This window comes from Elephas maximus, chromosome 7 (genome assembly GCF_024166365.1).
Source record: "Elephas maximus indicus isolate mEleMax1 chromosome 7, mEleMax1 primary haplotype, whole genome shotgun sequence".
NCBI lineage: Eukaryota > Metazoa > Chordata > Mammalia > Proboscidea > Elephantidae > Elephas > Elephas maximus.
This window is the reverse complement of record NC_064825.1, coordinates 125,676,805-125,744,188: the sequence shown is the minus strand read 5'-3', so window position 1 is coordinate 125,744,188 and position 67,384 is coordinate 125,676,805. Positions and strand designations below refer to the sequence as shown.

The 67,384-nt window shown below is 49.9% G+C and overlaps 1 protein-coding gene across 28 annotated transcripts; it reads left to right on the top strand.

Moving 5' to 3' along the window:
• The first annotated feature begins 8,385 nt into the window (after positions 1-8,385).
• AHNAK (AHNAK nucleoprotein) lies at positions 8,386-40,432 on the top strand. 28 transcript variants are annotated; one of them, XM_049892232.1, is made up of 7 exons: positions 8,386-8,550; positions 19,859-19,957; positions 20,335-20,494; positions 20,962-21,149; positions 22,120-25,675; positions 26,060-32,832; positions 35,983-40,432. In XM_049892232.1, exons 3-7 carry the CDS (start codon positions 20,335-20,337, stop codon positions 39,604-39,606), a joined length of 14,301 nt encoding a protein of 4,766 aa, XP_049748189.1. In that variant the 5' UTR covers positions 8,386-8,550; positions 19,859-19,957; the 3' UTR covers positions 39,607-40,432. The 28 variants fall into 28 exon arrangements, with proteins under 28 accessions (XP_049748189.1, XP_049748182.1, XP_049748183.1 ...); XM_049892225.1 differs by having other exon boundaries at positions 26,060-33,708; positions 36,253-40,432; XM_049892226.1 differs by having other exon boundaries at positions 26,060-33,786; positions 36,331-40,432.
• The last annotated feature ends 26,952 nt before the right edge of the window (positions 40,433-67,384 follow it).

The window sequence follows — 67,384 nt, the reverse complement described above, 5'->3', positions numbered from 1 at the left end:
ATTCTGGGGTACCCACCCCGTTCTCTACTCTTCTTCCTCTAGTGCTTTGGAGCTGTAAGATTGGCACTCCTGAAAGGTTAGAGAAACCATCACCTGCTCTTGTCTGTTTGCTCGAAGCAAGCTGGCACGACTCCCAGGGGAGGCCACTATTCTACTCCGGTGGGATTGCTGGGGTGTCCCCGTGCCTCAGCACCCAAGGGATGAGCACAGCGGGAATAACAGGGCTTGCTGGAGAATATCCCTTTATTCCCCTGTGTCTTTTGTAAGAGGGGGAATACCTTGAGCAGGTGGTACTGCTTCAGTGCTGAGGATGTCCTTGGTGACACTTGGATCTTTTGATATTCCTGGGCTCTTTGCTTCCTGCCCTCCCACTCCCACGCTCCTCTTTGTCTTCTGGATTTCTTTAGGAACCCAAGGGGACCCTGTTGACCCTGCCTTGTTTGCACAATGAGTGGTACTCCTGTCGGTGATTAGATGGTGAGTCAGGGACAGGGCCTATTTCTGATTGGATCTCCCATGGAATGTGCCTCCCCGTACTTCCAGCTGCCCCCTCCCCTCTGCAGCAGGAACAGCTGTCATGTGAGGGCCTCTCCTGCTGGCTCAGCCATTTTGCAATCATCTGGCTGGCTCTGCCGGGATGGGAGTGGATAGTGAGCATGGCAAAGCCAAGGGGGGAACTAGGGAACATGGTAGGGCTGAGGGAGCCAAGGGAGTCGGTGGGGCCTAGGGAGGCCTATGGACTTGAGGGCCGAGGAAGAAGGGCAGTCAAGGTCAGGTGGGAGGGGTAGAAGCGGCTGAGGCAGTATGATGCTCTTAGGGCGCCCATCAAAGGCAATGGGGGCTGCCCCAGTTGGGAATGGAAAGGAACTGGGGCCTGGCCAGCCCTTCTTCAGGGAGATCTGCACTTCCCTTGACTCACAGGGAAGCCACAGGGTGCTTTCCTGCTATCTTCCATGTGAGACCTGAGTCACCCAGTTGCCCGGGGTGCTGGCTGCCCTATGGTAGCAGAGCCTGCACCCAACCCTGCCCTACCCCACCCACTTCTGCTGCTAGGACAGGGGCTAGCCCACACACCCCTTTTCTCCATGGTGACCAGTTTGTCTCTTTGACTCAGACTTACGGAATGTATGGTCAGCAGGGACCACAGGGAAACTGGAGCCCAGAGAGAGGAAGTGACTTATCAGGGACACTGCACACACACGAGTCTTTGCACTGTTCACACAGCCACGTACTGAGTCACTTTTACTCGTAAGAAGAGCAGAAGGGCGCTGCCACAAGAGCTGAGGGATTATGGTGGGCCCAGCGCACTGGGTTTCAAGGTTTACATACAGCCTGGGTCTAAAGGCTCCCAGCAGCACAGAGTCCACGGGGAAGGAGAAGCGGAGCAAGCCCTGGGGCAGGGTCGGCCTGAGCAATCCAAGTCCTGGGGCGGGCATAGGGCACTGGGTGTAGCAGAGGCGGGACTCTGGGTGACAGGAACCTCAACTATGTGGTGACTCAGGCTCTGGGCAGCTCAGGCCCTTCCTTCCCTGTTCAGCCTTATCTCCGCAAACTGGATTTGGGGAAGCCTAAGCAGAGGAGAGGGGGAAACCCAGGCGGTCTTCCTTTTCCCAGGAAACTGGAGGCAAGGCAGAGAAAATTGGGAAGGGAGGAAGGCAGATTCTTAAGAAAGGGAGAGCGAGGAGCCTGGTGTGCCCCTTGCCCTTGGCCCCTCCCTGCCTGCTCCCTGCTGGGGAATGGAGCTGGCTGGGGCGTTGGCTGCTCCGGTCATTCCTGCTCCCTCCCTCTGCTCCTGTTTACAAGTCAGCCTGCCCAGTCCCCAGCTCCATTCTGGGCTCTTCTTTTCTCTCTCCCTCCCTCCCTCCCATAGCTTCATTCAATTAAGTTTTGCCACTTCTTTGCCCTAATCTCAAGTCCACATCTTGTATTATTTTATTACACCCACAGCTCCTCAGCCTCTCAGCCACCTCCCATTGTGCTTGCAATCCATTTACAACCAGTGTGTCTCCCTTCCCTGTTCTCCTTGCCCACTTCCCTTCCCTTTTTATTGCCTGGACAGTATTTTTTTTTTTTTTATTGATATAATTGTAGCTTTGCATGCAGTTGTAAAATCATTCCTGCACCTTACCCAAGTTCTCCCAATGGTAATATTTTGCAGAACTACACTAACACCATAACCAAGACATTGACATTGATACAACCCACCCATCTTAGTGTGTGTGTATGTATACATATTCCTCTGCAGTTTTTTGTTTGTATTGCCTTCTTTCCTCCCAGAGTCTGTACTCAGAGTGCTGCAGCTCTTGATCTCTAATCAGCTTTTGCTTGTTCTGCTTGGGGCTGAAGATCTCATTAGGGACTGGGTGTAACAGAAGGGTTTCCGGGTATCAGTAATTCAGGAACTCTTTATTTGAAGCTTGTGGTGTAACTGCAGGGCTGGGGGTTGGAATTGAGCTGGAGGAGGATTTTATTTGGCTTCATATTTTGGGTTAGGGGTAGGGGTAGGGGTAGGGGTTTGGAGTTTGAGAATTGCTTGGGAGATAATGTTTGCTTCCCAGAATCACCCCATCGGTTTGCCATTCAGTTGAAGAAGATAAAAGAGTTGAAGTTGACAGATTAGCAAGCAAAATGGAAGTGGATGGAGAAGGGTCTGATGACAACCTCTGGGCTGGTGTGTACATGGGGCGGAGGTGGTATAAACTGATGCAGCTGAGGTGGCTGACCTCCTTGCCTAACTTCACAAGGGGGAAGGAGAATCAAGATCAACACCAACAGCCCGCGGCTGATTCCCACTAGGCGGAGGTCAGACATACCTCCACCCTCCAATCTTTTTACTGATTCTGACACCAACTGTCTCTCCCATGGCACCTTCTACTTCTCTGCTGGATTCAATAATTCATTGCAATGGCCACACAGAATTTAAAGACCATACTCAAGATTATGGGTTTTTTTATATCAGATAATTAAAAAAAAATTTTTTTTTATTGTGCTTTAAGTGAAAGTTTACAAACCAAGTCAGTCTCTCATACAAAAATTTATATATACCTTGCTATATACTCCTAGTTGCTCTCTCTCTAATGAGAGCACTCTTCTTCCTTCCACTCTCTATTTTCATGTCCATTTGGCCAGCTTCTGACCCCCTCTGCCCTCTCATCTGCTCTCTAGACAGGAGCTGTGCACATAGTCTCATGTGTCTACTTGATCCAAGAAGCTCAGTCTTCACTAGGTTACAGTTCAGGATCAGGAACTCTCAGGATACAATTCTTCCATCAGGACAGCCTCTTCTCACCCGTTGCTCGCAGGTGGGGCTGTCTCTGGCCCTCGGCCCCATGGCCCAGCCTCTGCCCTGCTGTGGCAAGTGTTACAGAGCTCTTTTAGCTTTGCCAATAAGTGCCGAGAGGTATCCCACTCGGCCAGTAAGCCTCACCTGAAGGTGCTCAGCTTTCTTGCTCTGTGAGTTGGCATACCCACCACCGTCTCCGTCGGTCTTCTGGTTCTGCTGTCTCTGCTGCGACTGCCTCTCGCCATCTCTTGCCGTCTCTCTGGTGTGGTGTTACAGATCTCTCTCTCTGTCTTCTGGGTCTAGGCTGTTCCCAGTGCAGGGACCCTGGGTCCAAAGAACACATTCCAATCCCAGTCTCCTTTCATGATGGTCCTGAGGTTCCCCCGTCTGCCTCTGGGATGGCTCATTTTAAGCCTAGTGGAATGGCAAAACTGACCAATCCCTTCGTTAGGTTTCCATACACTTTATTTGCATGGTCCCCTACAAGAGTGGCATGAATCTTATTTGCATTATTAGCAAGCTGTTCAATTCCCTTGGTGGGACACAAGCACTTCATTTACACAGTCCTACCCAGTCATTTGGTAGGAGTTACAAAGACTATGGCTAGAAGGGACATATTATGTAATTCAGTGCACTGCAGGTAGAATCTGGGAGATTCTGCAAGGCTCAGAGAAGGGCTTACAGCCATTTCTCTGCTTCTAAGAGTTCTGTGCAAAAGAACCCCAAGGGGGAGGGTGGCAGTCAGCTTTCAAAGAGATTGCAAATTTCACTTCCTTTCTGGAAACGAAAGTTTAAAAGGTATGATTACTCTTTTAGCAGTCTGTCTGTTTTCTTCCCTGATTTGGAAAAGGGGACTGTGGGGAGAAGGGCGGGGAAGGGGAATCCCCTGGCAAGGGGCCTGCCCACAGTGCTCCCCTTTGTGGTTGCTATGGAAACAGGCATAATAGAAACAAAACAGGCACGTTGCTTGGCAACAGAGGAGCCCAAGGTTCATCACACACACACACACACACAACAAGTAATCTATCAGGGAACCCCCGGAGAGGGAGCGTCATTTCTGGAAACTGGGGTATGCCAGCGATGACAAGTCCTAGAACTCACCTCGCCTTGCCAGCCTCAGAAGGGGTAGTGGAGTGCCAGGGGGAGGGCTAACCTCGCTGATCCCTGGCTTATGAGAGGGCAGCCTTTATTTTGGCAGGAGAATCTGAAACTTTTGAGAAGACACTAGTTGTCTTTGTAATCTTCGGATTTAGGGGACTCCTTATAATTAAATGTCTGTGTGTGTGTGCGAGTGTAGTGGTGTAAAAGACCTGGTAGAAAAGGTAATGTTTAATTTGATCAAAAAAAAGCACAGGACCTGCAAGAAACTCAGAACACAAGCTAAGGGGGCATCAGAGACATTTCTGTTCTGTGGTGAGCACCTTAAGGGCAGAGATGTCAAGTTCTCCATGACCTGCACCACCACCCACCACCACGAGTGCCTGGCCCAGTGTCGGGCACACAATAAATGTTTGTACAACTGCATGAGAGACTGACAAGCCAGGGGCTGAGTCCCTGGGGGCTAAGAGCTGGAAGAAGCTTTGACGGCTTGAGTGCAGGATACCATTGTGAAAAGAACAAGGGCTTTGGGGGCCAGTTCTACCTGGAGTTCCTTCATGCATTTCCCAGATTGTTCCCGGGCGATTGTAGCCACTGCTCTAGGTGTGGGGCATACAGCAGAGAACAGGAAGTCCCTGCCCTCATGGAGTGTTACAGGAGCTTCGACTCCTGCTTCTTGGAGTTGTGTGACTTTCGGTAGATCACTGACCCTCGCTGTCACCATTTCCTCATCAGAGTGCCTCCCTCCTAGGGTATGCGAGGATTAAATGAGCTAGCATGCGACAATCAGTGCTTGCTACAACGATACACACAATCACCATTCAGCAGGTGTTACTGTAGCTTGGTGGGGGTGGGGGAGGGGTGTGGGTGGGGGAGAGCGCTACAGCCATGGGCAGAGGAAAGGAACTGGCAAAAAGTTCTGAATGTGTGTGTCTCCAATTACAAAGTTGAAAACTTTTGAAAATATTCCCCTCCCCTGGGCGGAGGAGAGGTCCCTGGATGGCTCAAATGGTTTGGTTTGTACTCCGTTATCAGCTTACAGGTTGGTGGTTCAATCCCGCCCAGGGGCTCTTTGCAAGAAAAACCTGGTGTTCTGCTTCTCTACAGGTTACAGCCAAGAAAACACTATGAAGCAGTTCTACTCTATAACACATGGGGCCGCCATGAGTCGGAATCAACTCGCTGGAGATGGTTTTTTTTTTTTTTTTTGAGTTTCGAAGTCTGACCTAGGAAACTTCAGCTCTGGGTCCAGCGGGCCCTGCCAGGCTACGAACATATTTTTTTTTAGGGGACACAGTCTATACCCTCTAGCCTGGACTCGGGTAGGGCCAGTCACCAGAACCACCCTCGCCACGTATCTTTACACTCTTATCCCGATGAAATACCTGGACAGTGATCCCTGCTCTGCAGTGGGTCCACAAACCAGCCTCTCCTGCCTTCTTCTCTGTTGACCAAGAGGGTGGCCAAAACAAACAATGGAGCAGATAAGTTGGCTCTCACCCCGGGAAGCTTGCCTCTGCTCATTTGCTCCAGGGGAGCCCAAAGGAGCCCTAGCTGAGGCGAGAGTACAACATCCACGTCTTCCCCACCCTTCTTTTCTTTCCTGCTCCAGCCTCCTCCCTCCAAACTCTCCTGGCCCTTTTTGCAGATACTCCATGTCTGCGTGCCATAAGTCACATCATGGCCATCTTTCTGAAGATCTAGGTGTAAGTCAGCTCCCATTTTACTAAAACTTGCTCTTTCAAGGGACCAACTGATGGTTCATTTCACAGCGTTAAAAATCCTTTGGTAAAACTGTTAACAATGGTTAACATTGTTAACATTGCTAACCATTTTGTGAGAGGGACTGGGTAGGAAGAGGGAGACGTTTGCTTTTTATTGTTCTACCTTTCTGTACTGTTTAAATTCTTACCATATGTAGGTATCGATTTCACTAGAAATATATATATTAACAGGGATTATCTGGTTTGTAGGATTACAGGCCACTTTATTTTATCTTTATTCTTGGTCTACATTTAAACAACTGAATGAATAGTGAAAACGAAATAAAATGTAAAAACGCTGTTGGTAAAGGAAAAAATGAGCTCTTGGTTTTTATTTTTAGAAGGGATCCCTGAAGGGCACAAATGGTTTGCCCTAGACTACTTGGTTTTTTTGTTCACTAACCTAAAGTGCCCCCAGTGGTGCCATGGAAGAAAGGCCTGGCTATCCTTCCGTAAAGATTACAGCCAAGAAAACCAAATGGAGCAGTTCTACTCTGTAGCTCCCGGGCTTGCCATGAGATGGAATTGACTTGGCAGTGGGTTCTTTTTTTTTGTTTTTTAATTAAAAAAAAAAAAAACCCAAAGTTAAAAAGTTTAAATTTTTTCTTTAAAGTGCATGTGAGGAACGGGGGCAGAAGAAAATGGGGAGGAGGTAATTCTTAGGAGGGTCTGGGCCTATGTGATCTGCGGCGGGGTGTGGGTTGCCTCTGCTGTGGGTTTGATTCAATATCTGGGTACCTGGGTGTGTGTTTATACATAAGTGTGTGAAATGCTCGTGCCCAAGTCTCTGATTTTGCATGTGTGTCTGCATGTCTCTGCCTGTCTGAGTGTCTACACATGTGTCTCCACCTTTCTGTGTCCATTATAGGAGTGTCTGCATGTCTGGGGTTCTTCTGCTGTCTCTTCCCTCCCCCTAGCCTGTACCCTGGGCGGGTAACTGGACCTGGGACACAGCCCCCAGGGCTGGCAGCGGAGTTGTCTGTCGGGTATTTTTAGCCTGTAAACATGTTTGCCATTTCAGAGGACAGGGCCAGGCTGGTCGCTGGTCTCCTCCCAGCCCACTCATGGTCTTGCAGTGGGGAGGGCGCTGCTGCTTCTGGCCAGGTCTCCCCAGTTCCCCAGTCTGGGGTGTCCCTCCCCTAGAGCTTGGAAAGGAAGGGAAAGGAGCCTATCGTGGGCAGGGGGTGGCCACCTAGGAAAGGAAGATAAGAGAATTCATAGGGGTGAAGAGAAAAGGTGTGTGTGGGGAGGTGTGTAGCCAGAAGGCCCCTCTACCCCATCATTAAGCATTTAATAAAATCTTCATGCAGTTAGAAGTGACTATGGGAAATGACTATAAATTTGGAATCTCAGCTTCCTGCAAGTGCGGAGGGGAGGAGAGGCTTCAAGAGGGGTCTGAGGAGTGGGAGGTCAGAGGAGAGGCAGGAGCTCCCATATCTCTCAGGGAGTTTGGAGAGGAAGGTGGCAGCCCAGTCAGCTCCCGGTCCTGGGACCTGGGTTCTGGGTCCAGGTCTGACTCCTGGGTCCGGTCTGGCTTCTGGGCCTGGGTCTGACTCCTGGGTCCGGTCTGGCTTCTGGGCCTGGGTCTGACTCCTGGGTCACTGCAGTAGGCATAGCAGCACTACGGGCGTAGTGACCCAGACTCCGGGAGGTGGGGCCAGCGTTTTCAGCCCAGCTCCGTGCGGGGAGGGGCTGCGGGGCCGAGGGGACCCCAGAACGAGGGAAGGTGAGAAACGGGCGTAGCTGCGTGGAACTCGGGAACCAAGTTGAGAGATTGGGGACTGGGAGTTGAAGCAGATTTGTCTGTGTTGAGAGAGAACTGAAAGGTTGATGTCAGGCTGCAAGTCTCGGCTTAATCACCCCAACATTCCCCCCACCTCGTCCGCTTTCTGGGCCCCTTCGCTCTGCTTGCAGAATGGGGTTGATTTGCAGTTCCAGCTGTAGGGTGGGTCCCTGGGAGCTTCTACGAGTTTCTTGCCGCCGAAGCCACACACTGCACATGGGGGTATAGCTCCAGGCCCAGGACAGGACACGACAGGACAGGGGGCAGTGGACGACAGAAGGGGCTTGCAGGCGCCCTCTCGTCCTCGCACCCCTGGGCGGGCCTCCCCAGCAGCCTGCTCCCGGGGTCCCTCCAGCGTCGGCCCACTGGTTCGGCCCGGCCCCGCTCGGCCCCGCCCGGCCCCGCCCTCTCCCCACGGCTCAGAGCAGACCCGCCCGCCCCAGCCGGAGTTACAAGAGCCGCCTCCGCGCGCGGGTGCCTGGCCACTCGGAGCAGCTCCGCCGCGGGGACTGCACCGCCCGCCTGCCGGACCCGCCCCACCCGGGCTCGCCGAGCCAGCAGCCGCCGCCCAGCGACCTCAGGCCCCCGCGGGCGATGGCCGTGCCCTGGGGCTGAGCGCACAGGTAGGGGCCCGGGGCGCGGGGCGCGGGGCGCGGGGCGCGCAGGGCACCACCCGCGGCCCGGCGCCGAGAACAGGAGGAGTGGGTGGCAGGGATCCGGCTAGGCGCGGTGGAGGGGGTGTCACTGTGAGAAGTCGGGCCGCTGGGAGCAAGCGGGGCAGCCTGGAGCTGCGCAGGGGGGCGACGCGTCGCTCCCTGGAGCGGAGCTGTGTCTCTGGAGTTGGGGCACAAGTTGGGCAAAGTTGGCAAATTGCTGCGGAGCGCTCTGCGCTGCACTCCATCTTCCCTCGCGGGTGGATTGCTGGCCCCAGTGCGCGGCAGGGTGCCTCGCTCCTGCTCTGGCGGCCGCGTTCCCAGCCCTCCCTCTCCGCCGGCTGTAACTCGGAGTGCGGCTCCGTTCCGATCTGTTTACTGGCGGCGAAGTTTCCGAGGTCGCCGCCGCGGCCAGCCCCTCCTGGCGCCCTAGCGCCGTGTGCCCCTCTGCTGGCCTTCCCTGCTGCCTGCCCTCGGTCCCAACTTCGAGTCCCGAGTCCTGCGGCCCCACCCTGTTCTGTACCATTGGCCGCTCCTTTCTCACTCCTGGCGGCTCCTCAGCCCCCCTCCGCTGCCCCGCCCTGGTCTTGCCCCTCCGTGTTCCCGGCTCCAGAAAACTCCCTTTTCCCTCTCGGGCAGCGGAGCCTGGAAGTTTGCAGCGCGCCGCCCAGCGGGACGGGTGGGGTGGGGGTGGGGGACATAATTAGGGAGATTCCTGCGCCGGGGTGGGTGGGGAGGGAGGGGGTTGCTAGGTGGCCCAGCCCTCGGGACCGCCCCTTCCCCTCCAGAGGCGGTGCTCGCGCCCCCACCCCACTCCCAAACCCGTCCGGGCGGGATGGCCCCCGCCCCAGCGCCTGGCGCGGCGCCAGTAGCCTGAGGAATGTGGTGGTTGGAGCCGGTGACTAATTCAAACCAGAACTCCGGGAGGAGTGGTGAGGGGCAAAGGAGAGAGAGAAGGGTCTGTGGGGTGGAGGCGGGGGCGGGGGCGGGGGCAGGGCTTGGCGGAGGAGGAGGATTGGGCGGCCTTGGCTGGAGCCTTGCAACCCAATAGCGCGCCAGGAGAGAGGGGCGAGGGGCGAGGCCCTGCCTGGTGCTGGAAAGGCAGTGTGCTTAGGGTGTGTGCAGAGAGCTGGGTTATATAAGGCTTCCTATGCAGGGAGGGCGTGTGCAGTGTGCAGGGCCTGGGTGGCCCCTGACAGGGCTGGGCTCCCCCTGCAGTGCCCGGGCCAGGAGTGCGGGGACGAAGCCCCTGGGGAGTGCTGGCCATGGGGGTACGTGGGGCCACAGCCGGGCTGGCTGCACCCTTCGTGGGAGGGGAGCGGAGGGTCCAGAAGGGGGACCTCACAGCTGTAGTTGATCTCCAAGTCCCAGTTAGAGGGTGACCACAGAGAATTGTGTGCTGTGTGCTCGTGGGTTTCACAGTGTGGGCTTGGCCACAGTGGGGTAGTGGTAAGGTGCTCCCAAGGAGCTGCAATCCCTGCTGAGTGCCCTGCTCTGTCACGTGGACTTGTGGAAAGACAGCGTGGGGTCCTCCCACGGGACTGGGATCCTTAGAGAATGATCTGTAGATTCGGAGGAAAAAGGACCCAGGTATCTGCCTGGGTGGTGCAAGCAGTTTGCTATCGGCTGCTCACCTAAAGGTTGTCTTTTGGAACCTACCCAACGGCTCCACGGCAGAAAGGCCTGGTGATCTGCTTCTGTAAAGATTACAGCCAAGAAAACTCCATGGAAAAGTTCTACTCCTAACACATGGGGTCACTATGAGTTGGAATTGACTCGGTGGCAACAGGTTTTTTTACATCCCCGATAGGGTGCTGGGGTCTCAGTAATTGCTTTGAAACAGTCAGTTAGAATCCAGGCCCGCATTCTCCATGCCCCTCCCAGCACAGCCTGGCACATGATAGGTGGTGGGCTGATTATGTGGGATGACTGCATGATGCCCTGGGGGGGTGGGGTTGTGCTAGGTGAATGTGTGCGGGGGTAGATTGAAGATGCTCAGGAGGGCATTTTAGGACCCCCCCAACTCTACAGGGTGTAATTTAGGGGGGTAGACTTCTTTCATCCCTCCCCGCCAATGAGGGAAATCCCTGGGGCAGGGTGTGGCACTCACTTCCTCTCTGAATGGGGCAGCTTCCTTCTCCTCTGGTCCAGTGGGATAGCGGGGCCAGGCCAGCACATGGTGGTTAGAGTAGGCAGAGTGGGGAGTACAGGGCACCCCTGGCTTAACAATGCTCCTTGCTCTGAGCTGCGGGCTGTTGGGTGAGGGAGCCTGGGAGAGGATCTGGGCCCTTGAGAGCTGGACTAGTAGTTGAAGCAGGATCTGGGGTGGGATCCAGGACATAGGAGATGGGGATTAGGGGTACTGAGCCCCTCGATAAAGCTCCTATCCCCAAAGGGTCATGTGCAGGGTCACTGGGCAGAGAACAAGGTCATGCAGGGAGCCATGAAAGCCACATGGGGCTCAGGACTGCTGATATGGAGGCCTCAGCAGTGATTCCAGGTGCTGGGCAATCACTGCAGACCTGGAGGGCTGTGCCAGCCAGGCCATGGTTCAGGGGCACCCCAGGTTCAGGGTCAACCATGGGGCGCTAGGTTCCTAGTGTGGAGGGAGAAGGGTGACATCAGTCAAAGGCAGGGAATAGACTGGGGCCCGGGGGTCACCTCAGTCCCAGGGCAGGGCCTGGGTGGAGGTGCCTGGGCACGGCCAGACAGGATTCTTTCACTCAACTCGGAATTGGTTGGCTGGCCTGGCAAAGCACACCACCCCGAGCCTGAGCAGCTGGTTTGAGGGGTTGGGGTAAAGCGGGGGTGGAGGGGTGTGTGGGGCTCTGGGGCGTGGTCACCGCCTTCCTTGAAACTTGGGAACTGCCTGGAGACAGGCAGCCTGGGAAAGCTAGTCTGACGCCTGTTGGGAATTCTGCCAGATCTCTCCCCCACCACTCCCAGACACCCCCAAGTTTCTCTTCCTGGAACGGGGCTGACCACATGCGTGTGTGCACTGTGGTGTGAGAAAGGGAGGTGGCCGCCGGAGAGGGTTGAGAAGGTGCCTGTGGTGCTGGCGTGGTGGCTGAGGCCTTCCACTCTCTCCCATGGGCTTCATTCATCCAGGCTCCACAAGAGCTGGCATTTCCCTGGGCTTGGCCCACCTGCTGGGCGACCAGGCCTTCCTGGGGGTGCCAGAGGGGGTGTGGGGGCCATGTGGTGGGCCACAGGGGGGGTCAGCAGGAATGGCCCTGTCAATGGGCATGCTGATGAAGCCCCCCTCCCTGCTGGCCTCATCCTCCAGAGCTGCAGCTGTTGTCGCTGGGGGTCTTGGGTGTGTCACTGTTAGCGCTCCAGGGGTCGCTGTATCATGGTGGACTTGGGTCCCTGTGACCAGTGGTGTTCCAGCCACAGGTCAGTGAGCGTGGTGTGTGTGTCATGGCCAGTGAGAGGGTGTCCCATTGGTTTTGCGTGGTGGTCATGGCATGGCTGAGCATCCGGGTGTGTCCCCTCTGCCTGTGTCATAGGGCTTGAAGGAAGGGGTGGGCTGACGGTCCTGGCACTCTGCCCTGGACTGGTGGAGGATTCATGGGGTGTGCGGGGGGAGGGGGGGGGCTGTAGGTAAGGGCTGAAGTGAATTTCTCTGTCCAGGACAGGTCAGAGCCCTGGAATTGGTGTACAGAGGCCTGCGGAGAGTGAAGCAGCGCTGCACACGGCCTGTCAGGGAAGGGCATCCTGCCCTGTCCCCAGGGGCCGGAGCGGAGGTTCTGGGGGAAGGGGAAGTGCCTGGAGCTGATCCCGGCTACGTGTCCTGGCCCGGCTGGGGGGCGGCTCTTTGGCGGCAGCGCCCGAGCGGCTGGCTCCGCTTCCTGCACTAGCATGGTCTGACCGCTGGGGGGCGAGCGAGCAGCGCCCTCCCCGAGAGCCCAGCAGTGGGTGGGGCAGCCGGGCAGCTTCCCAGCCGTAAGCTACCCCCCAGGGCAAGACAGAGCGTTCTTCTTCACCTCCGCGCTCTACCGTTCCCCCGCCTCCCCCCCCCCCCCCCCCCCAAGTAGGACACCACCTTAGAGTTGATGTCTTAATCCCAGCAGTCCTGGTAAAGGCCAGGGCCTCCCTGCCTTTGTGGTCAGGTGCGGAAGCTCCAGTCCGGCTGGGCTGGCGACTGTGCTGCGGTCCCCAGTCTCAGGTCCCACGGAGGGGAGAGCCCCTCTCAGTCAGGGGAGGAAGAGGGAGTCTCCCTCTCGGCTGGAAGTGAGAACTGGGAGCTTTGGATCGTCAGAGCTCGCTGGGGCGGTGGGAGGAAGCTGTGCACTGCCGGGGGACCGAGGTGGAGAGAATCGCCAGGGAGGAGCCCAGGAAGCAGCCAGCTGCTGTGTGGGGGCAGAGGCGGGGCTGTCCTGGAGGTCCAGGTGCAGAGAACACCAGTGTGACCGTGCACGGCCAGGGGAAGGGGGCTGATGGGGAGGGCTGGAAAATCTTCCAGGTGGTGGGAGTTGTGGGTGGGGTGGGGTACCTCCCTCCCCCAAGGGCAGGTAGCAGGGAATGAGACAGGCAGGTGCACACAAATACACAGAGAAGCACAGACCCAGGGAAACAAGCACCAGGTTAACAGGTACAAGGGCCCTCTGTGATGAGCAGGGCCTGGGGTTGCGAAGACAAGTGTCTGCTCTGGGCTGGTGATGGCCGGGGCTCTGGGCTGTGAAGCGTGCGGACTGGGCTGATGAGTGCCTCTGTGTGTGTCCTTGTGTGTCTTTCTCTGAATGTCCCTCCAGTGCCCATGGTGTGCGTGTCTTGCCAACGTATTAGTCAAATTCTCCCAGATAATCCCCCAGCAATCCATCCTGTGTAAGTTGAAAGTGCGCCCTCACTGCAGGGCAAAGAGTTAGCTGGGTAGGTGTGTGAAAGGTCTTCAGGCCACCTTCGACTCTGGACTGCACACTTCAACCCCAGTTAGAACAAGACATACTTTTTCCAAACAAAAGTCTGGCAGCTGCATGTTTGGGGGCCTACTTGGAGGGTTAGGCCCTGGAAGAGATGACATCTTGGTGTTTCTCTTTGTTCCTCTGGGAGAAATGAATGTCTGCCGGTCATGGCTGTTCCCATCTCCCCGTGAACGCTAGTGAGGAAGCATAGAAATGCTTGTCTGGTTTCTGGAGTGGGTCTGGTGCCGGCTGACCCCCGGAAGGGGGTGATCCCAGAGTTCCCCACCTGCTGGGACCCAAGAGAATCTGGGAGTGAACTAGGTTCTGGGCAGTGCAGGGTTCCTGATCCCTGGGGACACAACCTCGATAAGCTCAGAACCAAAAGGTGCCTCGGGTCCAGGGCCCCAGGATACTGGGGCTCCGTGCAGTGTGGACCATAACGAGGCTGGTGTGTGAGCGAGGGAGGCTGGCGGCTGCTTGCCTGCCCTCCCCTGCTTGTGGGTGCGATTGACAGCACTGCTTCCTGGGTGGGTCTTGTGCTTGGTGGGGGCCTGTGTCCTTGGATCTCAGCCTCTCCCCTTCTCTGTGTTTCTGTCCCTCTGTCTGAGGTATCATTCTACCACTGTGCCTGTCTCCTGCATGCGGGTCTGGGGTCTCCCTCCTAATGTGCTTGGGGGCTTTCCCTCTTCCTATGGGTGTATCTTCCAACTCTTTCTCTGCCCTCCTCTGTGGATGACTCCTCTTTTGTATATCTCTCCTATTCATCTTTCTCTGTGGTTTCTGTGTGTGCCTCACCCTGTGTGTGTATTCATCCCTTCATCCTGGGTGAAGACCTTGGCCTTGAATCAGAGAGCCCTGGGCCTGCATTTCAACTGTCTCATACTCAAATTGTCTTACCTCTGGGGCCTGTTTCCCCATCTCTAAAATAAGAATATTAATTCTCACCACGTAGGGTTGTTTGGGGGGATTGAGTGAGACGTCATGTGTGTAATGTTGCTAGCACAGCTCCGGGCACATAATAGGAACTCTGCAGAGTTATTCTCTTTCAGCTTGTCGGGGGCTTCTTTTTTTCTGAGAATCCAACTATCTTTTTTTAAGCCAGACATTAAAGAGATTTGCAAAAATGTAAAAAACAGTACTACTTTTTTCATTTCTCTTGGTGGTTTTGGAAAATATAGTTATTTTTCACAAAAATGTGTTATTTATATGAACATAGAATGGATTTATTACTGTGACTTTTAAATTAATATTTTGAAAAGCTATAAGTTTTAATTTGTGTTATGGTAAATTTATAGGTTTAAAGTCCTATAGGGTCGTTATAGAGTCACTATGGGTCGGAATTGACTTGATGGCAACAGGTTTGGTTTTTTTTTTTTTTGGTTAAGTGTATAAAAAGGAGTCCTGGTGGCACAATGGTTAAGCGCTTGGCTGCTAACCTAAAGGTTGGTGGTTTGAACCCATCCAGCAGCTCCACAGGAGAAAGACCTGGCAATCTGCTCTTGTAAAGATTTCAGCCAAGAACACCCCATGGGGCAGTTCTACTCTGTTACATGGGGTCACTATGAGTCAGAATCGACTCTACTGCATCCAACGACAACAATAACAAGCATATAAAGGAAAGGGGTCTTGAGATTTAAAATTAAAAAAAAGAGCTCTGGTGGTGTAGTGGTTAAATGCATGAATGCTAACCGAAAGGTCGGCGAACCCACCAGCTGCTTCTTGAGACAAAGGCGTGGCAATTTGCTACCATAAAGATTACAGCCCTGGCAACCCTGTAGTTTCCAGGGCTGTCACCAGTTTTACTGTGTCCTGTTGGGTAGCTATGAGTCGAAATCAACTCCATAGCAATAGGTAATGGGAGATAAAAAAAAAAATTGAGAACAGCTAATCTGGACTCTGCCTAACTCTTTAGCCTCCCTCATCTTCTGTCCCTCTGAATGGATTTTCTTTCAATATGTAGCTTTCTCTTCCTCTTTGCTGGCTGACGAGTGTTTGAGTACGTGGCCCCTCTGGGTGTGTCTCTCTTCTTGGAATATCCTAATCCTCCCCTGGGTGGGCCTCTTCTCCTGTTATGTGTTTGGGGCTTTCCCTTTGGTGGGGGCCCTGACTGGGTGCAAGTCATTTCATTCTTCTCCGCATGGGGACACGTGTTTGGTGGGCCGGTGTGTCTGCGTGTGTGCCGCAGTGCTGCGTGGAAACTTGGTTGGTAGCTGTTGGTGTTCTCCCTATCGTGGAAGGGGCTTGGTGCAGTGAGGCGTTGAGGCCCAGCGGGCTGTCTCCCGGGTATCAGTTCCAGTCATCTCGACACTGACCTTGGCGGCAGGCTCTTTGGCTGCTGCAGCAGCTAGGCTGAGCTGCCTCCCTCCCTGGTTGTCCTCATGCTGGCTCTCGGGAGTGAGGGAGTGTTCCTAGGGGCAGTGGTGGTGGGTGGATGCCCCTCTGGAGGTCTTACCTGGCACAGGCGTCCACTGTTTTTCCTGGGCTTCTCCTGCATTTACCTGCGTGGCACCCCCAATTCACAGAAGTGGGCATGGGCAGAGGCCCCTCTGCTCTGTGCACCTACTTTGTGGTTTGGAGTTGACAGGTCAGCCCCGTTCTCTTGTGGTTTCTGACTTGAATTATACCCTGTCCCCTCAGCCTCGGATGTGCGTACTCTCAGCCTTGCAGCTGGAGTGGCCTTGCCTTCTCGCTCCTTTTCTGCCCTCAAAGCAGCCTTTGGCCTCTGGGGGTCTCCACTCCAGCCCTGCTTGTTCCTGTCACAAGCTTGTGTGGAGTGCAACATGGGGCTGGGAGCTAGCAGACCTGGGTTCAGAATTCACCCATTCTCATTTTCTGCACCTCACTTTCCCCATCTGTTGGCTGGTTGGTGGGTTGGCGGGTTGGGGCTGTCCAATAGAATGTTCTGCAACAGTGGAAATGTCCTATGTCTGTGTGTCCAATATGGTAGCTGCTAGCCAAGTGTAGCTGTTGGGCACTTGACTAGGGCAACTGAGGAACTAAAATTTTAATTTACTCAAATTTAAATAGCCACATGTGGTTAGTGGCTAGGTCCCTCGGCAGTGCAGTTTGCGTTGAGCTACTAACCTAAAGGTTGGCTGTTTGAACCCACCCAGCAACACCCTGGAAGAAAGGCCTGGTGATCTGCTTCTCTAAAGATTATTGTTGCTTTTGGTTGCTGTTGAGTCAATTCTGACTCATGGCGACCCCATGTATGTCAGGGTAGGACTGCTCCATAGGATTTTCAAGGCTATGTCCTTTCAGAAGCAGTTCACCAACCAGGCTTGTCATCCGAGGTGTTTCTGGGCGGGTTCAAACTGCCAATTTTCGGGTAGTGGTTGAGCTCTGTGTCTCCAGGGACTCCACCATAAATTTTACAGCCAAGAAAACTATGGAACAGTTCTCTTTTATAACTCATGGGGTCTCCATGAGTCAGAATCAACTCCATGGCGATGGGTTTTTTTTTTTTGGGTTAGTGGCTAACATGTTGGACAGCACAGCTCTAAGGGCTCTTCTAGCTCTGAAGGCTGATGACACAAAGCTCCAAAGACCCTTCTTTGAGTAACAGCTAGGCAGAGCCCCCAACTCCAGGGAAGCCTTGTGTGGGAGTATGGGAGAAGCAAGGACCATCTGGGTTTGGAACAGGTCCCAGGGGTGGAGGAGAGACAGGGCTGGGACCCAGATGCAGAAAACAGGGCCTCAAATCCCCCATCAACACCCTCGCCCCCAGCCTGGGAACTGAATTCCCTAGACCAGCTGAGGGGGGGTGGTCCTTCCTGTTGTGCCAGGAAGCCAGCCCATAGCCTGCCAGAGCCAAGTGCTCCTGTTCTCCCAGGGCTGTAGCTCAGGATGGCCTTCCTCCTCCTCAGGAGCTGCCTGGGTCCACGAAGCAGTAAGTCCCTCCCCAGCTCCTGAGGACTCCTGGCGTGGGGCTCTATCTTGAGGAGATGGTGGGGGAAGCAGATTGCCTGGTCTGCTCTGGAGCCCCAGACCCTCTGGCACCCAGGGTCTGACCCCATGAAGCACTTTGTCGATCGGGTTTTAGGCGTGACCCTATGCATGTCTGGAGCTGTTGCAGCCACAGTGACTCATTGGAGAAGAAGGGAGGGTGGGGCCGAGATGTGGGCGAGGGTGAGCTGGCTTTCTCTCCCCTTGCTCGCTGGCTGCTGGCTCAGCACCAAAGGGGCCCTGCTTAAAGAGGAAGAGGGGGGTGCTAGGGCCATGGGTGGCTTCAGTGCTACCCAGGGAAGCCCTTGGGCTGGGAGGCTCTCTCCTTCTCTGCCCCTGCCTGGCTCCTTACCTGCAGGGCTGGGATCTTAGAGCTGGATTCTGGGAGAAGGCGCCATTTAAGTTCCAGCTTTGCTGTTTCACGTTGGGAACGGTCAGCATGACTTCCTGTAGCGGCCTCCCCTGCCTGACAAGAAAGGAGGCGGTGTTTTCCCAGCTCACACCTGTGCCAGCAGGCCACTCACCTCTCAGTTTCTTTGCTCACCTCCTAGCCAGCACCTGTGTTGACAAGGAGGCACATCATAAATAACCACATTATGAATTTGTCAAAAGGGAGTACAGGTGGTGGAGGGACTGGGGTCTGTGTGTTTATCTTCCACCCGTGTTGTGGTCTGCCTGAGGTTGTAACTGCTAAGTGCGCATGAATTTCCGAAAAGACACAGCCCCGTCCATAGAGGCAATCTCTAGCATCTTCAAGACCTCGTTGTATTTCACCCCCTCAGAAGGCTTCTAAGCCTCCTGGAACATTCTGAGGCTGAATGGGTCACATCCAGAGCACCTTGCTTGTAATTTGTATGTGGGGCAGGAGCCAAGTCTTTTAAATCTCCGGATCTCCAGTATCTGGCTCATGGAGGGCATGTTTCAGTAAATGTTTCGAGATGGCATGAGTGCAGCTGGTAACAACTGAAAGTGGCGTGTAATTAATGTGGGCCCAAGCCGTGCCTGTCTCCAGTTTCTCTGCAGTGTCCTGTACAGTGCTGGGCATACAGGAGGCAACCAGTGTGCACACGTTTATTGATCGGTGACTAATTTCTAGATGTAAACAGCTTTGGGGTGGGGCTCCCCGTGACTTTTTGTGTCTCTTGCACAGATTCACAGGCAGGCTTTGGGATGACGCTGCAGCCGCCATTTCATGTGGGTGATTGTAGTCAGTGGCCATATTCACGGTCCTGCCTGGTGCCTTCCCAGGGTGCTTCTGCAGCTGACAGCTTACCCTGTGGCTGGAGGGCGTCTTTCCTACCAAGTGCCGGCACCGAGGGGGGCCTGGCTGGCTGCCCAGCTTTGGGAGCCAGATGGGCCTTGACTCACCCGATCCTGAGGCTGGCTCACCTGCATTTTAGCCTTTTGGCCTTGGGCCGGTGCCTGGTGGGGCTGGGGCTTCCCTTGTTTGAGCAGCTGCCTGTGGCAGGGCTCCTGGAGCTCCCTGCTGGCAAGGGTCTGCAGTCCTGAGGATCGGATTAGACGGGATGACCCAGAGTCACTGTTTGGTTGGGTCCCTGGGGGAGGGAGGGCACTACTAACCCTGCTTTCAGACCTGCCAGCTGCCCCCCATGCTGGAGACCCCCTCAGAGGACCCTCACACCAGTTCAAAGCTGCAGATGTGAAAGCGGACAGGGGAAAGAGTTACAGACTAGGTCCGAGCCCAGGCGTAGTTGCTCTCTTCTTGTGTGCCTCGGCCAAGTTGGCCTCTCTGAACCTCAGTCTTCATCTGTAAGATGGGGACAGTAACATCTACCTGGAGTCCCTGAGTGGTGTAAACAGTTAATGTGCTCGGCCACTAACTGAAGGATTAGAAGTTCAAGTCCACCCTGAGGTACCTCACAAGAAAGGCCTGGTGATCGTCTGAAAATCAGCCATTGAAAACCCTATGGAGCACAGATCTACCCTGACACACAGGGGATCCCCATGAGTCAAAGTTGACTCGATGGCAACTTTTTTTTTTTTTTTTTTTGGCCTACCTCCTGAAGCTATTGTAATCTAACGAGAGCGTGTACCTTGTTAAACTTGTGTGAGCTGCACTTTTCACACAAGCTGTCTCTCCTTCACTTCTCATGGAAATCCACAGTCATCTTCATTTTCACAGATGAGGAAACAGAGGTCCAGAGAAGTTAAGTGACTTGACCAGCATCAGACAGCTAGGAGGAGGCAGAGTCAGGATTCGAATCGGAGTCTGGCTAACTCTTAACCCCTTTTCCATGCTGCCAAGCTGGAGAGCCACATGTGAACAGAATTGGTGGCAGGAGCAGTGGGGGCCGGGGCTGTGGTCTGGCCTGGGAGACGGAGCACTCAGCCAGGCCTTGGGTGGCAGCTGATCAGGGTTTCAAGCAATCCGACTGTCTGAGTCCACATCCTTGTGAACTTTCCCCTAGACCGTGTGACGGAGATTCCTGAGGAGAGACTGAAGGGAAGAGAGGAAGGAGGGGCGGGCTCCTGGCAAGGCATTAGCTCCTGAAAGAGCCCTGCAAAAGGTCAGTAGGAGGGAGGGTGACGAAGAGCTGGGGGGATGCGGGATGCAGGGCTGGAGACTCCCCCTTTGCATCGTGAGGCAGGGCCCCGGGGCAGAAGGGCTGAGGGACTGGTTACCTTCTGGGCCAGTTTCTCTCCTGTGTCCTTTCCGTACTCTCTGCGGTGCTTTGGAGAACATGCATAGTGGAGGGACGTGAGCTGGGTTTCCCAGCCCTTCCACCCCCACCCCACCCCCACACTGAGTCCCTCACCTGCAGAAGCAGCCACCTAGAGAGACTGTGCTTTCCCTGCCAGCCCACAGCGCCAAGATCCCTGGCCTTGTCACCCTCCTGCCCTCATGTCCCTGCTGTCCTGACACCATTTCCTTACCTCGCCCCAGATGGAGAAGGAGGAGGAGGAGGCGACCCGGGAGCTGCTGCTGCCCAACTGGCAGGGCAGTGGCTCCCATGGGCTGACCATTGCCCAGCGGGATGATGGCGTCTTCGTGCAGGAGGTGATGCGGAACTCCCCTGCGGCCCGCACTGGGGTGGTCAAGGAGGGTGAGTCACCATGGGGTGCTGACTAGGTGCTGGGGGTTGGAGAGCGTGAGGGTGGTGGGGGGAGCGCTGGGCAGGGAGCAGGTAGGAGTGTGCAAGTGACTGTGGAGGGAGGTCCCAGTAGCTTTAGGATAGCCCCAAGCCCTGTCCTCATTGTCCTCTCTGTGCCCCCCACTCATGGTCCTGGGGGAGGCAGGTGCGGGGGAAGGTAGAGACCCCCCCCCCACCGAGTGGTTCTGAGTTCTGACTGCACCACTGACTAGCTCGTTGGCTTTGGGCAAATAAGTTGGCTTCTCTAAGCCTCAGCTTCCTCATCTGTAAAATGGGTTTTACCACACCTTCCTTGCAGGATGGTCATGAGAATTAAATGCAAGGGAGCTTGAGGGCCCAGGATTTAGTGGTTGTGTGTCGCTTCCCTAAGGCCCTGGGGTGGGAGGGGTCTTACCCACTCCTTGCTCTTCCCTACTCAGGAGACCAGATTGTGGGTGCTACCATCTACTTTGACAACCTGCAGTCGGGCGAGGTGACCCAGCTGCTGAACACCATGGGGCACCACACTGTGGGCCTGAAGCTGCACCGCAAGGGGGACCGCTCCCCTGAGCCTGGCCAGACCTGGACCCACGAGGTCTTCAGCTCCCACAGCTCTGAAGTGGTTCTGGTGAGTCTCTGCTGGTCCCTCTGTGCCCTGAGCTCCCCATCATGCCAGCCTGCTGGACCCAGCGACTGAGGCCTCTGTCCGCCTACTTGGGTCTCTCTTGTGATTCGTTTTCCTCCTCTTACCCTTTTGTGTTCTCTTGCGCCTTGGCCAGCCTCTTTGTTCCTGCTCCTGGGTAGTATGTGGCTGATGCTGCCCCTAAAGTCTCCCATAGTCTCTTCAGGGAGCCCAAATGTTCCATCATGAGGGAAGTGACTTGTGCGGGCTGGTCACAGATGCCAGGAGGAAGGCCGATTGCTTTGCAAGAATCTTTGAAATGATTTCACATGTGCCCCACGGTGCCTTGTGGACACCGTTTTCCTCCTTCCAGAAGCGGAGAGTCATTCTAAGTAGGGGTCAGAGGCTGGGCAGCAAAGTGGTGGATTGCGTCTGTAGGGACCTTTCTCTGCTCCTTCTGATGGCTTGTTTATTTAACAAATAATGGTTCCTCAAAGTGAAAGCGTTGACTCAATCGCAATCAGTCTCTTTGGCTCCTCAAATGCTTGCAAGGTGCCAAGGGCTCCTGGGAGGATTCCCTCCCTATTAAACAAACAAGCCAGTGAGTCGGGAGCTGAAGGGTCAAGTCAACACAGTGCTGGTTGCCTGGGAGGGTCCCTGGGACTCAAGAGGCCTATTTGAATCTCAAATTGATCATAATCCTCCACACAGTGTAGGAGTTGACACGCCCTGCTCTTCCTGTGGCTTCCGCTTACCAGAATTTCCCCAAATAATCTCTGTTTCCTCCTGTGATATGGCTGTCAGCCCTTCTTTCTTCCGTCCCTTGTCCTGTGTCCCGGGAGGCTCTGTGGACCTCTGTTATGGTCCCAGCTTCTTTGGGAGACAGGCAGCCGTGTTGTCGGCTGGGCTGTGGCCGGGCGTCTGGTAATCCAGGCCGGCTCTGCTGCAACCTCTGCTGGTGCCTGTCTTTCCGCAGAGCGGGGATGACGAGGAGTACCAGCGCATCTACACCACCAAGATCAAGCCTCGGCTGAGGTCGGAGGACGGAGTGGAAGGGGACCTTGGGGAGACGCAGAGCCGCACCATCACGGTGACCAGAAGAGTCACAGCCTACACTGTGGATGTGACGGGCCGGGAAGGTGCCAAGGACATTGACATCAGCAGCCCTGAATTCAAGATCAAGATCCCCAGGCATGAACTGACTGAGATCTCCCACGTGGATGTGGAGACCCAGCCTGGGAAGACAGTGATCAGACTGCCCTCGGGCTCGGGGGTGGTGTCTCCAACCACAGGCTCTGCTGTGGACATCCAAGCAGGGGCCATTTCCGCTTCAGGACCAGAGCTCCAAGGTGCTGGCCATTCGAAGGTCCAGGTCACCGTACCTGGGATCAAGGTGGGAAGCCCGGGCATCAATGTCAGTGCAAAGGGCTTGGACTTGGGTGGCAAAGGAGGGATCCAAGTTTCAGGAGTGGACATTTCATCTTCTCCTGGGAGTGGGGCAGTCAATGTGCAGGGGCCGTCCCTTGAGAGTGGCAATAATGGGAAAATTAAAATTCCCACCATGAAGATGCCCAAGTTTGGTGTCTCCACAGGGCCCGAGAGCCAGGCACCAGAGGTAGGGCTGAGTGTTTCTGCACCTGAGCTCTCCGTGGGGCACAAGGACGGCAAGCCAGGCTTGACCATCGGCGCGAACATCCAGGCACCCCAGCTAGAAGTCAGCGCTCCTTCTGCCAGTATTGAGGGCCTTGAGGGGAAGCTGAAGGGCCCCCATATCACTGGGCCATCCATCGAGGGTGGTCTAGGCCTGAAAGGTGCCAAGCCACAAGGGAGCATAGGGTTGGACATTTCTGCTCCCAAAGTTGAGGGCAGCATCACTGGCCCCAGTGTGGAGGTTCGAGCCCCTGATGTTGACGTTCATGGGGCTGGGGGCAAACTGAGCATGCCCAAAATGAAAGTCCCCAAATTCTCTGTGTCAGGTTCTAAGGGAGAAGGAGCTGGCATTGATGTGACACTGCCTGCAGGTGAAGTGACACTTCCTGCGGTTTCTGGGGACGTCAGCCTGCCTGGGGTTGCTCCTGGTGGTCTGGAAGGGAAGGTGAAGGGTGCCAAAGTCAAGACTCCTGAGATAATAATTCAGAAGCCTAAAATCTCTATGCAGGATGTGGATCTGAGCCTTAGGTCTCCTAAACTGAAAGGCGATATTAAGGTTTCTGCTCCTGGGATACAGGGTGATGTTAAAGGCCCCCAAGTGGATGTAGAGGCACCCAGCCTAGAAGGCCCCAAGCTTAGTGGCCCTTCTGGGAAAACAGGGACCTGCAGGATCTCTATGGCAGATGTAGACTTAAATGTGGCTGCTCCTAAAGTGAAAGGGGGTATAGATGTCACTCTCCCAAAAGTAGAAGGGAAAGATACAGTCCCTGGAGTTGATGTCACAGCCCCCAAAGTCAATGTCAGTGCCCCAGATGTGGAGGTTCATGGCCCAGAGTGGAACCTGAACATGCCCAAGATAAAAATGCCTAAGTTCACCACTCCAGTAGTCAAAGGGGAAGGCCCAGAATTAGATGTGAATTTACCAAAAGAAGATATCAGTATTTCAGGGCCCAAAGTCAGTGTGGAAGCCCCAAATGTGAACATTGAGGGTCTGGGGGGCAAACTTAAAGGCTCTGATATTAAGCTGCCTGAAGTGAGTGTCAAGACACCAAAGATGTCCATGCCTGATGTAGATTTGCATGTCAAAGGTACAAAGGTGAAGGGCGAGTACGATGTAACAGTGCCAAAGCTTGAAGGGGAACTGAAAGGCCCCAAAGTGGACATTGATGCCCCGGATGTGGATGTTCATGGCCCAGATTGGCATCTGAAGATGCCCAAGATGAAAATACCCAAATTCAGTGTGCCGGGGTTCAAAGCAGAAGGCCCAGAAATGGATGTGAACCTGCCCAAGGCCAGTGTGGACATTTCTGGGCCCAAGGTAGATGTAGGTGCTCCAGATGTGAGCATTGAGGGACCAGAAGGGAAATTGAAAGGGCCCAAATTTAAGATGTCTGAGATGAATATCAAAGCCCCAAAGATCTCCATCCCAGATGTGGACTTGCATTTGAAAGGTCCTAAAGCAAGGGGAGAGTATGATGTCACAGTGCCAAAGGTTGAGGGTGAGATTAAAGTTCCTGATGTTGAACTTAAGAGTGCCAAAGTGGACATTGATGCCCCAGATGTGAACGTTCAAGGCCCAGACTGGCACCTGAAGATGCCCAAGGTGAAAACGCCCAAGTTCAGCATGCCTGGCTTCAAGGCAGAGGGCCCAGAAGTGGATGTGAACCTGCCCAAGGCTGACATTGATGTCTCAGCACCCAAGGTGGATGTCAAAGTTCCAGATGTGAATATTGAAGGACCCGAAGGGAAGCTGAAGGGTCCCAAGTTTAAAATGCCTGAAATGAACATCCAGGGCCCCAAGATCTCCATGCCAGATGTGGATTTGCATATGAAAAGTCCCAAGGTAAAGGGAGAATATGATGTTACAGTGCCAAAGCTAGAAGGGGAGCTGAGAGAGCCAAACGTAGACGTCAGTGCCCCGGATGTTGAAATTCATGGTCCTGATTGGAACCTGAAGATGCCTAAGATGAAAATGCCCAAATTCACCATGCCCAGCCTCAAAGGAGAGGGTCCAGAAGTGGATGTGAACCTGCCCAAGGCTGCTGTGGACATTTCTGGGCCCAAGGTAGATATTAGTGCTCCAGATGTGAGCTTTGAAGGCCCAGAAGGGAAATTGAAAGGCCCCAAGTTTAAGATGCCTGAGATGCACTTCAAAGCTCCTAAGATATCTCCTCCAGATGTTGACCTGGATCTTAAAGGACCCAAAATGAAAGGAAATCTAGATGTGCCTACACCAAAAGTAGAAGCTGAGATGAAAGCTCCAGATGTGGATATCAAAGGCCCCAAGGTAGACATTAAAGCACCAGATGTAGATGTTCAAGGTCCCGATTGGAGCTTGAAAATGCCCAAGATGAAAATGCCCAAGTTCAGCATGCCCAGCTTCAAAGCAGAGGGACCTGAAATGGACGTGAACCTGCCCAAGGCTGACATTGATGTCTCAGTACCCAAAGTGGACATTGATGCTCCAGATGTGAGCCTTGAGGGTCCACAAGGAAAGCTGAAAGGCCCCAAATTTAAGATGCCTGAGATGCACTTCAAGGCCCCCAAGATCTCCATGCCTGATGTGGATTTGAAAGGCCCCAAAGTCAAAGGGGATGTGGATATATCTGCTCCCAAGTTAGAAGGTGAAATGAAGGTGCCAGATGTGGACCTCAGAGGGCCCAAAGTGGATATCAGTGCCCCAGATGTTGATATTCATGGCCCAGACTGGAACTTGAAAATGCCTAAGATGAAAATGCCCAAGTTCAGCATGCCTGGCTTTAAAGCAGAGGGCCCAGAAGTGGATGTGAATCTGCCCAAAGCTGACATTGACATCTCTGGGCCCAAGGTGGACATTGAAGCCCCAGATGTGAGCCTTGAGGGCCCAGAAGGGAAGCTGAAAGGTCCCAAGTTTAAGATGCCTGAGATGCACTTCAAGTCCCCCAAAATGTCTATGCCTGATGTGGACTTAAACTTGAAAGGCCCCAAAGTCAAAGGGGATGTGGATGTATCTGTGCCCAAGTTAGAAGGTGAAATGAAAGTGCCAGATGTGGGCATCAAAGGGCCGAAAGTGGACATCAGTGCCCCAGATGTTGATGTTCATGGCCCAGACTGGCACCTGAAGATGCCCAAGATGAAAATGCCCAAGTTCAGCATGCCTGGCTTTAAAGCAGAGGGCCCAGAAGTAGATGTGAACCTGCCAAAGGCTGATATTGACATCTCTGGACCCAAGGTTGACATTGAAGCCCCAGATGTGAGCCTTGAGGGTCCAGAAGGGAAGCTGAAAGGTCCCAAGTTTAAGATGCCTGAGATGCACATCAAGGCACCCAAGATCTCCATGCCTGACGTTGACCTGAATCTTAAAGGGCCCAAACTAAAGGGAGATGTGGATGTATCTTTGCCTGAGGTCGAAGGTGAAATGAAAGTGCCAGATGTGGACATCAAAGGGACCAAAGTGGACATCAATGCCCCAGATGTGGAAGTTCATGGCCCAGACTGGCACCTGAAGATGCCCAAGATGAAAATGCCCAAGTTCAGCATGCCTGGCTTTAAAGCAGAGGGCCCAGAAGTGGATGTGAACCTGCCCAAGGCCGGCATCGATGTCTCAGCACCTCAAGTAGATATAAGTGCACCAGATGTAAACATTGAAGGTCCGGATGCCAAACTAAAAGGTCCCAAATTTAAGATGCCAGATATGAATATAAAACCTCAGAAGATATCCATGCCAGATGTTGGCTTACATTTGAAAGGTCCTAAGATGAAAGGAGATTATGATGTTACGGTCCCAAAGCTAGAAGGAGAGATAAAAGCTCCTGAGGTGGACATTAAAGGCCCCAAAGTAGACATTAATGCACCAGATGTGGAAGCTCGTGGCCCAGACTGGCACCTGAAGATGCCCAAGGTGAAAATGCCCAAGTTCAGCATTCCCAGCTTCAAAGGTGAGGGCCCAGAAGTGGATGTGAAACTGCCCAAGGCTGACATTGATGTCTCAGGACCCAAGGTAGATATCAGTGTTCCAGATGTTAATATTGAAGGTCCAGATGCAAAACCCAAGGGCCCCAAGTTCAAGATGCCAAGCATGAGTATACAGACACACAAAATTTCTATGCCTGATGTTGGACTTAATCTGAAATCTCCTAAGCTGAAAAGTGATGTAGATGTTTCCATTCCCAAAGTGGAAGGAGACTTCAAAGGTCCTGAAATTGATGTGAAAGCCCCTAAGATGGACGTGGATGTTGGTGATATTGATATTGAATGTCCAGAAGGAAAGTTGAAGGGCCCCAAGTTTAAGATGCCAGACATGCATTTCAAGGCCCCTAAGATATCCATGCCTGATGTGGACTTAAACTTGAAAGGCCCCAAAGTTAAAGGGGATGTGGATGTGTCTGTGCCTAAGATGGAAGGTGAAATGAAAGTGCCAGATGTGGACATCAAAGGCCCCAAAGTGGACATTGGTGCCCCTGATGTGGATGTTCATGGCCCAGACTGGCACCTGAAGATGCCCAAAGTGAAAATGCCCAAGTTCAGCATGCCTGGCTTCAAAGGAGAGGGCCCAGAAGTGGATGTGAACCTGCCTAAGGCCGACATTAACATTTCTAGCCCCAAAGTTGACATTGATGCTCCTGATTTGGACATTGAGGGACCAGAAGGAAAATTAAAAGGTTCCAAATTTAAGATGCCCAAGTTGAATATCAAAGCTCCTAAGATCTCCATGCCAGATGTGGACTTGAATTTGAAGGGACCCAAACTGAAAGGGGAGATAGATGCTTCTGTGCCAGAACTGGAAGGTGATCTCAGAGGTCCTCAAGTTGATATCAAAGGCCCCAGCGTGGACGTGGAGGTGCCTGATGTTGACCTGGAATGTCCTGATGCAAAGTTGAAAGGCCCCAAATTTAAGATGCCAGATATGCACTTCAAGACCCCCAAGATCTCCATGCCTGATGTGGACTTAAACTTGAAAGGCCCCAAAGTCAAGGGGAATGTAGATATTTCTGTGCCAAAGTTGGAAGGAGATTTGAAAGGCCCCAGTGTGGATGTGGAGGTGCCTAATGTCGATTTGGAATGTCCTGATGCAAAGTTGAAAGGCCCCAAGTTTAAGATGCCAGACATGCATTTCAAGGCCCCCAAGATCTCCATGCCTGATGTGGACTTAAACTTGAAAGGCCCCAAAGTCAAAGGGGATATGGATGTGTCTGTACCCAAGTTAGAAGGTGAAATGAAAGTGCCAGATGTGGACATCAAAGGGCCCAAAATGGATATCAGTGCCCCAGATGTGGATGTTCATGGCCCAGACTGGCACCTGAAGATGCCTAAGATCAAAATGCCCAAGTTCAGCATGCCCAGCTTCAAAGGAGAGGGCCCAGAAGTAGATGTGAACCTGCCCAAAGCTGACATTGACATCTCTGCACCGAAGGTTGACGTTGAAGCCCCAGATGTGAGCCTTGAGGGTCCAGAAGGGAAGCTGAAAGGTCCCAAGTTTAAGATGCCAGACATGCACTTCAAGACCCCCAAGATCTCCATGCCTGATGTGGACTTACACTTGAAAGGCCCCAAAGTCAAAGGGGACATGGATGTTTCTGTACCAAAATTAGAGGGAGAGTTGAAAGGCCCCGTTGTGGATGTGGAGGTGCCTGATGTTGACCTGGAATGTCCTGATGCAAAGTTGAAAGGCCCCAAGTTTAAGATGCCAGACATGCATTTCAAGGCCCCCAAGATCTCCATGCCTGATGTGGACTTAAACTTGAAAGGCCCCAAAGTCAAAGGTGATATGGATGTGTCTGTACCCAAGTTAGAAGGTGAAATGAAAGTGCCTGATATGGACATCAAAGGCCCCAAAGTGGACATCAGTGTCCCAGATGTCGATGTTCATGGCCCAGACTGGCATCTAAAGATGCCCAAGATGAAAATGCCCAAGTTCAGCATGCCCGGCTTCAAAGGAGAGGGTCCAGAAGTGGATGTAAACTTACCCAAGCCAGATATTGACATTTCAGGCCCCAAGGTGGACATTGAGGCTCCAGATGTGAACATCGAGGGTCCTGAAGGAAAACTAAAAGGCCCTAAGTTCAAGATGCCTGAAATGCACTTCCACACCCCCAAGATCTCCATGCCTGACATTGATTTCAACTTAAAGGGGCCTAAAGTCAAGGGAGATGTTGATGTTTCTGCCCCAAAACTGGAAGGAGAGTTAAAGGGCCCAGAATTGGATGTCAAAGGCCCCAAATTGGATGTTGATATGGAAGGCCCAGATGGCAAATGGAAAAGTCCTAAGTTTAAGATGCCAGACATGCACTTTAAAGCTCCCAAAATTGCCATGCCAGACGTTGACCTACACTTAAAAAGCTCCAGAATAAAGGGAGAGATGGACATAGATGTTCCCAAATTGGAAGGAGACCTCAAAGGGCCACATGTGGACATCCGTGGGCCAGACATTGACATCGAAGGACCAGAGGGCAAATTGAAAGGTCCTAAGTTCAAGATGCCTGACATGCATTTCAAAGCCCCCAATATTTCTATGCCTGATGTGGACCTAAATCTGAAAGGACCCAAAATCAAGGGGGATGTAGATGTGACTGTGCCTGAGGTGGAAGGTAAAATTAAAGTACCAGATGTGGACATCAAGGGCCCCAAAGTAGACATAAATGCTCCCGAAGTTCATGGCCCAGACTGGCACTTGAAGATGCCTAAGATGAAAATGCCCAAGTTCAGCATGCCAGGCTTCAAGGGAGAAGTCCCTGAAGTGGATGTGAGCCTGCCCAAGGCAGACATTGATGTCTCAGGACCCAAGGTGGACATTGAAGGTCCCGATGTTAACATTGAAGGACCAGAGGGAAAGTTGAAAGGACCTAAGTTCAAGATGCCTGAGATGAACATCAAAGCCCCCAAGATCTCCATGCCTGACTTTGATTTGCACCTGAAAGGTCCCAAGGTAAAGGGCGATATGGACGTTTCCCTGCCTAAGGTGGAAGGTGACCTAAAGGCCCCTAAAGTTGACATCCAAGGCCCCAAAGTGGACATCAATGCCCCAGATGTGGGTGTTCAAGGCCCAGACTGGCACCTGAAGATGCCCAAGATGAAAATGCCCAAGTTCAGCATGCCCGGCTTCAAAGGAGAGGGCCCAGAAGTAGATGTAAACCTGCCCAAGGCTGACATGGAAGTTTCAGGGCCCAAGGTGGACATTGAAGGACCTGATGTTAACATTGAAGGACCAGAAGGAAAACTGAAAGGTCCTAAGTTCAAGATGCCTGAGATGAACATCAAAGCCCCCAAGATCTCCATGCCTGACTTTGATTTGCACCTGAAAGGTCCCAAAGTGAAGGGTGATGTGGATGTTTCCCTGCCTAAGGTGGAAGGTGACTTAAAGGGCCCGGAAGTTGACATCAAAGGCCCCAAAGTGGACATTGATGTCCCAGATGTGGATGCTCATGGCCCAGACTGGCACCTGAAGATGCCCAAGGTGAAAATGCCCAAGTTCAGCATGCCTGGCTTCAAAGGCGAGGGCCCAGAAGTAGATGTGAACCTGCCCAAGGCTGACATTGACATCTCAGGACCCAAAGTGGATGTTGAGTGTCCTGATGTTAATATTGAAGGACCTGAAGGAAAATGGAAAAGCCCAAAGTTTAAGATGCCTGAAATGCATTTTAAAACTCCAAAGATATCTATGCCAGATATTGACCTTAATCTTACCGGCCCCAACATAAAAGGAGATGTGGATGTTACAGTTCCCAAGGTAGAGGGAGAACTGAAAGTCCCAGAAGTTGACATCAAAGGCCCCAAAGTGGACATCGATGTCCCAGATGTAGACGTTCATGGCCCAGACTGGCACCTGAAGATGCCCAAGGTGAAAATGCCCAAATTCAGCATGCCTGGCTTCAAAGGCGAGGGCCCAGAAGTAGATGTGAATTTGCCCAAGGCCGACGTTGACATCTCAGGACCCAAGGTGGACATTGAAGGACCTGATGTTAACATTGAAGGACCAGAGGGAAAGTTGAAAGGTCCTAAGTTCAAGATGCCTGAGATGAACATCAAAGCCCCCAAGATCTCCATGCCTGATATTGATTTGCACCTGAAGGGTCCCAAGGTAAAGGGCGATATGGATGTTTCCCTGCCTAAGGTGGAAGGTGACTTAAAGGCCCCTAAAGTGGACATCAAAGGTCCCAAAGTGGATATTGATGTCCCTGATGTGGATGCTCGGGGCCCAGACTGGCATCTAAAAATGCCCAAGGTGAAAATGCCCAAGTTCAGCATGCCTGGCTTCAAAGGAGAGGGTCCAGAAGTGGATGTGAACTTGCCCAAGGCTGACATTGATATCTCAGGACCCAAAGTGGATGTTGAATGTCCTGATGTGAATATTGAAGGACCAGAAGGAAAGTTGAAAGGTCCTAAGTTCAAGATACCTGAGATGAACATCAAAGCCCCCAAGATCTCCATGCCTGACATTGATCTGAATCTGAAGGGCCCCAAAGTAAAAGGTGATGTAGATGTGTCTTTGCCAAAAGTGGAGGGTGAGATTAAAGCTCCTGATGTGGACATCAAAGGACCCAAAATGGACATTGGTGCCCCGGATGTGGACATTCATGGCCCAGACTGGCACTTGAAGATGCCCAAGGTGAAAATGCCCAAGTTCAGCATGCCTGGCTTCAAAGGAGAAGGCCCAGAAGTGGATGTGAACCTGCCCAAGGCTGACATTGATGTTTCAGGGCCCAAGGTGGACATTGATGTTCCAGATGTGAATATTGAAGGTCCAGATGCAAAACTGAAGGGCCCCAAGTTCAAGATGCCGGATGTGAATATCAAAGCTCCTAAGATATCAATGCCAGATGTGGACCTTAATCTTAAAGGCCCTAAAATGAAAGGAGAGGTGGATGTTTCACTTCCAAATGTAGAAGGTGATTTGAAAGGACCCACTCTTGACATAAAGGGCCCAAAGATAGATGTAGATGCTCCAGATATTGACATTCACGGCCCAGAAGGCAAATTAAAAGGTCCAAAAGTGAAGATGCCGGACATGCATGTAAACATACCCAAGATCTCCATGCCAGATATTGATCTGAATTTGAAAGGCGCTAAGCTGAAGGGAGATGTTGATGTCTCTGGGCCCAAATTAGAAGGTGACATTAAAGCTCCCAAATTGGATGTAAAAGTTCCAGAAGTGGACATTTCTGGCCCTAAGCTCAACATTGAAGGGAAATCAAAGAAATCTCGTTTTAAGCTTCCCAAATTTAATTTTTCAGGCTCCAAAGTTCAGACACCTGAAGTGGATGTCAAAGTTAAAAAGCCAGATATTGACGTGACAAGTCCAAAAGTGGATATTAATGCTCCTGATGTTGAGGTGCAAGGAAAAGTGAAAGGGTCCAAGTTCAAAATGCCTTTCCTTAGTATTTCATCTCCCAAAGTTTCTATGCCTGATGTGGAGTTAAACCTGAAAGGTCCTAAAGTCAAAGGTGAGTTAGATGTTGCAGTTCCTAATTTAGAAGGTGACTTTAAAGGTCCCAAAATGGATATTAAGGCACCAGAAGTCCATCTTGATGCACCTGATGTAGATGTTCACGGTCCAGACTGGAATCTGAAAATGCCTAAGATGAAGATGCCCAAGTTCAGTGTGCCTGGCTTAAAAGCAGAAGGGCCAGATATGGCAATGGATCTGCCAAAAGGAGATATCAACATAGAGAGTCCCAGTGTGAACATCGAGGGCCCAGAAATCAATGTGGAAGGTCCAGAGGGAAGCTTAAAAGGTCCCAAGTTCAAGATGCCTGACTTGAACATCAAAGCTCCCAAGGTCTCCATGCCTGACATTGACTTAAACTTGAAGGGACCCAAGGTGAAAGGTGATGTGGATGTTTCTCTGCCCAAAGTTGAAGGGGACTTGAGAGGGCCTGAGGTTGATATCAAAGGCCCCAAAGTGGACATTGATGCCCCCGATGTGGATGTTCATGGCCCAGACTGGCACCTGAAGATGCCCAAGGTGAAAATGCCCAAGTTCAGCATGCCTGGCTTCAAAGGAGACGGCCCAGAAGTGGATGTGAACCTGCCCAAGGCTGACATTGATGTCTCAGGACCCAAGGTGGACATTGATGTTCCAGATGTGAATATTGAAGGTCCAGATGCAAAACTGAAGGGTCCCAAGTTCAAGATGCCTGAGATGAACATCAAAGCTCCCAAGATTTCTATGCCTGACATTGATCTAAACCTGAAGGGATCAAAAATGAAGGGTGATGTGGATGTGTCTTTGCCAAAAGTGGAAGGTGACCTAAAAGGCCCTGAAATAGATATCAAGGGCCCCAAATTGGACATTGACACTCCTGATATTAACATCGAAGGCCCAGAAGGCAAATTAAAGGGGCCCAAATTTAAGATGCCAGAGATGCACCTAAAGGCCCCCAAAATGTCAATGCCAGACATTGATTTAAACCTGAAGGGCCCCAAAGTGAAGGGTGATGTGGATGTTTCACTTCCCAAGGTTGAAGGGGATCTGAAAGGCCCTGAAGTAGACCTGAAAGGCCCCAAAGTGGACATCGATGTCCCAGATGTGGACGTTCATGGCCCAGACTGGCACCTGAAGATGCCCAAGGTGAAAATGCCCAAATTCAGCATGCCTGGCTTCAAAGGCGAGGGCCCAGAAGTAGATGTGAATTTGCCCAAGGCCGACGTTGACATCTCAGGACCCAAGGTGGACATTGAAGGTCCTGATGTTAACATTGAAGGACCAGAGGGAAAGTTGAAAGGTCCTAAGTTCAAGATGCCTGAGATGAACATCAAAGCCCCCAAGATCTCCATGCCTGACTTTGATTTGCACCTGAAAGGCCCCAAGGTGAAAGGAGATGTGGATGTTTCCCTGCCTAAGGTAGAAGGTGACTTAAAGGGCCCGGAAGTAGATATCAAAGGCCCCAAAGTGGACATTGATGCCCCCGATGTGGATGTTCATGGCCCAGATTGGCACCTGAAGATGCCCAAAATAAAAATGCCCAAGTTCAGCATGCCTGGCTTCAAAGGAGAGGGCCCAGAAGTGGATGTGAATCTGCCCAAGGCTGACATTGATATCTCTGGACCCAAAGTGGACATTGATGCTCCAGATGTGAATATTGAAGGTCCAGATGCGAAACTGAAGGGCCCCAAGTTCAAGATGCCTGAGATGAACATCAAAGCTCCCAAGATCTCCATGCCTGACTTTGATTTGCACCTGAAAGGTCCCAAGGTGAAGGGTGACGTGGATGTTTCTCTACCCAAAGTGGAAGGTGACCTAAAGGGCCCAGAAGTTGACATCAAAGGGCCCAAAGTAGACGTTGATGTCCCAGATGTGGACGTTCACGGCCCAGACTGGCACCTGAAGATGCCCAAAGTGAAAATGCCCAAGTTCAGCATGCCTGGCTTCAAAGGCGAGGGCCCAGAAGTGGATGTGAACCTGCCCAAGGCTGACATTGATGTCTCAGGACCCAAGGTGGACATTGATGTTCCAGATGTGAATATCGAAGCTCCAGATGCAAAACTGAAGGGACCCAAGTTTAAAATGCCTGACCTGCACCTCAAGGCGCCCAAGATCTCTATGCCTGAAATTGACTTAAATCTGAAGGGTCCAAAGGTGAAAGGTGATATGGATGTTTCTCTGCCCAAAGTGGAAGGTGACCTGAAGGGCCCTGAAGTTGACATAAAAGGCCCCAAAGTAGACATTGATGCCCCAGATGTGGACGTTCACGGTCCAGACTGGCACCTGAAGATGCCCAAGGTGAAAATGCCCAAGTTCAGCATGCCTGGCTTCAAAGGAGAGGGCCCAGAAGTGGATGTGAACCTGCCCAAGGCTGACATTGATGTCTCAGGACCCAAGGTGGACATTGATGTTCCAGATGTGAATATTGAAGGCCCAGATGCGAAACTGAAGGGCCCCAAGTTCAAGATGCCTGAGATGAACATTAAAGCTCCCAAGATCTCCATGCCTGACTTTGATTTGCACCTGAAGGGCCCCAAAGTAAAGGGTGATGTGGACTTTTCTCTACCCAAAGTGGAAGGCGACATAAAGGGCCCTGAAATGGATATCAAGGGCCCAAAGTTGGACATCAAAACTCCTGATGTCAATATTGAAGGTCCAGAAGGGAAACTGAAGGGGCCCAAATTTAAGATGCCAGAGATGCACATCAAAGCCCCCAAGATTTCCATGCCTGATTTTGACTTAAATCTGAAGGGGCCAAAGGTAAAGGGGGATGTGGACCTTTCACTCCCCAAGGTGGAAAGTGACCTGAAAGTACCAGAGGTGGACATCGAAGGTCCTGAAGGAAAAATCAAAGGGCCAAAATTTAAGGTGCCTGATGTCCATTTCAAAACTCCTCAAATCTCCATGAGTGACATTGATTTGAATTTGAAAGGGCCTAAGGCAAAAGGAGATTTGGACATTTCTCTTCCTAAACTGGAAGGAGATCTGAAAGGCCCCAAAGTGGATGTCAAAGCCCCTAAGCTGGATATAGACACTCCTGACATTGACATCCATGGTCCAGAAGGGAAACTGAAGGGCCCCAAGTTTAAAATGCCTGACCTGCACCTCAAGGCACCCAAGATCTCCATGCCTGAAGTTGACCTGAATCTGAAGGGTCCAAAGGTGAAAGGTGATATGGATGTTTCTCTACCCAAAGTAGAAGGTGACCTAAAGGGCCCTGAAGTTGATATCAGGGGCCCCAAAGTAGATGTTGATGTCCCAGATGTGGATGTTCATGGCCCAGACTGGCACCTGAAGATGCCCAAGGTGAAAATGCCCAAGTTCAGCATGCCTGGCTTCAAAGGAGAGGGCCCAGAAGTGGATGTGAATCTGCCCAAGGCCGACATTGATGTCTCAGGACCCAAGGTGGACATTGACGTTCCAGATGTGAATATCGAAGCTCCAGATGCAAAACTGAAGGGCGCCAAGTTTAAAATGCCTGACCTGCACCTCAAGGCACCCAAGATCTCCATGCCTGAAGTTGACCTGAATCTGAAGGGTCCAAAGGTGAAAGGTGATATGGATGTTTCTCTACCCAAAGTAGAAGGTGACCTAAAGGGCCCTGAAGTTGATATCAGGGGCCCCAAAGTAGATGTTGATGTCCCAGATGTGGATGTTCATGGCCCAGACTGGCACCTGAAGATGCCCAAGGTGAAAATGCCCAAGTTCAGCATGCCTGGCTTCAAAGGAGAGGGCCCAGAAGTGGATGTGAATCTGCCCAAGGCCGACATTGACATCTCAGGACCCAAGGTGGACATTGATGTTCCAGATGTGAATATCGAAGCTCCAGATGCAAAACTGAAGGGCCCCAAGTTCAAGATGCCTGAGATGAACATCAAAGCTCCCAAGATCTCTATGCCTGACCTTGACTTACACCTGAAGAGCCCCAAAGTGAAGGGTGATGTGGATGTTTCGCTGCCTAAACTGGAAGGTGACTTGAAGGGCCCTGAAGTTGACATTAAAGGCCCCAAAGTGGACATTGATGCCCCAGATGTGGATGTTCACGGTCCAGACTGGCACCTGAAGATGCCCAAGGTGAAAATGCCCAAGTTCAGCATGCCTGGCTTCAAAGGAGAGGGCCCAGAAGTGGATGTGAACCTGCCCAAGGCTGACATTGATGTCTCAGGACCCAAGGTGGACATTGATGTTCCAGATGTGAATATTGAAGGTCCAGATGCAAAATTGAAGGGCCCCAAGTTCAAGATGCCCGAAATAAATATAAAGGCTCCTAAGATCTCCATGCCTGATGTTGACCTGGATTTGAAAGGACCCAAAGTAAAAGATTTTGATGTGTCTGTCCCTAAGGTTGAAGGTACTTTCAAAGGCCCAGAAGTAGACCTTAAAGGTCCAGGTCTAGATTTAAAAGGCCCTGATGCCAAATTCAGTGGCCCAGATTTGAAGATGCCGTCACTAGATATATCTGCCCCTAAAGTAACCGCTCCTGATATTGATTTGCATCTGAAAGCACCAAAAATTGGAGTTTCTGGCCCCAAATTAGAAGGCGGTGAACTGGACCTCAAGAGCCCCAAAGTTGATTTAGAAGCTCCAAGCTTAGATGTACTCATGGACAGCCCAGATATTAACATTGAGGGGCCAGATGTTAAAATCCCCAAGTTTAAGAAACCCAAGTTTGGATTTGGGGCAAAAAGCCCCAAAGCTGACATCAAGTCACCTTCACTAGATGTGACTGTTCCCGAGGCAGAGCTGAATGTTGAGACTCCTGAAATTAGTGTTGGTGGCAAGGGCAAGAAAAGCAAGTTTAAAATGCCGAAAATTCACATGAGTGGCCCTAAACTTAAGCCCAAAAAGCAGGGATTTGACTTGAATGTTCCTGGAGGCGAAATCGACGCTAGTCTCAAGACCCCTGATGTAGACATCAATGTTGTGGGGCCCGATGCTGCACTGAAAGTTGATGTGAAGTCTCCCAAAACCAAGAAACCTATGTTTGGAAAAATGTACTTCCCGGATGTAGAATTTGACATTAAATCACCTAAATTTAAGGCTGAGGCACCCCTCCCAAGCTCCAAATTGGAGGGTGAAATCCAAGCACCTGATCTGGATATTTCTTCACCAGGGATTAATGTGGAAGGTCCAGACATCAAGCTGAAGGCTCCCAAGTTCAAGGTGCCAGGTGTGGATGTCTCAGGGCCAAAAATAGAGGGCAACTTAAAAGGCCCTAGGGTGCAGGCAAACTTGGACGCACCTAACATCAACATTGAAGGCCCAGATGCTAAAGTCAAAGCACCGTCTTTTGGCATTTCTACCCCTCAAGTCTCCATCCCCGACGTAAATGTGAACTTGAAAGGACCAAAGGTAAAGGGTGATGTCCCTAGTGTGGGGCTGGAAGGACCAGACGTAGATCTGCAAGGTCCGGAAGCAAAAATCAAGTTCCCCAAGTTTTCAATGCCCAAAATCGGTGTCCCTGGCATGAAAATGGAGGACGGGAAAGCTGAGATCCATGCCCAGTTGCCCTGCCTGGAAGGAGGCTTGAGTGCGCCCGATGTTAAGCTTGAAGGGCCTGACGTGTCTCTGAAGGGGCCAAAAGTAGACTTGCCTTCAGTGAACCTCTCAATGCCGAAAGTCTCCGGGCCTGACCTTGACCTCAACTTGAAAGGACCAAGTTTGAAGGGGGACCTGGATGCATCTATTCCCAGCATGAAGGTGCATGCCCCAGGGCTTAACCTCAAAGGTGTCAGTGGAAAGGTGCAGATGGAAGGAGATGGAGTAAAAGTTCCAGGGATTGATGCCCCGTCACTCAGTGTTCATGCGCCTGATGTGACGCTGAAGGGACCAAGCCTGCAAGGAGACCTGAATGTCTCTGGTGACATCAAGTGCCCGAAAGTCTCAGTAGGTGCTCCTGATCTAAGCTTGGAGGCACCTGATGGTGGTATTAAACTTCCCAAAATGAACCTTCCCCAGTTTGGCATCTCCACTCCGGGGTCCGATGTAGACATTAACATCAAAGGGCCACAAGTGGCTGGAGAACTGAAGGGGCCAGGCGTGGATGTGAACCTTGGAGGTGTGAACCTGAAAGGGCCTCAGATTTCTTCCCCTCACATCTCAGCACCGGATGTGGACTTTAGCCTGGAAGGACCAAAAATCAAAAGTGAGATGAAAGGCCCCTCTATTGGAGGAGGTCTTGCTGGCATCAATGTTCAAGGTCTAGAAGGAAGCCTGCAGATGCCTGGAATCAAGTCCTCTGGATGTGATGTGGAGCTGCCAGGTGTGAAGGTGAAACTCCCAACTGGGCAGATTTCTGGTCCTGAAATCAAAGGTGATCTGAAAGGTTCTGGTCTGGGTTTTGATGGGGCTGCTCCTGATATCAGCGTGAAAGGGCCTTCATTTAACATGGCAGCTCCTGAGTCAGATTTCAGTGTTGGCCTGAAGGGCCCAAAAATCAAAGGAGGTGTGGATGTTTCCGGGGGTGTCAGTGCCCCAGGCATCAGCCTGGGCGAAGGGCATATGAGTGTCAAAGGTTCTGGAGGGGAATGGAAGGGCCCCCAGGTCTCCTCTGCTCTCAACTTGGAGGCACCTAAGTTTGCTGGGGGACTTCATTTCTCAGGACCAAAGGTAGAAGGCGGTGTGAAAGAAGGCCAGATTGGACTCCAGGGTCCTGGGCTGAGTGTGTCTGGGCCTCAAGGTCACTCGGGAAGTGGATCTGGAAAAGTAACATTCCCCAAGATGAAGATCCCCAAATTCACCTTCTCTGGCCGGGAGCTGGTTGGCAGAGAAGTAGGGGTGGATGTTAACTTCCCCAAAGCAGAGGCCAGTGTCCAGGCTGCTGCCGCAGAAGGTGAATGGGAAGAGTCCGAAGTGAAACTCAAGAAGTCCAAGATCAAGATGCCCAAGTTTAATTTCTCTAAGCCTAAAGGGAAAGGTGGTGTCACCGGCTCACCAGAAGCATCCATCTCGGGGTCCAAAGGTGACCTGAAAAGCTCGAAGGCCAGCTTAGGCTCTCTGGAAGGAGAAGCAGAGGGTGAAACGTCTTCTCCCAAAGGCAAATTCTCCTTATTTAAAAGCAAGAAGCCCGGGCACCGCTCGAACTCCTTCAGCGATGAGAGGGAGTTCTCTGCGCCTTCCACCCCGACAGGGACTTTGGAGTTTGAAGGTGGGGAAGTGTCATTAGAAGGTGGAAAGGTCAAAGGGAAACAGGGAAAGCTGAAATTTGGTACCTTTGGTGGGTTGGGGTCAAAGAGCAAAGGTCATTATGAGGTGACTGGGAGCGATGATGAAGCAGGCAAGTTACAGGGGAGTGGAGCGTCCTTGGCCTCAAAGAAGTCCCGGCTGTCATCATCTTCTAGCAATGACAGTGGGACCAAGGTTGGCATCCAACTTCCTGAGGTAGAAGTGGCGGTTTCCATGAAGAAAGAGTAGCAGGCCTTTGTATGTGTGTACATATATATATATAAATACATCAGCCTTGGGTGTGTTTGTATATAAACTCCAAAGAGAAACACGCCTATAGCCTCAGCAATAATGCAAAGAGCTTGCCTCTCCCAGTGGAAGTGCTGACAAAAGCAACCACCTTCAGGCTGCGGGAACCTTACGCGTAGTTCAAGGGTTCCGAGTTCATCCAGCCCATGCGCAAAGTCAACAGTATCTGGCTTAAGATTTCAGTTTTTTGTTTTTTTGTTTCTGCGTTGAATGCTGAGAGCTCCCGTTTACTAAGCAAGCTTTTGTGTTTATTATCCTCATTTTTACTGAACATTGTTAGTGTTGGGGTCCTGGAAACTCACTTTTTCATTGTAATTACAATTGGGGCTTTTGTTAGCAGGGAGGGTGGGGTAGGAAGCAGTAGATGGGGCAAGACCTTCATTTCTCCTAAGATTGGATCGACTCCAACAGCAAACACTCAAAGATGGCCGAGAGGGGCTGGCAGCCAGGGTGTTTGGGTGTTAGAGCTCTTTGGCATTGCTTTTTTTCCCCAGGGGTGGCGGTCCCAGCCAGTTTGGTGCTGACAGCCAGCGGGAATTAGAATCTGTTTGCAACTTGTCCAGCCCACCAGCTCAACCTGAGGTTTCCCATTCTTTGTAAGAGAAATGTTTATTCATGACCGCCACATCCCTGATATTAGTTCTGATTTCTTTTAACAAATGTTATCATGATTAAGAAAATTTTCCAGCACTTTAATGGCAAATTAATTGAGAATGTAAGAAAATTGATGCTGTAAAGGGCAAATAAAGCTGTTTATTAACCCTGATGCCTTGTGACTGTGTTTTGTGTTGGGTGGGGGTCGGGGAGGATAGCCTGGAAGGGCTGCAGACCCAATCCTACCAGTTCCAACTGGACCCACCCAGTGGCCTTGCTAGTTTCATTGTTGTGTGCTGCCAAGTTGATTCCGACTTATAGCGATCCCTAAAGGACAGAGTAGAACTGCCCCATAGGCTTTCCTAGGTTGTAATCCTTATGGTAGCAGATTGTGAGGTCTTTTCTCCCACAGAGCGGCTGGTGGGTTAGCAGCCCAACGCTTAACCTTAGTGCCACCAGGTCTCCTAGTTTGATTAGTGACTTTAAAGTAGTGACTCCCCCCTCCCCCCCATAGGTAATGGGAGGGATTCTTCGCTTTTGGAATCTCAAGTGAGACTGGCTGCACCATTGCTGAGAAATCAAGAGACGCAAATGGGTGGCCCAAGACCCGGGACACACCCACCAACTTTGCATCTTTGCAAATGAATTTAAGATTTGGATATGGTTCTAAGTGGGTAAAAGGTTACGGATGTGAATGGAGAAAATACCTGTTACAAGTGGTAGAGAGGGCTCTGGCTGTGAGCCATCAACCTGCTATCTACTCCTGACCTGGCTGCAGGTTTGCTGTGTGGCCTCAGGGAAGTTACCCACCCTTTCTGGGACCCAGTTTCCTTTTTTTTGAAATCAGCGTGCTGATCTAGTATTAGATATCTTTATGATTACTTCTAGTTCATTTTAGGGCTAGCTAACCTTCATGAAAAATCTCTTCTTACCAAAGTCCTCTTTTGATTTTCAGCCTTACAGACTATATGTGGTAAGAGAGCCTTCTAGTAATTGGCTTCTGATGTTGATTATTTTTGGGCAGAGGATGGTGCCTTCTTGTACCAAAACAATTGGGCCAAGCTCCTTCACCTTGCCATTTCCCAGAGCTGCCTCCTTTCTGCCAGTGGATTCTCCCCAGACCGGAGATAACCCCACCCAGCCCTTTCCAGGACCACCTTATCAGCAGATTTCCCCATAGCCAGGGAATCTCCTGCCCAGTGTGGGCTTCAGCTGTCCCTCTTGGGATTTCAGATACACGTTCACCAGCTGCATCCATTCCCACATTAGCTGGCCCACATCTAGGGGCCAGAGCCTGTATCTCTGGGGATTTGGGAGCTCAAGGGTGGCTCTTGGTTTTGGAAAGAGAGAGGGAGAGAAGAAGGCCCTTGACCCCCTGTTGCTTAAGATGACCTACCTGTAGATGCCCTTTGAATTGGCCAAGGCACTTAACCTCTTTTGAGTTGAATTTCCTCGCCTGGAAATGGGGAGGGTATCCATCAGGCCAGAGAGTCTGTTCTACGCATGAGGTTGTCTATTTCACGAGGGTGCCACATTGACACGTGCAGTATTCATGGCACAGTCATTTATTTACTGAGAGCACGAGGGTGGGTATGGAGTCCTGGACAAGCAGGTGTGACTCCCTCTTCTAGAGTATTCTAGAAACACTTCAGGATACATGGGGCCACACACACGCCTGCTGGCATGCACATGTGCGTGCAGCTCCATTCTGTCTCAATGGGGTCTGGGCACCCCCTGAGGGTGCTTCTTTCACTCAACCATACCTTGAAGCCCAACTTCTGATCCTCCCTAAACTGTGGAGCTGACAAGGGTATGGGGTAGGGCAGAGTGAGCACGCTGCCCAAGATATGTGGCCTTGGTGCCTGGGGGTGGGGTGAAAGCATGACAGTACAGTGATGTCCGTCAGGATCCTGGAAAGGTCTCCTGCGCAGGGCTACTCAGGTTGTCCAATAATATATCAGTGAAAATTCTTAGCTTGAGGAAGGGGAGAGGTAGGCTAGGGCTGGCCCTGAGTGTCCGTTCATTCAATAACTATTTTTTGAGCACTTACTGTGCTCTAGGCGTGTTATTTGGTCGCAATCCAGCCCCGCTGATCTCAAACTCCTCCTCTGCTGACCTCCACGGATCAAATGATGTAGTGAATGTGAGTGGTTTGGAAAACTGGAAAGTTCTGTGTAAATAATAATACTTCTCCCGGTGATGATGAGGATGAGAATGATGGTTCCTGGGCTATCAGGGTGAGGTCTCACTGGTTGGGACAGTCAGAGTGTAGTGGGAGGGATGGAGGAAGAACATAGCAATTGGCCATTTTAAAGGCAAGAACCTTCTCAGCTGCCCCCTCCTTGCACATTAGGGCCAGGCTGAAGGCAGTGACCAAGGTCCCCTTGGCGAGACCTGTGTGGGCCACAGAACATGAGCCTTACTTCCTGCAATGACCGTTGCCATAGAAGGGGCAGCCACAGAAGGAGGTTCAAGGGCCTAGCGTGGGATGTGTTCATCCCAGCTGGCTTTCCTTTGCCTCCCTGCCCTCCTACCACCCTCTTATCCCCTGGTCCTCTTGACACCTTTATCACCACCTGCCCCCACGCTTGTGCAGTCCTTGCTGGGGATGGTCCTAGATATCCCCCAAAGTTCTTCAGCCAAAGATTAGACAGGTCTATAGGGCCAACAGTAACACACATGAGGGACATGCTTCATAGTTCAATCATGCATATGAGACTAAAGGTCACAGCAGCCCAAAAGCAAAGAGAAGGCAGGAAGGGACAGGAAAACTGTACAAATGGGAACAGAACCTGGGGTGGAGAAAGGGAGAGCGCTGACACATTGTGGGACTGGCAACCAATGGCACAAAACAATGGGTATATTAATTGTTTAACGAGAAACAAATTTGCTATGTAATCTTTCACACACACACACACACACACACACACACACACACACTTTTACAGGGTCTTACACTTGGAGATCCTGGCTGCTGTGTTGGAGGTGGTGGGAGTATCCTCAGGAGACTGGGAAGGGGCTGGGAGGGACTCTTCCAGGTCCTTCCTCAGAGTTCTAAAGCAGGAACTGCAGCCTCTCAGGACAGCTCGCTTTAGGCAGCGTGACGCTGTGTGTGGAAAGCGGTGTGGTTATGGGGACATTTGGCAAATGGAATTACTTGAAATGCATGATGGGCTCACACATAGCAGGGAATGTTTTTCATAAACTCAAACTCATCTCTGTGTCTGTCAGGGTTCCTGCTGGAAACGAAATTCCACGTGAAGATAGTTCAACTGAACAGTTGTGGAGTAGTGGGCAGGGGCTAACCAGGGGTGATGAGACCTCCAGGGACATCAGGAAGCGGGTACTGCTGCTGGGCCAGGAGGGGCAAGGGAAGGAAATGGTGTTCCTGGAGCCGAGCGAGAGCTGGAGGAGGAGCTGAAGCCATGGCGGTCTGCCAGCACGGCGGGCCAGGCAAAGTGGGGAGAAATACCCTGACCTCTCTCCTGCTGATGTGTCCCACTGGAGGGCAAGGGAGCCCAGGTGTTGCAGGTGAAGGCATCAGCCCCGTGGGAGCACAGAGAGGGCAGAGAAGCAGGTAGAAGGTAGAGGGGGCAGATGGAGAATAACCAGGACAATGTCTTAATCCTCTCAATTTTCTGTATGATAGGTTTGAATTTTTATATAGTGGGCTTTCTTAAAATAGCCACAGTTATGTATTCAAGGTGGGATTATCAAGCAATGTGACAATTTCTTTTTTAAACAAACATACTAATACATCCCAGTGACTTCTTTGTTCTCACTAATCACCTTGGGGTGCTCCACACTTCTTTCTGTGAAAGTTATTTAGTTAAGAATATTTTTCTCCCACTCTTTTGGAACTCAGAGTCACCTGTACACTTAAAAAAAAAAAAAATCTTTGGCCCAGTTGCGTCACTCACTGCTTCGGCCCTAAAACCAGAAATCTTCCTCTCTAGATTTTTGCAAATAGCCAAAGGCCCTGGAAGATACTCCAGGGTTCCCAGGACAGAAACCTGAGAAGAACACTGGCAGAGAGTCGGTGGGGTTAGCTGAGCCCTCAGGAAAATTAAAGTCATTCTCCAAGCCTCAGTTACCTTATTTGTAACATGGCTGAGGATTTCTTCAAGGTCCTTGCCAGCTCTGATGGTCTAGGATCCCTTTAGAAGCCAGGCTGGTTAAGAAGGTGGATGGGTCTGTTTGGGGTCAAAAGCAAGGCATGATTATAATGTAGTGCAACTGATTTTCCTGTGTGGTTGGTAAATTGAGATGTTTTGAGCGACGACAGCGTTGTTGAAATACTGCTATGTCTCCAGCATCCAAAATCGAAGAAGGTGGCGCCCACCCAGATGTTGACTTTGGATGTTGCTAATCCATGTCTCACTTCTTCCGAGTTCCACCCCAGCTCTTCGGTATTGTGTGTTAGGCTGGGACATGGGTAACAGATCTAGGAGATGTAGCTAAGCGTATAAACAGATGTTCCTTTAAAAAAAAAAAAAATAGTATTTATCTTATTTTTATTTATTAAAACCATTTTTTGTCGCTCTAAAAACAGACACAATACATTTGCCAATTCAACATTTTTCAGGCAGACAACTCATTTACATTAATGATGTTGTGCAACCATCACCCAAAATCATTGCCAAATTTCCTATAAAAGTGTGTTTTTTAAAAAATTCAAACTTACATAAAAGTTGCAAGAAGAGTATATAATAACGAATCTCCATATACTTTTCACTTAGACATCATGACCTTTCACCCTTAAATACTTCAACATGGATGGAATTATATAACCGCCAAAAAAAAAAAAAAAAAACGCAAAAACCAAACCCATTGCCGTTGAGTCGATTCCAACTCATAGTGACCCTAAAGGACAGAGCAGAACTGCCCCATAGGGTTTCCAAGGAGCGCGTGGTAGATTTGAACTGTCGACCTTTTGGTTAGCAGCCATAGCTCCTTACCACTACCTCACCAGGGTTTCCATAGCCACAATACGACAATCAAATTCAGGCCACTTAACACTGATACAATACTACTATCTAATATGTAGTCCATTTTAAAATTTCATCAATTACCTCAATAATCTCCTTTATCACAAGGTCTCTTTTCCCTATCTAGGCTTCAGTCATCCATGACCCCACCTGGCATTTAGTTGTCATGTCTCTTTAGTCTCTTCAATCTGGAACAGTTTCAGCTTTTGTTGTCATTAACGACACTGATATTTTTGACGTGTACAGGCCAGCTGTCTTCTAGAAATGGCCTTCAGTCTGGGTTTGTCTGATGATGTTTCCTCATGGTTAGATTCAGTTATGCATCGTTTGACTGGAATATCACGGAAGTGATGTCGGGTCTCAGTGTGTCACTTCAGGAGGTTACTTTTGATCACTTGGTTAAGGAGGAGATTGCCAAGTTTCTCTGTCATAAAGGTGTCATCTTTTCCCTTTGGAATTCACGAGTAAATTCTTGTTCATGAAAGAGCTCCAAGTTTGGGCAAGTTTATTTCGTAAGCACACTTTACAAGGCCTGGTGGCCTGTTCATATCAGCCTTGGCTGGGGGTTTTGAAAGTGGAGTTCTGGCTTTGAGTTTTGCAGCACAGAGCAGCTCTCTGTCTTTCCTCACGTGGACAAAGAATTCCAGGCATGAATGCCTGCCACGGGCCGGGAATGCCATGTGCTGTTTACCAGCCTCCCAATCACTCTGTGGCGTCTGTTGGCCGAAAGTTCTTCCTAAGACTGGACGCTTCCAGCAGAGACGCTGCCACGGGACACAGCTAATGAGTGGGGAACAGTCTGCTGAGAAGAGTGGTTTCATTTCTCTTTAAAAGCCTCTGTTATTTTCCACCACAAGCTTGAGGCCTGGCCCTAACGGAAAAACTTCCCAGCGGCAGAGCCAAGGGTCGGAAAGGGTTATGAATGAAAAGACCTTCTCTTTGGACAGGGCGTCCTAGTCCACAAAGCGCTTTATCCACCGAGATCCCACACTGGGTCCTCAGCTCCGCCTGGCAAGAAGGTGGGCACCGTTGACTCCATTGTACAGGTGAGAAAGTCTTGGAGAAGTGAAGTGATTGGTCTTAACTCATGGAACTGGGAAGAGGTGACCCTGCTTAGGTCAATCCAAGTTTTCTGACAAAAAAAGTTTTTTTTTTTTTTCTTCCCCACGATGCCACTGCTGCTTCCCTGAGGAAGCTGGGAAATTTTTTCTGGAGAGGTTTTAGGAAATGGAAGATGTCTTTTTGAAATTTGTAGGACCTTGACCTTTTAACAACATACCCCAAAGTAGCTACTAAATACTTAGGTGCAAAGCCTCTTCCCTCAAGGAGCCTATAGTCTAGTAAAACCATGTGCTACAGAGTCTGAAACGTGGCCACCCTATGTGTCGCAGAGCAGAACCTCGCTACGTAGGGCTTTCGATGCTGTGATCTCTCGGAAGCAGATCAACAGGGCATTCTTCTAAGGGGCCTCTGGGTGGGTTCAAACTGCCAACCTTCCAGTTAGTCAAGCACTTAGCTGTTGGCACCACCCTGAGACTCCATAGTCCAGTAGGGGAATGATAATAATAATAGCTATCAGCTCTGCCACCTCCTAGCTGTGTGACCTTGGGCAAGTTATTGAACCTCTCTGAACCTCAGTTTCCTTATCTATAAAGCAGGGATGACAAGGCAACCTGGAGGATTATGCAAATTAAGATATATAATGTCGTTGTTGTTGTTAGGTGCCGTCGAGTCGGTTCCAACTCATAGCGACCCTAAGCACAACAGAACAAAACACTGCCCAGTCCATAATGTGTCTGTCAGTTTGTCGTACTGTGGGGGCTTGTGTGTTGCGGTGATGCTGGAAGCTATGCCACTGGTATTCAGCTACCAGCAGGGTCCCCATGAAGGAGAGGTTTCAGCTGAGCTTCCAGACTAAGACAGACTAGGAAGAAGTGCCCGGCAGTCTACTTCTGAAAAGCATTAGCCAGTGAAAAGAATGTGCTCAGCATATAGTAAATACTACGTGTTAGCTATTACTATTAAATACATACTCTGTAAGGTACTGTGCATGTATTTAACCTTCTTTAATCCCTTTTGGTTTCCACAACAAGCTCATGAGGTAGGGATTATTTTTCTCATTTAATAGACAAAGAAACTGAGGCTCAGAGAGGTTAAGCAATCTGTTCAAGGTCACACAGCTAAATAAACAGCAGAGTCAGGATTCAAACTCGGGTCCAGTCTGACTGAAAAGCCCATGCTTTCTAACTACTCACAGTATTACGCTTGCTGTGATACAAAGACCAGTACCATTACTCTCTGAGCTGACTCTAACTCTTGGCGACCCCATGTAGGAAGGCTGTGTTAATAGCAGTCAATAACAGAGACTGAAATAAAGTGCAATTGGGTTGGGGGAGAGGAGAAGGGTAGCTCTGACTGGCGAACAAAGACGACTTAATGGAGCAGGTGGCATTTACATGGGGCCTTGAGGATTTCAAGGTCTGGAGAAGACCGGGGTGGGCATCCAGGTGGAGGGAAGAACAGGAGTAAAGGGCAGGGGGAGTGGACAAGTGGGTAGGGAGCAGGACTTGGCAGGGCTGGGCTGGGGGCAGCGAGAGATGGGAAGGTAAAGAATGAAAGTTGAGACCCAGGCAGCTTGAGCCTGGCCCTCCCCAAAGGAAAGGCTCTTACATACACTATTTGCCCATTTTGGCTGGAAAGCAGGGAGAGGCTCCAGGCCTCAAGCAGAGTATGAACTCTTGGCCCAGATTCAACCTCTTTCGCAGCTGCCAGGCTCTTCTGCAGCTGTCTTGCCCAGCGCCACCCTAGGTCTTCCCCTCCTGAGTCTTCCCTTTCCAGATGACAATAAACAAAGATGAAACTACAATCAAGGTCTTTGCATTATAACTAGCCCCACCCACTCGTCGGGCACCCCACAGCCTGGGCGCTGGGAAGTTCCCGAGCCTGTCCCAGCTAGTGGACTAGCTGCCCGGGAGCTGTGAGAATGCAGGCCAGGCCTGGGGAGGTCCCTCGGGCCTCTGGGGTTCTGGGGGCCTGAGCCCCCTTTTTGGGGTGGGCCTGGGAATGTTCAGGGGGCACCAGAGAGGGGTTTTGGGCAGCTGCGCACAGTCTCCACTCTTTTCCCTTCACCTGCTGGCCCTGCTTGACTCCAGGGGGCTGGAGAGCTGGAGAACGATCTGCGTGCGATCCTGGTGTGAGCAGAGGACCGACCTCCGGGTTCCCGGTGATGGAGCTGCTCAGTTCACCCACCTCTGGCGCCCTGCCCAAGGGAGCGCAACTAGACAGCTGCGAGCTCGGAACACTTGCCTCTCTCTTCACCCCGGAAATTTTGGGGGCGCGGGGGAAGAAGCACGCAAATGGAAATCGAGGCGGAAAACAGAAGAGCTAGCCCAGGATGGGGCAGAGGCCGAGGCGACGTAGCTGCGGGGAGAGAAAGCAGTAGGGGAAGGAACTAAGCCCTAGGACTGGGGGAGAGGGAGGGGTTCCGGAGTGAGCAGTGGGGAGCGTGGAGAGAGAAGAGACGGGAGACAGGAGACCCACAGGGAGCAGGGCAGCGTCCCGGGGTGGCTTTGGAGTGCTTTAGCCTGCCCATCATTTTACCATCTAAGATAAACTTACAATTTAAGTAAAGCAGCACGCTTACACCTTCGAGGCAAGTTCCCCCGCTCCAACCTGCAACCAGATGACACCCCTAGGCCCCCCCATACCGTAACCCTGGGGTCGCCAGTGTCCCGGGGGTAGGAGAGCCTCTCAAAGGGTCGGGCAGTGGGGAGGAGGAGCCGCTAGGGAGTGAGAGAGGCTTTAGGGGACACCTGCCGCCACGCCCCGTTTGAGCTACCAATCGCCAGGCCGGATTCAGGAGTCGTCACCCGTTGCCGAGCAGATTTGTATTGGTATCTGGGCGGCTGCGAGCCTCCTGTCCTGCGGGGTGGGGAGCATCAAGGCGAGAAAACCGGGGCCCGGCAGGAAACAGGACCTTGGTGGCTATCCGGAAGTTGGTCCAGGCCAGGTTCACGCCTCCCAGGTCGCGGCCCCGGGATCCCCCTGCCCCCTCGTGGGTACCCCAGAGCCCCTGGATGCGTGCTTTGCTCTCCGTCCAAACTGCCCTGAAAGGACAGCCTCATACCCCTGGGAAACGCGTGCAGGAGAAGGCCAGAGTCTTGTATGTTTTTCTTTTGGATGTTTACATTAAAAAAAGAGGGTATTCGGACTCAGACTGGTGCGTTCTGTTGGTGGTTATTTCCAGCTCATCGTCAGGCCAGCTTCGGGGTATTTGGGGCCTGGGGAGCCTTTTAGCGAAGCCTCACAAACGGCATGGAGAGGTGCCCATCTTGCTTTCTCTTCTGGGAGCCTAACAGCTCCTGAAAGCTGAGCTGCAGCCCCAAGGGGCAGCAGCAGCTGGAGCAGCAGTTCACCCCTTCCTGGGGGGCTGGCTTGCCTTAAGTTCCCCACTCTGGTCACAGGTGAAGGGAGGCTTTAGACAACTTGAGCCTTTCCAGGCAGCATGCTGTGGCCTGGGTTTGTGTGTTTTTACCTGGGAGTGTGCAGTGGCTCAAACGGTTTGCACTTGACTGCTAACCTCTGCTAACCCAAAGGTTGGTGGTTGGAACCTTTCCATTGGGGCCTCAGGAGAAAGGCCTGGTGATCTGCTTCCATAAAGATGACAGCCAAGAAAACCCTATGCCCCAGCTCTACTCTGTAACACATGGAGTGGCCATGAGTCAGAAATGGATGGGACTGGCAGCTTTTTTTGGTTGTTACTGTGCATCTCATCAAGGGCATCCAGTGGCCGGGCAGTGAGGAGGGCTGGAATGCAAGAAGGCAGATTGAGAATAATGGCAGGGCATTTACTACTTGTAAGATTGGGCTCACAACTTGAGTTTCAAGTGGGCCCTTCAGGCAGGTAGCTTGGTCAGATGAGAGGGAGGCCGCCCTGTGCGTTGTCTGAATTCCTAGAAAATGAAGTCTGGAAATTTAGCTGTGGATAGGAGGAGTGAGATGGTGAGTGGCAGGTGGCGTATACCCAGTGTCCTGGTCAGTCAAGGGGCATAACTGAGGGCCCACTGGGCTGATCAGCTGCCTGCATGTTTACTTGGAGGTCGGCAGGCAGGGGTGACTTTTTGCTCTTCTCTGTTTGAACACCGTGTTTTTCCACAAATTACTTGTCTCTGGAGTCATATCTCCAAGAGACAAATGAATGCTTTGAGCCAAGGACTTCTAAAAACATTTTTAAAAAATGGAGCTGCAGCCCTCTTAAGGAGGAAAACCACTCCCTCTCAACACTGTTCTTGGTGACTGCTCTTTGTTTGAAGTAATTATTGTCCTTAAAAAAAGTGGGAAATTACACATAACTGTTTATCAAAAGAAAATAAACACCTCGGATTTGTAGGGTTCTTGCCACTGGATGGTGATTCTAGCCCTTGGCCAGGAAGCCAGCTAAAAAGGCTGCACTCTGTGTTCTGAACTCTGGCTCTGAAACATTCATTTTCTATGTTTTACAATTTCCACAGGGGAAATGGCTGGATCCTGCGGGTCCACTTCCCAAGCTCGCTTACCGAGTTCTGGTTACTTAATCGTGGGGAACCTTCCACATTTTTTTTTTTTTTTTTTGCGGCAGGAGTAAGTTCAGGAAAAAATGTGGGGAGTCGGGGTGCGTCTCATACTCCCATTCTACTCTGACATGGATTAACCTTTCTGTTGTTTTGTATTTATGGGCATTTGGTTAGCTTTCACTAAATAAGGAGAATTACAAGGCAGTTAGGAATGCTTTATTGAGACGGCCTGCACGGCATACAGTCCCCACAGGGAAGAAAAGGTCTTGGAGATGGCTCTGACCACTGCATTATCACAGGCTCTTCATGCTGTGGCCAAGGCCTGGGTGAGCATTCGACACCCCCGGCCGCAGTCTCTTGCCGTCCTGCCTTGCTTTTGACTCTCTGGCTATTGTTGACTTCTGCAGCCTCAAGCCGGCCTCTCCAGGCACACTCCGTTCTCTCCAGAGCTCTTAACATACCAGTTCTTCCCCTGGAAGCCTTCTCTGGCATCCCTCTCCTGCCCTGCCTATACTGTCATGTTGTCCTGTACTTTCTGGTTCTCAGCACAACTCGTATTAAATTATCAGTGACTGGTTGCTTATGGGGGCCCTGGTGGCACAGTGGTTAAGAGCTTTGCTGCTAACCAAGAGCTCAACAGTTTGAATCCACCAGCCACTCTTTGGAAACCCTGTGGGACAGTTCTGCTCTGTCCTATAGCATTGCTATGAGTTGAAATCGACTCAACGGCAGTGGGTCTGGTTTTGATTGCTTCTCTGTCTGCCTCCCTCATCAGACTGTCAGCTCTGTGAGGGAGAGACGTCGTGTGTTTGTCCTCCACTATATCCGTGCTGCATAGCACAGTGCCTGGCACTCGGCAGAAACTTACTAAGCCATCCCTGTCACTCTTATCATTTCGTACACTTCCCCTTAGCAACACATGCTCCAGTTTTCCTTCTGTTCATTACTGTGTAGTTCCCCAGTCGCCAAGGCATTAGCGTATTTAAAAAAAAAAAGTTGCCATCGAATTAACTCATGGTGACCCCATGTGTGTCACAGTAGAACTGTGCTCCATAGGGTTTTCAGTGTCTGAGTTTTTGGAAGTAGGTTGCTAGGCCTTTCTTCTGAAGCATCTCTGATGGACTTGAACTGACAACCTTTCAATTAACAGCTGAGCGTGTTCAGTCAGGAGTGACTTTTCAGATGCCAGCCACCAGGTGCGAACCAAACCGATCAGATTTGAAGACCCCCCTTCTCCTCCCCCACCTTCACCAATTTCTATTCTTGGCCATCAAATCTCTGCTGCCATTTGGAGGGGGAGGGGCCATCTCGGACCCCACTCAGGCCCACCTTTGACCCCTACCAGACCCCTGTGAGTTGCTTCCCCGTGAGGCACCGCCTGCACTGCCGCCACCATCCCACCTTTCTCCGATTTCGGGTCTTTGCTTTCTGAGTCTCCAAGCTTTTGCTTTTACCTCCTTCTCCACTCCACGAGAGCTAAGATTCCAAGTGCCTCCGACCATGCTTTGTTTTATTAAGAAAGTAAACCAAACAAGGAGCCCTGGTGGCGAAGTGGTTGAGAGCTTGGCTGCTAACTGAAAGGTCAGCAGTTCAAATCTACCAGCTGCTCCTTAGAAACCCTATGGGGCAGTTCTGTTCTGTTGTATAGGGTCCCTGTGAGTCAGAAGTGACTTGATGGCAATGGTTTCTTTTTTTTTTTTAAACCAAACAAGGAGCCCTGGTGGTGCAATGGTTAAGCAATTGGCTGCTAACTGAAAGGTTAGTGGTTTGAACCCACCCAGTGGCTCTGTGGAAAAGAGACCTGGCGATCTGTTCCTGTAAAGATTACAGCCTAGAAAAACCTGTGGGGCAGTTCTACTCCGTCACCTGGGGTCGAGATGAGCCTAAATTGACTGGATGACACCTAACAATGACAAACCAAAGCACCTTCATTTTTCTCCCCTCTTTCTTTTCGCTTCCTCCTTTCTCCTCCAGTGACATTTTTGCTCAGAAACCCCAGCCAGCACGCGAAGAATTGTATTGTCCAGCTGATGGCCAGGTGGGACCAGCCTTCTCTTTGTTGCAAGTAACTGACTGCATCCCCTGCACTCCACCCGCCCCATTGTTCTCGCTGAGCCTGGCAGACGGAGCGGCAGTAGCCCTGTTGCCAGTGCAGACCTTTGCAGAATGAGACAAAGCCCTTGTGTGTTTTGCTGGGAAGCACTTGGCTGTCAAGTGGTGCCATGTGAGTGCTGGAGTGCCTTTGTCGTGTCCGGCAGGCACCGCACTCACTCTCACACTTTTCAGAGCGTTTCCAAGCCTCTCTGGGGGAGATCAAGGCTGGGGGTTAGCAAATGTGTTTCTCTTTCTCAGGTTTGGGTTCAGTTGTTCTAAGAAAGTAGATTTTGAGGCCTTGAGATCAGAAATTTCCAGGGACATGAGGAGAGTATAGAATTGTGTGTTTTTTTTTTTTTAATAACTTTTATTAAGCTTCAAGTGAACGTTTACAAATCCAATCAGTCTGTCACATATAAGTTTACATACATCTCACTCCCTACTCCCAATTGCTCTTCCCCTCTTGAGTCAGCCCTTTTAGTCTCTCCTTTCCTGACAATTTTGCCGGCTTCCCTTTCTCTCTATCCTCCCATCCCCTCTCCAGACAAGAGTTGCCAACACAATCTCAAGTGTCCACCTGATATAATTAGCTCACTCTTCATCGGCGTCACTCTCCCACCCGCTGACCAGTCCCTTACATGTCTGATGAGTTGTCTTCGGGGATGGTTCCTGTCCTGTGCCAACAGAAGGTCTGGGGAGCATGGCCGCCGGGATTCCTCTAGTCTCAGTTAGACCATTAAGTATGGTCTTTTTATGAGAATTTGGGGTCTACATCCCACTAATCTCCTGCTCCCTCAGGGGTTCTCTGTTGTGCTCCCTGTCAGGGCAGTCATCGATTGTGGCCGGGCACCAACTAGTTCTTCTGGTCTCAGGATGATGTAGGTCTCTGGTTCATGTGGCCCTTTCTGTCTCTTGGGCTCTTAGCTGTCGTGTGGCCTTGGTGTTCGTCATTTTCCTTTGCTCCAGGTGGGTTGAGACCAATTGATGCATCTTAGATGGCCGCTTGTTAGCATTTAAGACCCCAGATGCCACATTTCAAAGTGGGATGCAGAATGATTTCATAATAGAATTATTTTGCCAATTGACTTAGAAGTCCCCGCAAACCATGTTCCCCAGACCCCCGCCCTTCCTCCGCTGACCTTTGAAGCATTCATTTTATCCCAGAAACTTCTTTGCTTTTGGTCCAGTCCAATTGAGCTGACCTTCCATGTATTGAGTGTTGTCTTTCCCTTCACCTAAAGCAGTTCTTATCTACTGATTAATCAATAAAAAAACCCTCTCCCACCCTCCCACCCTCCCTCCCTCCCCCCCTCGTAACCACAAAAGTATGTGTTCTTCTCAGGTTTACTATTTCTCAAGATCTTATAATAGTGGTCTTATACAATATTTGTCCTTTTGTCTCTGACTAATTTCGCTCAGCATAATGCCTTCCAGGTTCCTCCATGTTATGAAATGTTTCACAGATTCGTCACTGTTCTTTATCGATGCGTAGTATTCCATTGTGTGAATATACCACAATTTATTTACCCATTCATCCGTTGATGGACACCTTGGTTGGTTCCAACTTTTTGCTATTGTAAACAGAGCTGCAATAAACATGGGTGTGCATATATCTGTTTGTATGAAGGCTCTTGTATCTCTAGGGTATATTCCCAGGAGTGGGATTTCTGGGTTGTATGGTAGTTCTATTTCTAACTGTTTAAGATAACGCCAGATAGATTTCCAAAGTGGTTGTACCATTTTACATTCCCACCAGCAGTGTATGAGAGTTCCAATCTCTCCGCAGCCTCTCCAACATTTATTATTTTGTGTTTTTTGGATTAATGCCAGCCTTGCTGGTGTGAGATGGAATCTCATCATAGTTTTAATTTGCATTTCTCTAATGGCTAATGATCGAGAGCATTTTCTCATGCATCTGTTGGCTGCCTGAATATCTTCTTTAGTGAAATGTGTGTTCATATCCTTTGCCCACTTCTTGATTGGGTTGTTTGTCTTTTTGTGGTTGAGTTTTGACAGAATCATGTAGATTTTAGAGATCAGGCGCTGGTCAGATATGTCATAGCTGAAAATTCTTTCCCAATCTGTAGGTGATCTTTTTACTCTTTTGGAGAAGTCTTTAGATGAGCATAGGTGTTTGATTTTTAGGAGCTCCCAGTTATCGGGTTTCTCTTCATCATTTTTGGTAATGTTTTGTATTCTGTTTATACCTTGTATTAGGGCTCCTAGGGTTGTCCCAATTTTTTCTTCCATGATCTTTATCGTTTTAGTCTTTATGTTTAGGTCTTTGATCCACTTGGAGTTAGTTTTTGTGCATGGTGTGAGGTATGGGTCCTGTTTCATTTTTTTGCAAATGGATATCCAGTTATGCCAGCACCATTTGTTAAAAAGGCTATCTTTTCCCCAATTAATTGACACTGGTCCTTTGTCAAATATCAGCTGCTCATACGTGGATGGATCTATGTCTGGGTTCTCAATTCTGTTCCATTGGTCTATGTGCCTGTTGTTGTACCAGTACCAGGCTGTTTTGACTACTGTGGCTGTATAATAGGTTCTGAAGTCAGGTAAAGTGAGGCCTCCCACTTTCTTCTTCTTTTTCAATAGTGCTTTGCTTATCCGGGGCTTCTTTCCCTTCCATATGAAATTGGTGATTTGTTTCTCTATCCCCTTAAAATATGACATTGGAATTTGGATCAGAAGTGCATTAAATGTATAGATGGCTTTTGGTAGAATAGTAGATTTTGAGGCCTTGAGATCAGAAATTTCCAGGGACATGAGAATTGTGCGTTTTATGTGATACAGACAGTCTGAATAACGATCACATCCAGTGGTCAAGAGAGAAAGGAGTGGCAATTCTGTTTATGCTGAGCGAGCATTCTCAGCCCAAAGCCAACCTATTTAAACCTCAGCTTACACAGGAGGCTTGTGCTGGCTTCTTGTCCACAGAGAGCAGGCTTCTAAGGTAGAAAGCTTCGGAGCTAAGGGTGAGATGAAAAGATGATTTCCTGCCAGAGGTGGTGGGTCAGGAATCTCCTAGTTGATTTTCTTGGTTCGTAATGGGAAAAAAAAAGTGAAGTTGAGATAGTTCTTCAGCTCAATTTCCAGCGTGGCCAACTGGATCCCTTGGCAATTTAAAACCCACTTGGATTTTATGAATCAGTGGAGCATTTCAAAGCTGCTCACCACGCCCTGCGTATCTCACTGGCGAGCTCTCTGAGGGATGGCTTGTAGGTTTGGGAGGCACAGGTTCAAACCTGACTCTGATGGTTAATGAAGCCAGTCTTCCCTAGCAAACCTGAATCTCCTGGCCAATAAGATTACCCAGCCTTCTAGCTCCTGTGTGAACTGGCATTGCTGAGAAGCTGGCTGAGCCGGGCTCAGGTGGGGCAGCCAGGTGCCTATAAGATGTGGTTGGAAGACCTCAGGAAAGGCTACCCTAGCCTGAAATATCTCTCCTACTGGCTTGTCAAGGATGTCTGCAGTTTCAGTACTACTGAATCATTCCTTTGTGTTTAGGAAAGCCCTCTCCTGTAAATGCAGGTTGGTCTGGGATACAAGATCCCCTTAACCTTCTCACCTTAATTTGCTTGTAGGTTTTATCTCTTGGGTAAGGGACAAAATCAGTTCCATTTTTTCATGTTAGGCCTCTCTCGATTCGCTTAACTTACCTATTCCCTATTTGGAGTCTCTGGTTAGTGCAAAACGGTTAACGTGCTTGGCTGCTAACTGAAAGGTTTGTGGTTTGAGTCCAGCCAGAGATGTCTTGGAAGAAAGGCCTGAAGACCTACTTCTGAAAAATCAGCCATTGAAAACTCATGGAGCACAGTTCTACTCTGACATACCTGGGGTCGCCATGAATTGGAATCAACTCAACGGCAATTGGTCCTCGTAGAGGTACGCCCTATTCTGCCCAGCTTAGAAAACAAAAAAACAAACCTGTTACCGTTGAGTCTATTCTGACTCATAGTGAGTAGAACTGCCCCATAAGGTTTCCAAGGAGTGCCAGGCGGATTTGAACTGCCGAACTTTTGGTCAGCAGCCATAGCTCTTAACTACCACACCACTGGGTTTTCCGTTCAGCTTAGGCAGGAAGCAAAGCTGGAGACTGGGTGGCCTGGTGTGGGGGACAGAGGAGTGGAGGAAGTAGAAATGAGGGTGCTGAGGAGGACCAGCAGCCTCTCCCACGTGGTTTCCAAGCACAGTAAGGGCTGGCTGGACTTTGGTCTGGTGCCAGATGGCACATGGAGGTAGATGTTCTCTCCCCCTTTCTGCCAAGGTGGAGCACTGTCACCTCCTTCATGGGTGCCTTTCCTCTCCATTCTCACTTCCTTCCACTCACTCTCCCTTCCATGGCCTCCCTTTCTTTCCACCCTCTATGCTCTCTCCCTCTCCGCTCCGCCATCATCATTCTAAGTGGCCCCCTGCAGGAAGGGAACTCTCATTGGTAGCCCAGGGAAGCCAGGAGCTCCTAAGCCGGACCAGAGCTTCCCCCTTCTCTATTTTGTTCTCAACCACTCCAGTCAGCTTGTGCAGATGGTTGGAGCCCATATGGGGAGTGGTTATCGAGATGCTACTGTAGTCTTAAGCCTTTCCACCTTTTCCTCTCCCCACCCTGGAAGAGATGACCGTAGCCCATCTATGCCTTACCCCTGCCTCAGGGCATGCTTTAGCTCCCACGGCCCCCCAGAGATCCTCAAGCAAGATGATGCCATAAACTCCTGTGGAATATAAGCTCCCAGATGGCTGGGATTTTTAATATACCCCCAGAGTCTAGAACAGTGCCTGTTACAAAGTAGGAGCTCAATAAATATGTGTGGAATGAGCCTCCTCTTGTTGAAGAAGCTGGTGAAATGCTTTTAACCCCAATGAATATTATATTGGAAGGTAGACATTTTTTAAACCAACTTTTCCAAAGACTTACTTTTCAGTTGCACCATGCAGCAATTCATTGTTGTAAAATATTCAAAACAATACAGATAAAGGGAAGTTCCCCTTGTCCAAACCCAATTCCACTCTCCTCCTTAGTGCTAACCACCTCCACCACCCTAGAGTGCATCCTGAAGACGTTGTTCTGCTCATTTGCACGTATCTGCGTTTTCACATAGTAGTCATAATTTTGTGGGTTAAAAAAAACACACATAAAATCACATCATATTATTGTGCAATTGGCTTTTTCTCTCCTTAACAACATGTTTTGGAGATGTTCTATGTAGGTACCTATGGGCCTGCTTCATTCTTTTGAACTGTTGTGAAATATTAAATAGCATAGGTGAAGTATTGTATATTTAATGATGCCTCTGTTGACAGACCTTTAAATTATTTCCAATGTCTGTGAACACCCTTGCCCACACCACTTTGAGCGTATGTGCAAGTATTTCACGTGGATACTTAGAGAAGGACTTACTGGGTGGCGGAGCATGAGCACGTAATAGTTTAATAAACGAAAACTTAGCCACTTGCTGTCAAGTTGATTCTGACTCACGGCGATCCCGTGTGTTTCACAGTAGAACTGTGCACCATAGGGTTTTCATGGCTGTGAAGCAGACCACCAAGGCTTTTCTTCTGAGGCATCTCTGGGTGGGTTCAAACTGCCAATCTTTCAGCTAGTAGTCGAGCACTTAACCATTTGTGCCACTCAGGGACTCCTAATACTTTAATAGCTACTTCCCAGTTGCTCTGCAAAAAGACTATTTGAGTGCACATTCCTACTTCTGGCTGGGAAAGTGCCTGTTTTCTCCATACCCTTATTGGTTTTTATTGATCTCTTTTATTTTTTTCCAATCTGGTTGTAAAAAAGTATTATCTCATTGTTAGAATAAAAATTTCAGTTCTTGCTTCATGGTCAGAAAGTTGGATTCACATTACTAACTAATCATATTGGAAGTAATGACACCATTTAATGCTCCGTTAGCTTCTGGGGGCCACCATAACAAAATACCACAAACTAGCTGGCTCACAATAACAGAAACGTATTCTCTTGTAGTTCCGGAGGCTGGAAGTCTGAAATCAAGGTGTTGGCAGGACCATGGTCTCTCTGAAGACTCTAGGGAAGAATCTGTCCTTACCTCTTCCTAGCTTCTGGTGGTTGCTGATAGTCCTTGGCATTCTTTGGCGTATACCTGCATCACTCCAGTCTCTGCCTCCATCTTCACAAGACCTTCACCCCTATGTGTCTTCTCTGTCTTTGGGTCCAAATATCCCTCTTCTTTCTCTTATAAAAACAGCACTCATTGAATTTAGGGCCCATCCCCAGTGGCACAGTGGTTAAGCGCTCGGCTGCTAACTGAAAGATCGGTGGTTTGAACCTACCAGCCACTCCAAGAGAGAAAGATGAAGCTGTCTGCTTCCATAAATATTTCAGCCTTGGAAACCATATATTGTTGTTGTTAGGTGCCGTTGAATCAGTTCTGATTCATAGTGACCTATGTACAATAGAATGAAACACTGCCTGGTCCTGCACCATACTTAAAATCCTTGCTATCCTCCTGTTTTATCCTCCTGTTGCAGCCACTGCGTCAGTCCATCTCGTTGAGGGTCTTTCTCTTTTTTGCTGACCTTCTACTTTACCAAGCATGATGTCCTTTTCCAGGGCTTGACCCCTCCTGATAACATGTCCAAAGTCTTTGCCATCCTTGCTTCTAATGAGCACTCTGGCTGTACTTCTTCCAAGACAGATTTGTTCGTTCTTCTGGCAGTCCATGGTATGTTCAATGTTCTTCACTAATACCATAATTCAAAGGCATCAGTGCTTCTTTGGCCTTTCTTATTCATCACCCAGCTTTTGCATGCATGTGAGGCGATTGAAAACACCAAGGCTTGGGTCAGGTGCACCTTAGTCCAAAAGTCATATCTTCACTTTTTAACACTTCAAAGAGATCTTTGCAGCAGATTTGCCCAATGCAATATGTCTTTTGATTTCTTGACTGCTGCCTCCATGGGCGTTGTTTGCGGATCCAAGTAAAATGAAACCCTTGACAACTTCAATCTTTTCTCCATTTATCATGATGTTGCTTATTGGTCCAGTTGTGAGGATTTTTGTTTCATGTCGAGGTGTCCATACTGAAGGCTGTCATCTTTGATCGTCATCAGTAAGTGCTTCAAGTCCTCTTCACTTTCAGCAAGCAAGGTTGTGTCATCTGCATATCACAAGTTGTTAATGAGTCTTACTCTAATCCTGATGGTGTGTTCTTCATATAGTCCAGCTTCTCAGATTATTTGCTCAGCATACATATTGAATAAATACAGTGAAAGGATATAGCGCTGATGCACATCTTTCCTGATTTTAAACCGTGCAGTATCCCCGTGTTCTGATCCAACGACTGCCTCTTGATCCTATGTACAGGTTCCTCATGAGCACAAGTAAGTGTTCTGGAATTCCTGTTCTTTGCAATGTGATCCATAATTTGTTATGATCCATGCAGTCGAAGCTTTTGCATAGTTGATAAAACACAGGTAAACATTGGCAGTGATATCCTTTGTTACGCATCTTCTTCTCAATCCAGCTTTAATTTCTGGCAGTTCTCTCTCGATGTACTGTTGCAAATGTTTTTGAATTATTTTCAGCAAAATTTTGCTTGCATATGATATTAATGATATTGTTCAATAACTTGCACATTCTGTTGGATCGCCTTTCTTGGAAGGGGCACAAATATAGATCTCTTCCAGGCAGTTGGCCAGGTGGCTGTCTTCCAAATTTCTTGCCATAGATGAGTGAGCGCTTCCAGCATTGCAAGGTGCAACGATAGAAACCCTATGGGGAAGTTCTACTCTGTCCTATAGGGCCTCTATAAGTTGGAATTGACTGAATGGCAATGGGTTTGGTTTGGGTTCTAATCCAGAGAAAATCTCCCTGGGTGGCACAAATGGTTTATGCTTGACTACCAACCTAAAGGTTGGTGGTTTGAATCCACCCAGCAGTGCCATGGAAGTAAGACCTGGGGATCTGCTTCTGTAAAGATTACAGCCAAGAAAACCCTATGGATCACTTCTACTCTGTAACACATGGGGTTGACATGAGTCAGAATTGAGTTGATGGCAACGGGTTTGGTTTTTTGTGTGTGTGTGGGATACTCCCTGCAAAAGCCAAATGGCTTGTATTCTGTTACAATTTACTGATAAGAACTGACCTAACGTAAGAACTGATTTAATGCAGGTTGACTTCATCTTAACTTGATTACATCTGCAAAGACTGTGTTTCCAAATAAGGTCACGTTCACAGGTACTGGGGATTAGGATTTGAAAGTATCTTTTTGGGGAACAAAATTCAGCCCACTTCAATTGTATCTTTTCTTCTGTTACTCAGTTGCTATTTTATATAGAGTGAATAACTAGCCAGGTCTCTATCCTTTTTGACAGGAATAATTATGTATTGATTTTCTCCACACATTTTGCTATGACCTTTAGATGTAGAACATGAAAGTCAGGGTCTTGGAAGGCCACGGGGGGATTATCCTTAGCTTCTCTAGAGTGGCTCCAGTGAGTCCCTCAGTGCCCCAGCTGGCCCTTCTGCCATGTCCTTTCCTGCCACACAGTGGCCCATGTCCTAGAATGACAGTGCTAAATTGTCCAGTTTGAAGCTTCAGGGCATTCTGGGTTCCCCAGTGTTTGGGTTTCTCTTTTGATTAGCTCAGAACACGTCAGCAGAAGTTATTGGTTTTGTCTTTTGTTTGGCTTCAGTGATACCAGGCCCATCTTCAAACCTTTTTCTGGTAGCTCAGAAGTTATACCACAGGGCTGGGCCCTGCCTTCATCTTTTCCAGCCTCGCATATCACCCAGTACAGTGTTCTCCAGACAGACACGTGTTTTAAAAGGAAAAGCTTGAAGAGCATCTAAAATTTAACACTATTTAATTTCACGGCTGTTTTCCTCCTCCACCCCTACCTCGATGTAATTTGGTCTTCTTCTGTGTTCTCCCAACCTCTGTAAACAGGATAACACCAAAACACTCGCACCAAAAGAATTTTTCTCCCTTAATTTTCTCTAAGTATAGTTCTCTGTTACTCATAAGATATCCCTTCTTCCTGCTTGGCTTTCTCAACATAGTTTGGAATTATTTAAACCCCGAACCAAACCAATTGCTGTCGAGTGGATTCCAACTCTTGGTGGCTCCACGTGTGTCACAGTAGAGCTGTGCTCCACAGGGTTTCCAATGGCTGATTTTATGAAAGCAGATTGCCAGGACTCTCTTCTGAGGCACCCCTTGGTGGACTTGGACCTCCATCATTTTGGCTAGCAGCAGAGTGCTTAACAATTTGCGCTACCCAGGGACTCTAGAATCATTTAGTACCTTAATATTAATCTTTGCCAATTTAATTAGAACCATCACCCAGTGTGGCTGGATTTAATAATGATTTTCTCCTGAGGTTTACATGTTTAGAGAAAGAGTGAGCTGCGCTTTAAGGCAGTGCCATTTGTTTTGATGGTTCCAGGTGAATTTCATATTTATTTAGGAAACCACTTGCTTGATAATTTGATTGTTTCATTTTCTAAAGGGAAATGAATTTGTTTTCTACTTCTTTACTCAGCCTAGCTAGTGCAAAATTTTTGTTTATTTGGTTTTAGTAGTATTACACTGTCATTTCTAAAGTGATGAAATTTTGGCCAAGAGCTTATTACCATTATTAAGTGCCATCTAGTCAGTTCTGACTCACAGTGACCCTATGTACAACAGAGCGACAGTACAACACTGCCTGGTTCTGTGCCATTCTCACAATCATTGTTATGTTTAAGTCCGTCATTGCAGCCACTGTGTCAGTCCAGCTCATTGAGGGTCTTCCTCTCTTTTGCTGATCCTCTACTTTACCAAGCATGATTTCCTTCTCCAGGGACTGGTCCCTTCTGATAACATGTCCAAAGTATGTGAGACAAAGTCTTGCCATCCTCGCTTCTAAGGATCATTCATCCATCTGTCCATCCATCCCATCCATCCATCCATCCTTCATCTGTCTAAGCCACAAGCATTTCCAGAGTGCCTGGGACACTGTGCCAGGCTCTGGGATGCAAAGCCAAATAATCCATTTTCCACCCTTAGGAGTACCTAATGAGGGCATTGCTTATTACTTATAGTGAGGAAAAACTTAAATGGCCCCAACAAAACGTAGGACAGGGAAGGTGGTCTATCTGCAGAAGGAAGCATGAATAAGAAAGTTTGCCAGTTTGAAGTTGAAGGTCCAGGCTCATTCTTTTCATCAACCTCCAAGTTACTTTCTCCTGAGAAAGAGTAATTTCTTGGGACGTTGTTCAACTTGAGCAAATACATGAAAAGAACAGCCCTTTGAAGCTATTGATAGCAACCTTGTTCTCCATGAATTGGTTTTCATATTGCTGCCAGAGGACTCCTGGTATTGGCCAGGGAGTCCCGTGGCCAGGTGGGCTCTCCTTCCTGATGGGCCCCACCCCCAGCTGGCAGTGATCCCCCGATTAGAGATCTATCATGCAAGGCTCCAGAAACTTCTAGTGGATTCCAGTCTCCTGGCTAGAGCCCCGCCCCATGGCATCCAGCTCAGTGCTGGGCAGAGAGAAGGGGTCAGTGGAAGAAACTGTTGAGAACTCAGGTCCCACAACACAACCCTCCTTTCCTACTCACTGTTTACTTTACATCGCTGCGAGCCTCAGTGTTCAATTATGCTTTATCTCTGTCCCTCTGCTGCTGCAAAGTCCTTGAGGACAGGGACTGGGTCTGGTGAACTAACAAACTTGACATAGCATCATCCCCCTTATATGAAGTTCACTAGACTTTCACAGAAGGATGTCTTTCAGCTTCTGCCATCTCCCTTCCTGAGATTCTCCTTTCTCTCTTCTACAGGCAGAGCTTCTAGGCGGGGGTAGAGCTTGGGCTGGAGTGCTGTGTGGTACAGGGTAAAGGTGGGGTCTCTGGGTTTCTGTATACCCACAGTAGGCCTGTGAGAGATGTTCATTCATTGGATGATTTGATGAGTGCTCTGGTAATCATCTTTGTCCTTGTTGCTAGAACACACCACAGCCACCAGCACTGGAATCCAAAGATCAGAATAAACCTGAGAAGCCACCAACCAAGCTGGGGCAGTTTCAGTCTCCACTCCGAATGCAGGTGAGAGAAGGTGGTGGTGACCTCAGGAATGATAACCTCAGCTATAATAATGAGACCCTCCGTCAGAGATAAGGCTTACTGGAACATCCACAGGTGTCCTGGTTATCTAGGGTTGCTATTACAGAAATACCACACCTGGATGACTTCAACAAAACAGATGTTTATTCTCTCACTATGTAGTAGGCTAGAAGTCCAAACTCAGGGTGTCAGCTGCAGTGGGAGGCTTTCTCTCTCTGTCAGCTTTACATTGGATCGGGAATGTGATGTGGGTAAGGCTGTTACAATCCCACCCTAATCCTCTTCAACATAAAATGACATCACAAAATGGAGGACAACCACACAATACTGGAAATCGTGGCCCAGCCAAATTGACAGGCACATTTTTTGGGGGAACATAATTCGATCCATGACAGATGGATTACCCAATAAGCAAGGTAAGCACATGCTTAGGGCATCAACAAAACAGGGGCACCAGTTGTTTTAGCGCCCCGCAATCCACTAAAATATTTATAGCCCAGTTCATCTCATTCTGCTGACATGGCGTTCAATTGCTAATATTATAGTTGTATTCAGAAAGAAGTTACATCATGAATAGATAGCTAAGACACAACACACACACACTCACACACACATATGCATATACATAACTCACATAATCCCATTCAAATGTGTGAGCAAGCAGAGGAGCGGGCACCACAGATTAGCAGTGCTTAGGCCCCTTACATGCCTTAATTCCACCCTGGCTGGCTTCCAGACTCATCTCTCCCCTCTTAGACTTCACATCCAGCTGAAGCCCAGAAAGGTCCCTAGCACAGTATGCCTGGCACATAAAATAGACAGTGATGGCAAAAGCTCCTGGTTGGTCTCTGGCACTCACATGGCTGCACTCTCCTCTCTTGCCCTTTTGTGACACGCACAAGCTCCTCACAGTGTCTGCCTTCCCAATGCCGCCCTTAGAAAACTGCTTTATTGTGGTAAAAATATATATTGCAAAACACTTGCCAATTCAACATTTTTTTACACGTACAATTTGGTGACGTTGATTATGTTTGTCATGTTGTACAACCATCACCCTCTCTGTTTCCAAACTATTTTAGCACGATTAACAGAAACTCAGGAGCCCTGGTGGTGCGATGGTTAAGCGCTTGGCTGCTAATCAAAAGGTTAGCAGTTCGAACCCACCCAGCGGCTCCACAGGAGAAAGACTTGGTGCTCTGTTTTTGTAAAGATTAGAAAACCTTATAGGCAGTTCCACTCTGTCACATGTGGTCCCTATGAGTTGAAAATCCAATAACAACAACAACAACAAACAGACACTTAGCGCCTCCTAAGCCAAGACTCTCCTTTCCCCCTCCCTCCCATCCTAGGTAACCACTAATAAACTTTGGTCTCTATGTCGTTGTTGTTGTTAGCTACCGTCAAATTGGCCCCCAACACATGGCGACCCCATGCACAACGGAATGAAACACTGGTCCCTCCTCATCTCCATGATTGGTTTCAGATAGCGCCGTTGTGATCCACGGGCTTTCCAATGGCTGATTTTCAGAAGTAGATCACCAGACCCTTCTTCCTAGTCTTAGTCTGGAAGCTCTGCTGAGACCTGTGCAGCATCGTAACAACACACACGCCTCCACTGACAGAGGGGTAGCGGCTCTGCAGGAGGTGCACTTGCTGGGAATCAAACCCGCGTCCCCTACGTGGAAAGTGAGAATTCTACCACTGAACCACCGTACATTTGCCTGCTTCATATAAGTGGGATCATACAATAGTTCCTTTTGTAACTGACTTGATTCCACTCAGAATAATGTTTTCAAGGTTCATTCATATTGCAGCGTGTATCAGGACTTCATTGCTGTTTGTGGCCCAATGCAGCACTTTAATCTCATACCATTTAATTTAATGTTTATCAACTGTCTTGGGATTTAAAGATCATTAGGATTTGACCTCTTTCCTCAGATGGCTTGTGCACAATAATATCTAGTCATTCACCAAACAGCTACTGAGCACTTATGAAGAGTCAGGCACTGGAGGAGGTGACTTAAAGCAGCTGGTGACAGGGACTCAGATAAACTCTGAGGAGCTTAGAGAAACTTGCTGTGCCTTTTTATCTTCATGTGTCTTGGTTTCAACTCCAGGAGAAAGATTACTGTTATCCTTGCCAGGGACCCGTCTACGCACCATGTCACACTCTTCCCCAAGCACAGACGTTTCCTTAGAAACCGGTTTGTATGTCCCTCTCTTTCATGGACTTTGAAGCTGGAGCTTTGTGTAAACAGTACTTTGCCAGAGTGCCCGCCCCTGCCATTAGACTGTAGCTTTTTCTGAATTAACTTCTCAAGGGGATTAGGGTGTTTCCCTTAATATTTAAAAGCCTGTTTGCACAGAACAGAGCTTGCATTGGTTTTCTCACGGCGACACGGCGGTCAGCGGTTGGTCATAAAGAGCCGTTTTGGTAAGTGAGAGCAGAAAATCTGTGGCCTTGATCAGAGAGCTCTCCTTGGAATCTGAGATAAGGCCTGTGGGCAGTTCAAACAGGTGGAGCTTCTGACTCAAGACATCTACCTGTTCGCTGTGTTCTAAATGCTCCAGCAGGTTGTGATGGTGAAATGCTGGAAAGTTGACTCTCCGAATGTAAACCCGTAAAGTCATGGCACCAGATGCCGCATGAGTCTGGCATTGAGAGCTGTGTAGTCTAAAGGTTAGGAGCACAGGCTCTGGAATTGAACATCCTCGGTTCAAATCCTGTTTCTGCTGCTATTAAAAAAAAAAAAAAAATGCTGCTATTACCTTGGGTAAATTCCAGTTTCCTCATCTGTGAAATTAGCATGATAATAGCACTTTCTTTCCTTGGGGGAGTAAGCCAGTTAGTACATGCATGTGTTTAGGTGCTCAATAAATGTTAGCTGTTGTAATTCTGCCCCTTTCCTCGGCTGGCTTCACACTGGGCTATTAACCACAATGAGTCCTTCTTAGTCACCAAGGCTGTTTTCCTGGTCACCAACACTGTCATCAGATTTCCAAATCCTCCTTCATTTGTGGTGCACAATGGCCCTGATCCCGTTATTTCAACCCCTTTTGCTTGCTTTGCTTCTCTAACCATCTTATCACAGTCCTGTCCTCTTAGATGGAGTCCCTGGATGGTGCCAACAGCTAATGCGCTTGGCTGCTAACTGAAAGGTTGGAAATTCAAGTCCGGGCAGAGCGCCTCGGAAAAAAGGCCTGGAGATCTGCTTCTGAAAAAAAAAATTGGCCACTGAAAACCCTGTGGTGCACAGCTCTATTCTGACATACTGAGTCATTATGAGTGGGAATAGGCTTGACGGCAACTGGTTTTTACTGATTTATCCTCTCAGGTATTGTTTTTTGTACCTGGAAAGGCTTCTATTTAGAATCTGCCGCTCCCCACCCAACGAACTTCCTCTCC

What these genes read in the sequence shown, in the direction of transcription:
- AHNAK (XM_049892202.1), top strand. Translation starts at nt 20,335, where the DNA reads ATGGAGAAGGAGGAGGAGGAGGCGACCCGGGAGCTGCTGCTGCCCAAC. An exon ending in CACTGGGGTGGTCAAGGAGG is followed by an intron (nt 20,495 to 20,961) that starts GTGAGTCACCAT and finishes TTCCCTACTCAG; the next exon opens with GAGACCAGATTGTGGGTGCT. An exon ending in ACAGCTCTGAAGTGGTTCTG is followed by an intron (nt 21,150 to 22,119) that starts GTGAGTCTCTGC and finishes GTCTTTCCGCAG; the next exon opens with AGCGGGGATGACGAGGAGTA.